General features: G+C 46.4%; 1 protein-coding gene across 1 annotated transcript; it reads right to left on the reverse strand.

Moving 5' to 3' along the window:
- Positions 1-22,043: 22,043 nt before the first annotated feature.
- LOC146870961 (Ig-like V-type domain-containing protein FAM187A) lies at positions 22,044-23,303 on the reverse strand. The gene has a single exon (XM_085645746.1). The coding sequence runs from the start codon at positions 23,301-23,303 to the stop codon at positions 22,044-22,046; it is 1,260 nt and encodes a 419-aa protein (XP_085501872.1).
- Between the last annotated feature and the right edge of the window lie 47,028 nt (positions 23,304-70,331).

A 70,331-nucleotide genomic window follows, 5' to 3' on the forward strand; every position in this document is an offset into this window, starting at 1 on the left:
TCTCTACTACTCACTCTCTACTACACTCTACTACTCACTCTCTACTACTCTCTACTACTCACTCTCTACTACTCTCTTCCTTCTACTCTCTACTACTCACTCTACTACTCATTCTCTACGACTCATTCTCTACTACTCTCTCTCTGCTACTCAGTCTCCACTACTCACTCTCTACTACTCTCTACTACTCACTCTCTACTACTCTCTACTACTCACTCTACTACTCACTCTTTACTACTCCCTACTACTCTCTACTTCTCACTCTCTACTACTCTCTACTACTCACTCTCCACTACTCACTCTACTACTCTCTCCTACTCACTCTCTGCTACTCTCTCTACTACTCTCTACTACTCTCTCTCTACTCTCTATTACTCATCCTCTAGTCTCTACCTCTCTACCTCTCTCTCTACTACTCTCTACCTCTCTACCTCTACCTCTCTACCTCTAAGTCTCTTCCTCTACACCTCTACCTTTCTACCTCTCTCTACCTCTCTCTACACGCACACATATGCACATATATGCATATGCATTTTTATATATGTATGTGTATATATATACATACATATATAAACATATATATAATCTGCACATCTATATAAATACAAATATAAATGCATGCATACATATACATAGATGCATGTTATGTACATGAAATTTTGAAAAACACTAATAAAAGCAAAGCTAAAAAAGCCACCTAATTACAAACAGAATTGCTTTAACTTAAACGAGGGCGAGACCTATTGCATTTTCAATGCTTGTTTACTTTGGTTCCATCAAGAAGGCATTCAGCTGTGACACATTTGCCATAAATTCTGAATGGTAGCACTCTAGTTCCTCATTAGATCACTGTAGTAAAGCTACTGCTCACCAGGGAAGTCTGCTGCTGGTATTCAAAGTGCATGTTTCAGTCTGCATGTCGGAACTTTCTAATGAAATAGAAGAGGATTTGAGAAGTCAAAATGTGCCCTAATTTTTCTTTCTGCAGCACTAATCATAATTTCTATGGCAAAATGAACCCCCTCATTTTGTTCATTTGCAAATTAAATGATTTAAGTGTTACCACTTTATTCCAATCAAGATGGCTTCAGGTGTGCCATACTTTTGTCATAAGTAAGACTGTTAGCGCTCTAGTTGTTCTTTAAAACACTCTGGGATCTCTGTCATTGGGCTATACTTGGGCTACATCTCGGTGATATGTGTGCTACATATGGGCTCTTTTGTCTCTGGTGGCCATCTTGGGAGACTTGTTATGAAGTTTCCTAATTTCCTCATTTACTAGTCCCCTCAGTAGGCATACCGTCAATTTTTTACTTTGATTCAATGAAGAAGGCATTTAGATGTGTCACACATTTGCCATAAATTCAGAATGTTAGCACTCTAGTTGCTCATTAGATCACTTTAGTAAAGCTACTGATCACCAGGGAAGTCTGCTGCTGGTATTGAAAGTGCATGTTTCAGTCTGCATGTCAGAATTCTTTAATGAAATGGAAGAGGATTTGAGAAGTCACTCAAAATGTGCCCTAATTTTTCTTTCTGCAGCACTAATCATACATTCTATGGCAAAATGAACCCCCTCATTTTGTTCCTTTTTAAATTAAATGTTTTAAGAGTTACCACTTTATTCCAATCAAGATGGCTTCAGGTGTGCCATACGTTTATCATAAGTAGGAGTGTTAGCGCTCTAGTTGTTCTTTGGAACACTCTGGGAAGCTGCAGTAGAACACAAAGGAATCAACTGACAGTCTCTGCCCTTGTTGGATGTACATGTTTTACTGAGAATGTCAGACTTCATTCTCACATGACTAAGAAAGATAATGTGAATTTACAAAAAATATGCTCTCAGTTTAGCTTATAGATCACCTTCCAAACCTCTGTGGGAAAAGCATGTGAAAATAGTTTTCTCTCAAACATGATTCATGATATCTATCCCAGCAGAAGGCTTTTTCACATGGTAAAATCACCTTAGAACATACCACAATTCCTAAAATGAGTATGGTACCATCAACAAATGATTTATAATGTAACTAAAGTCTTAAAACCTTCTATTAACTGCAATGCTTTTTAATGAGGTGCTATCATGTATATTGGTCCCAAGATGGCTGCCAACACTTCTTGGATGAAGTGCTGACAGCCAATCAGATCTCACGATGAGATGTGTGGTTAGGCTCCACCCAGATATATATGTGATTTTACTTTTGATCTTCTCAGGAACTACTGAACGGATTTACACCATTTAAGCAAAAGGCATGACTCTGAACCAAGGTCTACCTTTCTGCCAAATTTGGTGTAATTCCGTTCAGCAGTTCGGGCTGTAGCTGCGTCAACAGGTCCTACGGGAAATTGCATGGGGAAAACGCGTTTTAAGACCCCCCTTTTTTCTCAGCCCCCGCTTGACGAATCACCACGAAACTTTCAGGATAGGAGCGGACCGGAGCTGGCCAAAAGTTTGGAAAATTTCGCGAAGATTCGTCAAACGGCGCCGGAATTATTGGGAATAGAATGTTGCAGATTTCCTATGGAAAATAGGTCCTAACTATAACTACCTACTGGCGACCGCCAGTAGGTAATATCTATATCTATATATATATCTATATCTATATATCTACATATATATATATATGTATATATATATGTATTACCTACTGGCGGTCGCCAGTAGGTAGTTATAGTTAGGACCCTGTTTCCATAGGAAAACCGCAACATTCTATTTTGAATAACTTTGGCGCCGGTCGACGAATCCTCGCGAAATTTTCAAAATAGGTGGGGCGCTGCGCTCCGCTCCTACCCTGAAAGTCTCGGGGTGATTCGTCAAGCGGGGGCTGAGATAAAAGGGGGGTCCCAAAACGCGTTTTTCCCATGCATTTTTCCATAGGACCTTTAGACACAGCTACAGCCCGAACGGCTGAACAGAATTCCTTGAAATTTGACAGAGAGGTAGCCATAAGGTCAAGGAAGTGCCTTTTGCAGGTCTGGTGTAAATCTGTTCAGTATTTCCTGAGAAAATAGCATTTAAAAGCATATATATATGTGGGCGGAGCCTAACCACACATCTCGTCCTGAGATCTGATTGGCTGTCAGCACTTCATCCAAGAAGTGTTGGCAGCCATCTTGGGACCAATATACATGATAGCACCTCATTAAAAAGCATTGCAGTTAATAGAAGGTTTTAAGACTTTAGTTACATTATAAATCATTTGTTGATGGTACCATACTCATTTTAGGAATTGTGGTATGTTGTAAGGTGATTTCACCATGTGAAAAAGCCTTCTGCTGGGATATCATGATTGAGAGAAAAATATTTACTCATGCTTTTCCCACAGAGGTTTGGAAGGTGATCTATAAGCTAAACTGAGAGCTTATTTTCTGTAAATTCACATTATCTTTCTCAGTCATGTGAGAATGAAGTCTGACATTCTCAGTAAAACATGTACATCCAACAAGGGCAGAGACTGTCAGTTGATTCCTTTGTGTTCTACTGCAGCTTCCCAGAGTGTTCCAAAGAACTACTAGAGCGCTAACAGCCCTACTTATGATAAACATATAGCACACCTGAAGCCATCTTGCTTGGATTAAAGTGGTAACTCTTAAAACATTTAATTTAAAAAGGAACAAAATGAGGGGGTTCATTTTTCCATAAAAAGTATGATTAGTGCTGCAGAAAGAAAAATTAGGGCACATTTTGAGTGACTTCTCAAATCCTCTTCTATTTCATTAAAAAATTCTGACATGCAGACTGAAACATGCATTTTCAATACCAGCAGCAGTTTTCCCTGGTGAGCAGTAGCTTTACTACAGTGATCTAATGAGCAAAAAGAGTGCTAACATTCTGAATTTATGGCAAATGTGTGACACATCTGAATGCCTTCTTGATGGAATCAAAGTAAAAAACTGAAAGTATTTCCTACTGAGGAGACTGCAGTAAATGAGGAAATTAGGAAACTTCATAACAAAGAAGTCTCCCAAGATGGCCACCAGAGACAAAAGAGCCCAAATGTAGCCCAAATATCACCCAGATGTAGCCCAAGTATAGCCCAATGACAGAATGTCCCAGAATGTTCTTAAAAACAACTAGAGCGCTTACTGTCTTCATTATGACAAAAGTATGGCACACCTGAAGCCATCTTGATTGGAATAAACTGGTAACACTTAAAACATTTAATTTAAAAAGGAACACAATGAGGAGGTTCATTTTGCCATAGAAATTATGATTAATGCTGAAGAAAGAAAATGAGGGCACATTTTGAGTGACTTCTCAAATCCTCTTCTATTTCATTAAAATATTCTGACATGCAGACTGAAACATGCACATTTAATACCAGGAGCAGTCTTCCATGGTGAACAGTAGTTTTACTACAGTGATCTAATGAGCAACTAGAGTGCTAACATTCAGAATGTATGGCAAATGTGTGACATATCTGAATACCTTCATGATGGAATCAAAGTAAAAAACTGAAAGCATTTCCTACTGAGGAGACTGCAGTACATGAGGAAATTAGGAAACTTCATAACAAATAAATCTCCCAAGATGGCCACCGGAGACAAAAGAGCCCAAATGTAGCCCAAAATCACCCAGATGTAGCCCAAATATAGCCCAATGACAGAAGTGTGCAAAACACTTATTATTTTGTGTTTTTGCAGTGTTATATAGTGCAGACTTGTCAGGTATTGGAGTGCTTTACATGAGCATTGGTTACATCACACAAGAACAAATTCATTTTGGTTGTAGACATGGGGAAACTAAGTGATTTGACCAGAATCACAGAATGTCGAGCTGAAGCAGAAACATCAACCTGGTTCCCCAGTTGCAAAGTCTGCAGTTCTGGAAGTAACACCACATCCTCTCCCCTAAGTGCAACATTTAATCAAGTGGTCAACTGGATAAAAAAACATAAAGATAACAAATAATTTAAAAGTGCTTTGTCGCTATTTGAAAACTCAGAAAATATGTCCTTATTTTAGTCTTTTAGAGCACTAACCATAATTTTGATGCCAATAAGACCTTCTCATATATGTAATTTCTAAAGGAAATGCTCTAGGTATTACAGTTTTGATTACATCAAGATGATGTCAGGCGTTCCACACTTTTGTAATAAATATAGAATGTTAGCAATCCAGTTGTGCATTGGGATACTGTTGAGAGGCAGAGGCCAGGGGCACGGACTCTGAAAATTGAAGGCAGGTAGGAGGGTGCAAAGGCAACAATTTAACCACACTGAGCAGGCAGGAAGGGCCGTGGAAGCACAACAGACTATGGAGGGCAGTGGAAAGGGGGGCAGGGGCAACAAACCAACAATACAGGACTTGCAAGAGAGGCTGTTGGAGGGAAGATCTATTACGGGTCAAGGAAGCTAGGGGCGGTCCCCAGAGCCCCGGGAGCCACCACAGAACTGAGCAGGAGAGTGAGTCAGGGACAAAAGGGGCACCTTAATTTGAGCCGGGGTGCCTAGGAACGCTTGCTCCAAAAATGAAGAAAACAGACATATGAGACATGGAATTGGAGGCAGAATACAATGGCAGTTTAATGAGAAGATGCAACTTCAAAGAAACCGCAGAATAGAGACATAAAGTACAAAATACAGAATCCAGATAATCATACAGCTGTCATGATATTCTCTGTATCTCAATTAATGTACTGACAGAGAGAGAGAGAAAACACATCTATAAATGCATCATGAGAAACAAGTTACACCAAGGAAAATGTTACCTAGGAACACTCACGTTTACTCTTAGAGCAAGCATTCCTGCAATTACAATACAAAATCTTTTAAATGCAAAAGTAAAGAGAACAATGGTTAAACATAACATGACATTTCATATAGGTAAAATAGAATAAGATACTTCAAGCAAAGCAGAGCAAGACATTTTAAGCAGAGGAAGACAAGAGCTCCCAGCTCTTGGGGAAAACCTGCACAGCCTGTTAACCTACATACAGACGGCGAGGTAGTCCCTCGATATCTGTGGGTGCTCCCTTTTTATATCATTTTGTGGGCTCCTTTGCACGCTACATCTACCTACGTATGCTACCCAAAAGCTTCGTCTGCAGATTTTACCAGACATTTCGTCATTTACCCACTTAATGCTGACAATGGACTGGGTGAAAAGGTCAGTCTCTCAGGCCAATCGCTTATCGTAAGTTCCATAGAGCAAGCAGAAAATAATGGGTATTGTACGGGTATTCAATATATTCATGTATAAAATCTTCTCAGTTCTCCTAACTTGACGCTCTGCGGTTGCCACTTCCTTAAAAGCGGGAAACCTGCCCAGGAAGCAAGTACCAGTCCAGGATGCAGCCTACTGTATATCGACAGCTTCAGGGGGATGTTGAACTTTGATACCGAGCACGGAGCACTCGGGTAGGGTGGGGGCTACTAGTTTGGAGCAGAAGGCCTCGCAGACCTGCCTTCAGACTGCTATACACTAAAATTGCAGAGCTATGGTCAATTTAACAAAGAGGCCTACATATTGAACAAAAGGGCCTACACAGGGGTTTTATGCTGGCTGAGTGGTAAGGATGTCTCAGGATAATTATATAGCAACACAGGACCCGCTGGTCAATTTAATACGGCCTACAAATGCGGCTGGCAGGGCAAGGACAAGGGTCTCATACTTCAGGTGTGGACAGAACGGGCCAGGGGCCCCCTGTGATACAAAATCTACCCTCCTTCAAGGCTGTGGCAATGTAATAGACCATTGTGGGCAGAAGGAAGAGGCAATGGTAGTACAACCATACATGCCAACAGACCCGATTCAGCCAGGAAACGTCCAATGTTTTTAAGCTCAAATGGGCTTTATTTGACTGTCTCCTGTCTACAATATCCTCTTTTTCAATGTAACTCAAAGGGGAAAATCAATACCCCAGTTTTTTTTCAAAATCTCCCTCTTACCAAGTTCAAAATGTTTGCAAGTATGGTACATTGGATCATGGAAGGAAATGGGATAGGGACATGGACTTGGATAACAGAGGACAGGAGGGACATGGAGAGGTGCACCAAACTGATCCTGCAGGGCAGGCATCAGGGTTTGCAGCAGCACAATACACCACACAGGGCATGCAGGACGGGAGTGCAGCACAACAATCCATAGAAAGCAAGAGGGAGGGGACAGGACCATGCACATGGACAACAGAGAACAGAGGGGCAAGAGGCAATGGTAGCTAGCTGACCATAATGGACAGACAGGAGAGAAAGCTGCAGCATAACAGAACACAAAGGGCAGGAGGGACGGATCAGGAGCATTACAATGGAACAGACAAGCCAGGAGGGAGGGAGTAGGGGTCTGCACATGTAAACAGAGGGCTGGGGGCAAGGGGGCAGGGCAGGAGCAGCAAGATAGCCATGGAGGTCAGGCAGGATGGGCACTAGAAGCAAGACACACCATGAAGAGCAACAGTGAGACTGTGATGGCATTCACACAGACCATAGAGGGAAGGTGGGAGGGGGTCAGGGGCAGCTAACTGACCACACAGGGAAGGTGGGAGGGGCCATGGCAGCACAGAAGACCATGCATGGCAAGTGGGAGGGTTAGTGGCAGCACAATGGCTATGATGGGCAAGAAGGAGGGTGCAGGGGCATGCACAAAGGACGATGGAGGATAGAAGGGAGGGTCAGGACCTGTGCACAGACAAGAAAGTTCAGGGGAAGGGACCTCACAACAGACCACACGGGGCAGGCAGGAGGAGCAGTTGCAGCACAACAGACCAGGGAGGGCAGAAGGGTGTGGCAGTGCAATGGACCATGTAGGACAGGAGGAAGAGGATAGGGGCATGGCATGTGGACAGGCAGGGTGGAGGTGGCAGGGACAGGTTACAGTCATCTGACAATGCTAGGCAGGTGGGAGGGGAGTTGCAGCTCAACAGAAGACTCAGAGTAGATAGGAGTGGCAGGTCCATGGAACATGGTGGGCAAAAAGGATGGAGCAGGGGCATGCACAAAGACATCGGAGGGCAGGGGAAAGGAGAATAGGGGCAGCAAGCTAAGCACAGAGTTTAAGCAGGAGGTCAATGATGGGGCATAGAATTGGGCAATGGAGGGCAGGAGGAGTGGACTGGTACATCATACTAAATTGAGGGCAGTGGCAGCACATTAGACCATGCATGGCAGGAGGGAGGAGGCTAGTTCATGGATTCACACAACAGAGGATAGGGAGGAGGGGGATGGGGCAGCAAGCTAACTGTTCAGAGAAGGCAGGTATTAGGAACTTTATTGGTTTTAAAACATTGTGTCTGTGCGAACTACTTAAAATATGAACAAGTATGCAGCATAATCTCACATTTATTCAGGAAGAAGAGGACGTTTGTGACTGTGACTCCGGGCTCACTTGGCAGAAACACCCCCTGACCCTCCACCCCCTATCGCAAAATGTAATGCCCGTGAAAAGGGTAGGTGAACACAGTGTTATATAGAACATTGTCCTGAGAGCACGATTGAAAATGAAAACTAGATATAGTGTATGGTATAAACTATGCACCAAAAAGTGTGATATAAGATGAACCGGGCGTGAAATATAATATGCAATACATTGTGCGCAATGACAGATTCATTGGAGAGCGCGAGATAGCACAGGCACTAGCGCGTGCTATGAGATATGCGCCTTGGAGTGTAATATGCACAGGGCAGTGTTGTGTAACCTAACTAGTCTCTAAAGTTGTAATATAAAATATGTGCTGGGGAGTGTAACGTTGCATATGCACTGTGACAAAGATATGGATCCCAGATTGTAATATGTATGACATAGCACTGTGCGTTATAACATAGGCATCGAGGAAGGCACGTTAGATGGGGCAATATAACCCGTGCGAAGACAAGTGTGGCATGACATATTCACGGGGTGGTGTTACAGTGCACATGGGCTAGAGAGTGTCATAGCATATGCACTAGCTAGTGGAATACAACACAGAGGTGTGTGGCACTCGGCAGGCAATGGTGGGTGTAACACAGCATTGGGCTCTGTCAGGAGCGCGCTGTGACTCTCAAGTGATGTTCATCCCCTTTCCAGAGAGTAAAATAAAACGTATTACACATCCGGCAGTGGATGTGTGTTTTATTAACCGTGAGGGGGGTTTCTTACATAGTTTTGGTCGAATTTTTGTCGAATCCTCTTTGAATTGCTTGGTGTGCATGTGTATTAAATGTGCCCGTCAATAGCTACCCATGTTTGTATAAATAAACGACAAGGGTGTCTACCGGCATTAGGCACGGTAGGGCATCAGACATGTCAGAGCTTTACTAGTGGTGTAAATACATTCCACGTGGATTCATTGCATGCATAGTCGCCTTTTAATGAATATCACGCAAATCGTCATGGTGATAGGTACGTACGGTTTGTCCAGCATGTCCTAGGTGTGTCTATAAATATATATTTTTTTAAAATAATAAAAAACAGTGGCCGGCCCTGGGGATTGGGGTCAAAAAAATATAATTAGGAGACAGGCCCTGGGGGATGGGTTCATCAGGGCCTATAAATTAGAATAAGAAGGGGAACCACACAGCCCCCTTCTTAAAAAATTAAAATAAATAAAAGACTGGCGTTGTGCCGGAGGCCATACCCCCTCCGTGCAGCACTCTGCAAACGCGCCCCCAATAGGCATCTCCAGTATGCGCCAGGGAGCTGCGCTGCAGACAGGTGTTCTGAAGCCAAGCCCCTATTTACACCTCTCTGCAACGCAGCTCTGTGGCGCTTACTGGAGGTACCTAGTGGTCTAGTTTGACCCTAGGGACCCTTAGGATTCAAGGGGACTTAATCTCTCAACTTAGAACAGCCACAGGGCGCGTTTACACAGTGGTGAAGGGAGGGGACGGGGCCTGAGGTGACGTGTGCAAACACGCACTATGGCACGTTTTTAATTGGGGATATAATTTCCCTTCAATACTGAGGGCCCCTGGGGGCTAACTAGCCCACCAAGTGCTTCCAGTAAGCGCCACTGAGCTGCATTGCAGAGAGGTAGTCCAGGCCGTGCCACTTTTTACACCTCTCTGCAACGCAGCTCTGTGGCGCTTACTGGAGGTACCTAGTGGTCTAGTTTGACCCTAGGGACCCTTAGGATTCAAGGGGACTTAATCTCTCAACTTAGAACAGCCACAGGGCGCGTTTACACAGTGGTGAAGGGAGGGGACGGGGCCTGAGGTGACGTGTGCAAACACGCACTATGGCACGTTTTTAATTGGGGATATAATTTCCCTTCAATACTGAGGGCCCCTGGGGGCTAACTAGCCCACCAAGTGCTTCCAGTAAGCGCCACTGAGCTGCATTGCAGAGAGGTGGTCCAGGCCGTGCCACTTTTTACACCTCTCTGCAACGCAGCTCTGTGGCGCTTACTGGAGGTACCTAGTGGTCTAGTTTGACCCTAGGGACCCTTAGGATTCAAGGGGACTTAATCTCTCAACTTAGAACAGCCACAGGGCGCGTTTACACAGTGGTGAAGGGAGGGGACGGGGCCTGAGGTGACGTGTGCAAACACGCACTATGGCACGTTTTTAATTGGGGATATAATTTCCCTTCAATACTGAGGGCCCCTGGGGGCTAACTAGCCCACCAAGTGCTTCCAGTAAGCGCCACTGAGCTGCATTGCAGAGAGGTGGTCCAGGCCGTGCCACTTTTTACACCTCTCTGCAACGCAGCTCTGTGGCACTTACTGGAGGTACCTAGTGGGCTAGTTGGACCCTAGGGACCCTCAGGATTCAAATGAACTTAATCTCCCAACTAAAATTGGACACAGGGCGTGTTTACACAGTGGTGAAGGGAGGGGACGGGGCCTGAGTTAACGTGTACAAAAACGCCCTGTGGCCTGTTTTAAGAGGTAGTTTTAATCCCCATGCCCTATTATATACTAGGGGCTTACAGAGGAGGTCATGCTAATCACAGGGGGACCCCAACGCATAATGTTCCCTAGTGTATGTAGGTGTTTTCACTGTATTCTAAGTGTCTTTTAACATAGTACTGGCTCTAGGACTGGTTAGTCAGACTCAGTTACCACCAGTATCCGTCTGAAAAAGTTGAGGGTACAGGATGATTTTGCAACAAGGCTTCTTTCTGCTCTTCTTTTTGTTCTTTCTGCACGTTATCCTTCTTCCTGCACTTATCTTCGTATTTGAGGACTTCTGTTGCTTCTTTCTGCACTTCTTTTGTTTCTTTCTGTGCATTTTTTCTTCTTTCTTCACATGTCCTATCTCTGTAGGCATAGTTAGAAATTAGCATTTAAAAAACCTTTGAAATTCACAGAAAAAACCATAGGTTTCAGGCACGTTATAGTTAGGAATTAGCATTTAAAAAACCTCAGAAATTCACTGAAAAAACCATAGGTTTCAGGGGTGTTATAGTTAGCTGGACTTTTCACTTGTACAAAACCATTGAAATTCCCCCGTTATAGTTAGTTCAGCTAACTATAACTCGCGCGCCCGCAATGCACTGCTGATGACGTCACATATTACATCACTCATGACATGGTCAGTGACATCACTCATGACATCACTGATGACATCTCAAATGACATCACTGATGACATCACTGATGACATCATCCTTGTGATAGAGTGGCAGACCTCCTCTCACCCTAATATAACCTTTGATACACACATTCAAAAATAGAGACTAAAATTTTCAAAACAATGGACATACCAATACCAGTTACAACAACCTCTTCAGTAATTCTAAGATCCACATACACATCCACTCATTCACCAACAGTCCTATACAGTCACTCATACATGTACTCACTCATCATATGTACTCATACACCTATACATCCTGTTACACAATGCCACTCATCCATAGAGTTACTCACACACATAGTCACTCATGCTAATAAAGAATCAAACATACATTTACTTGCATATACAGTTATACACACACCACCACACTTACTTCTACGGAAACTTACACATACTTAGTCTTTTAAACAATCACTTATAGAAACACATACTTATTCATACAGGAACTCTTTCAATCTCTCACTCTCACATATACTCACATATATACACCAATAGTCACATATACTAGTTTAAAACATATGTAGTTACTCATAAAGACACTATTGAGACAGTCATTCACTCACTAACACACCCATACACACACTCATCCACCCATACAGTCCTGCACACATGCTGTGTTCAACACATACAAACAGTGAGTCACTCATTCATGCACCTATGCACTACGTAATACCCCCCACCGAACCATGCAGACACTCAGACTGATACTCAAAAAACCAACTAATAACCTATATAGACACCCATGTAGCTACTCACCAACCCATGCAGCCACTTATACACAAAGTGAGAGACTGATACAGATATTTACATATTTAAACATTACTCACTAAGCCATGTATTCACTATGATACACTTAATCAGTCAGTTACACAATCCATTTTTCAAAAACAAATCATCCATTTAGACACTTATATACCCATTTATTCTTCCATCGACCTTGAGATATACATATATAAAACATATTTAATTTTCAGAAAAACACACATTCACTGGATGTATAGAAGGTTTTAAGACTTTAGTTACATTATACATCATTTGTTGATGGTACCATACTCATTTTAGGAATTGTGGTATGTTGTAAGGTGATTTCACCATGTGAAAAAGCCTTCTGCTGGGATATCATGATTGAGAGAAAAATATGTTCTCATGCTTTTACCACAGAGGTTTGGAAGGTGATCTATAAGCTAAACTGAGAGCTTATTTTCTGTAAATTCACATTATCTTTCTCAGTCATGTGAGAATGAAGTCTGACATTCTCAGTAAAACATGTACATCCAACAAGGGCAGAGACTGTCAGTTGATTCCTTTGTGTTCTACTGCAGCTTTCCAGAGTGTTCCAAAGAACTACTAGAGCGCTAACCGTCCTACTTATGATAAATGTATGGCACACCTAAAGCCATCTTGCTTGGATTAAAGTGGTAACTCTTAAAACATTTAATTTAAAAAGGAACAAAATGAGGTGGTTCATTTTTCCAAAAAAAGTATGATTAGTGCTGCATAAAGAAAAATTAGGGCACATTTTGAGTGACTTCTCAAATCCTGGCATGCAGACTGAAACATGCACTTTCAATACCAGCAGCAGTTTTCCCTGGTGAGCAGTAGCTTTACTACAGTGATCTAATGAGCAAAAAGAGTGCTAACATTCTGATTTTATGGCAAATGTGTGACACATTTGAATGCCTTCTTGATGGAATCAAAGTAAAAAACTGAAAGTATTTCCTACTGAGGAGACTGCAGTAAATGAGGAAATTAGGAAACTTCATAACAAATAAGTCTCCCAAGATGGCCACCAGAGACAAAAGAGCCCAAATGTAGCCCAAATATCACCCAGATGTAGCCCAAGTATAGCCCAATGACAGAATGTCCAAGAATGTTCTTAAAAACAACTAGAGCACTTACTGTCTTCATTATGACAAAAGTATGGCACACCTGAAGCCATCTTGATTGGAATAAACTGGTAACACTTAAAACATTTAATTTAAAAAGGAACACAATGAGGGGGTTCATTTTGCCATAGAAATTATGATTAATGCTGAAGAAAGAAAATGAGGGCACATTTTGAGTGACTTCTCAAATCCTCTTCTATTTCATTAAAAAATTCTGACATGCAGACTGAAACATGCACTTTTAATACCAGGAGCAGACTTCCATGGTGAGCAGTAGTTTTACTACAGTGATCTAATGAGCAACTAGAGTGCTAACATTCAGAATTCATGGCAAATGTGTGACATATCTGAATACCTTCATGATGGAATCAAAGTAAAAAACTGAAAGCATTTCCGACTGAGGAGACTGCAGTACATGAGGAAATTAGGAAACTTCATAACAAATAAATCTCCCAAGATGGCCACCGGAGACAAAAGAGCCCAAATGTAGCCCAAAATCACCCAGATATAGCCCAAATATAGCCCAATGACAGAAGTGTGCAAAACACTTATTATTTTGTGTTTTTGCAGTGTTATATAGTGCAGACTTGTCAGGTATTGGAGTGCTTTACATGAGCATTGGTTACATCACACAAGAACAAATTCATTTTGGTTGTAGACATGGGGAGACTAAGTGATTTGACCAGAATCACAGAATGTCGAGCTGAAGCAGAAACTTCAACCTGGTTCCCCAGTTGCAAAGTCTGCAGTTCTGGAAGTAACACCACATCCTCTCCCCTAAGTGCAACATTTAATCAAGTTGTCAACTAGATAAAAAAACATAAAGATAACAAATAATTTAAAAGTGCTTTGTCCCTATTTGAAAACTCAGAAAATATGTCCTTATTTTAGTCTTTTAGAGCACTAACCATAATTTTGATGCCAATAAGACCCTCTCATATATGTAATTTCTAAAGGAATGCTCTAGGTATTACAGTTTTGATTACATCAAGATGATGTCAGGCGCTCCACACTTTTGTAATAAATATAGAATGTTAGCAATCTAGTTGTTCATTAGGATACTGTTGAGAGGCAGAGGCCAGGGGCACGGACTCTGAAAATTGAAGGCAGGTAGGAGGGTGCAAAGGCAACAATTTAACCACACTGAGCAGGCAGGAAGGGCCGTGGAAGCACAACAGACTATGGAGGGCAGTGGAAAGGGGGGCAGGGGCAACAAACCAACAATACAGGACTTGCAAGGGAGGCTGTTGGAGGGAAGATCTATTACGGGTCAAGGAAGCTAGGGGCGGTCCCCAGAGCCCCGGGAGCCACCACAGAACTGAGCAGGAGAGTGAGTCAGGGACAAAAGGGGCACCTTAATTTGAGCCGGGGTGCCTAGGAACGCTTGCTCCAAAAATGAAGAAAACAGACATATGAGACATGGAATTGGAGGCAGAATACAATGGCAGTTTAATGAGAAGATGCAACTTCAAAGAAACCGCAGAATAGAGACCTAAAGTACAAAATACAGAATCCAGATAATCATACAGCTGTCATGATATTCTCTGTATCTCAATTAATGGACTGACAGAGAGAGAGAGAAAACACATCTATAAATGCATCATGAGAAACAAGTTACACCAAGGAAAATGTTACCTAGGGACACTCACATTTACTCTTAGAGCAAGCATTCCTGCAATTACAATACAACATCTTTTAAATGCAAAAGTAAAGAGAACAATGGTTAAACATAACATGACATTTCATATAGGTAAAATAGAATAAGATACTTCAAGCAAAGCCGAGCAAGACATTTTAAGCAAAGGAAGACAAGAGCTCCCAGTTCTTGGGGAAAACCTGCACAGCCTGTTAACCTACATACAGACGGCGAGGTTGTCCGTCGATATCTGTGGGTGCTCCCTTTTTATATCATTTTGTGGGCTCCTTTGCACGCTACATCTACCTACGTATGCTACCCAAAAGCTTCGTCTGCAGATTTTACCAGACATTTCGTCATTTACCCACTTAATGCTGACAATGGACTGGGTGAAAAGGTCAGTCTCTCAGGCCAATCGCTTATCGTAAGTTCCATAGAGCAAGCAGAAAATAATGGGTATTGTACAGGAATTCAATATATTCATGTATAAAATCTCCTCAGTTCTCCTAACTTGACGCTCTGCGGTTGCCACTTCCTTAAAAGCGGGAAACCTGCCCAGGTAGCAAGTACCAGTCCAGGATGCAGCCTACTGTATGTCGACAGCTTCAGGGGGATGTTGAACTTTGATACCGAGCACGGAGCACTCGGGTAGGGTGGGGGCTACTAGTTTGGAGCAGAAGGCCTCGCAGACCTGCCTTCAGACTGCTATACACTAAAATTGCAGAGCTATGGTCAATTTAACAAAGAGGCCTACATATTGAACAGAAGGGCCTACACAGGGGTTTTATGCTGGCTGAGTGGTAAGGATGTCTCAGGATAATTATATAGCAACACAGGACCCGCTGGTCAATTTAATACGGCCTACAAATGCGGCTGGCAGGGCAAGGACAAGGGTCTCATACTTCAGGTGTGGACAGAACGGGCCAGGGGCCCCCTGTGATACAAAATCTACCCTCCTTCAAGGCTGTGGCAATGTAATAGACCATTGTGGGCAGAAGGAAGAGGCAATGGTAGTACAACCATACATGCCAACAGACCCGATTCAGCCAGGAAACGTCCAATGTTTTTAAGCTCAAATGGGCTTTATTTGATCTGTCTCCTGTCTACAATATCCTCTTTTTCAATGTAACTCAAAGGGGAAAATCAATACCCCAGTTTTTTTTCAAAATCTCCCTCTTACCAAGTTCAAAATGTTCGCAAGTATGGTACATTGGATCATGGAAGGAAATGGGATAGGGACATGGACTTGGATAACAGAGGACAGGAGAGACATGGAGAGGTGCACCAAACTGACCCTGCAGGGCAGGCATCAGGGTTTGCAGCAGCACAATACACCACACAGGGCATGCAGGACGGGAGTGCAGCACAACAATCCATAGAAAGCAAGAGGGAGGGGACAGGACCATGCACATGGACAACAGAGAACAGAGGGGCAAGAGGCAATGGTAGCTAGCTGACCATAATGGACAGACAGGAGAGACGGCTGCAGCATAACAGACCATAAAGGGCAGGAGGGACGGATCAGGGGCATTACAATGGAACAGACAAGCCAGGAGGGAGGGAGTAGGGGTCTGCACATGTAAACAGAGGGCTGGGGGCAAGGGGGCAGGGCAGGAGCAGCAAGATGGCCATGGAGGTCAGGCAGGATGGGCACTAGAAGCAAGACACAACATGAAGAGCAACAGTGAGACTGTGATGGCATACACACAGACCATGGAGGGAAGGTGGGAGGGGGTCAGGGGCAGCTAACTGACCACACAGGGAAGGTGGGAGGGGCCATGGCAGCACAGAAGACCATGCATGGCAAGTGGGAGGGTTAGTGGCAGCACAATGGCTATGATGGGCAAGAAGGAGGGTGCAGGGGCATGCACAAAGGACGATGGAGGATAGAAGGGAGGGTCAGGACCTGTGCACAGACAAGAAAGTTCAGGGGAAGGGGCCTCACAACAGACCACACGGGGCAGGCAGGAGGAGCAGTTGCAGCACAACAGACCAGGGAGGGCAGAAGGGTGTGGCAGTACAATGGACCATGTAGGACAGGAGGAAGAGGATAGAGGCATGGCATGTGGACAGGCAGGGTGGAGGTGGCAGGGACAGGTTACAGTCATCTGACAATGCTAGGCAGGTGGGAGGGGAGTGGCAGCTCAACAGAACACTCAGAGTAGATAGGAGTGGCAGGTCCATGGGACATGGTGGGCAAAAAGGATGGAGCAGGGGCATGCACAAAGACATCGGAGGGCAGGGGGAAGGAGAATAGGGGCAGCAAGCTAAGCACAGAGTTTAAGCAGGAGGTCAATGATGGGGCATAGAATTGGGCAATGGAGGGCAGGAGGAGTGGACTGGTACATCATACTAAATTGAGGGCAGTGGCAGCACATCAGACCATGCATGGCAGGAGGGAGGAGGCTAGTCCATGGATTCACACAACAGAGGATAGGGAGGAGGGGGATGGGGCAGCAAGCTAACTGTTCAGAGAAGGCGGGTATTAGAAACTTTATTGTTTTTAAAACATTTTGTCTGTGCAAACTACTTAAAATATGAACAAGTATGCAGCATAATCTCACTTTTATTCAGGAAGAAGAAGACGTTAGTGACTGTGACTCCGGGCTCACTTGGCAAAAACACCCCCTGACCCTCCACCCCCTATCGCAAAATGTAATGCCCGTGAAAAGGGTAGGTGAACACAGTGTTATATAGAACATAGTCCTGAGAGCACGATTGAAAATGAAAACTAGATATAGTGTATGGTATAAACTATGCACCAAAAAGTGTGATATAAGATGAACCAGGCGTGAAATATAATATGCAATACATTGTGCGCAATGACAGATTCATTGGAGAGCGCGAGATAGCACAGGCACTAGCGTGTGCTATGCGATATGCACCTTGGAGTGTAATATGCACAGGGCAGTGTTGTGTAACCTAACTAGTCTCTAAAGTTGTAATATAAAATATGTGCTGGGGAGTGTAACGTTGCATATGCACTGTGACAAAGATATGGATCCCAAATTGTAATATGTATGGCATAGCACTGTGCGTTATAACATAGGCATCGAGGAAGGCACGTTAGATGGGGCAATATAACCCGTGCGAAGACAAGTGTGGCATGACATTTTCACGGGGTGGTGTTACAGTGCACATGGGCTAGAGAGTGTCATAGCATATGCACTAGCTAGTGGAATACAATACAGAGGTGTGTGGCACTCGGCAGGCAATGGTGGGTGTAACACAGCATTGGGCTCTGTCAGGAGCGCGCTGTGACTCGCAAGTGATGTTCGTCCCCTTTCCAGAGAGTAAAATAAAAAGTATTACACATCCGGCAGTGGATGTGTGTTTTATTAACTGTGAGGGGGGTTTCTTGCATAGTTTTGGTCGAATTTTTGTCGAATCCCCTTTGAATGGCTTGGTGTGCATGTGTATTAAATGTGCCCGTCAATAGCTACCCATGTTTGTATAAATAAACGACAAGGGTGTCTACCGGGATTAGGCACGGTAGAGCATCAGACATGTCAGAGCTTCACTAGTGGTGTAAATACATTCCACGTGGATTAATTGCATGCATAGTCGCCTTTTAATGAATATCACGCAAATCGTCATGGTGATAGGTACGTACGGTTTGTCCAGCATGTCCTAGGTGTGTCTATAAATATATATTTTTTAAAAATAATAAAAAACAGTGGCCGGCCCTGGGGATTGGGGTCAAAAAAATATAATTAGGAGACAGGCCCTGGGGGATGGGGTCATCAGGGCCAATAAATTAGAATAAGAAGGGGAACCACACAGCCCCCCTTCTTAAAAAAATAAAAAAAATAAAACACTGGCATCGTGCCGGAGGCCATGCCCCCTCCATGCAGCACTCTGCAAACGCGCCCCCAACAGGCATCTCCAGTATGCGCCAGAGAGCTGCGCTGCAGACAGGTGTTCTGAGGCCAAGCCCCTTTTTACACCTCTCTGCAACGCAGCTCTGTGGCGCTTACTGGAGGTACCTAGTGGTCTAGTGTGACCCTAGGGACCCTTAGGATTCAAGGGGACTTAATCTCTCAACTTAGAACAGCCACAGGGCGCGTTTACACAGTGGTGAAGGGAGGGGACGGGGCCTGAGGTGACGTGTGCAAACACGCACCATGGCACGTTTTAAATTGGGGATATAATTTCCCTTCAATACTGAGGGCCCCTGGGGGCTAACTAGCCCACCAAGTGCTTCCAGTAAGCGCCACTGAGCTGCATTGCAGAGAGGTGGTCCAGGCCGTGCCACTTTTTACACCTCTCTGCAACGCAGCTCTGTGGCACTTACTGGAGGTACCTAGTGGGCTAGTTGGACCCTAGGGACCCTCAGGACTCAAATGAACTTAATCTCCCAACTAAAAACGGACACAGGGCGTGTTTACACAATGGTGAAAGGAGGGGACGGGGCCAGAGTTAACGTGTGCAAAAACGCCCTGTGGCCTGTTTTAAGAGGTAGTTTTAATCCCCATGCCCTATTATATACTAGGGGCTTATAGAGGAGGTAAGGCTAATCACAGGGGGACCCCAACGCATAATGTTCCCTAGTGTATGTAGGTGTTTTCACTGTATTCTAAGTGTCTTTTAACATAGCACTGGCTCTAGGACTGGTTAGTCAGACTCAGTTACCACCAGTATCCGTCTGAAAAAGTTGAGGGTACAGGATGATTTTGCAACAAGGCTTCTTTCTGCTCTTCTTTTTGTTCTTTCTGCACGTTATCCTTCTTCCTGCACTTATCTTCGTATTTGAGGACTTCTGTTGCTTCTTTCTGCACTTCTTTTGTTTCTTTCTGTGCATTTTTTCTTCTTTTTTCACATGTCCTATCTCTGTAGGCATAGTTAGAAAGTAGCATTTAAAAAACCTTTGAAATTAACAGAAAAAACCATAGGTTTCAGGCACGTTATAGTTAGGAATTAGCATTTAAAAAACCTCAGAAATTCACTGAAAAAACCATAGGTTTCAGGGGTGTTATAGTTAGCTGGACTTTTCACTTGTACAAAACCATTGAAATTCCCCCGTTATAGTTAGTTCAGCTAACTATAACTCGCGCGCCCGCAATGCACTGCTGATGACGTCACATATTACATCACTCATGACATGGTCAGTGACATCACTCATGACATCACTGATGACATCTCAAATGACATCACTGATGACATCACTGATGACATCATCCTTGTGATAGAGTGGCAGACCTCCTCTCACCCTAATATAACCTTTGATACACACATTCAAAAATAGAGACTAAAATTTTCAAAACAATGGACATACCAATACCAGTTACAACAACCTCTTCAGTAATTCTAAGATCCACATACACATCCACTCATTCACCAACAGTCCAATACAGTCACTCATACATGTACTCACTCATCATATGTACTCATACACCTATACATCCTGTTACACAATGCCACTCATCCATAGTTACTCACACACATAGTCACTCATGCTAATAAAGAATCAAACATACATTTACTTGCATATACAGTTATACACACACCACCACACTTACTTCTACGGAAACTTACACATACTTAGTCTTTTAAACAATCACTTATAGAAACACATACTTATTCATACAGGAACTCTTTCAATCTCTCACTCTCACATATACTCACATATATACACCAATAGTCACATATACTAGTTTAAAACATATGTAGTTACTCATAAAGACACTATTGAGACAGTCATTCACTCACTAACACACCCATACACACACTCATCCACCCATACAGTCCTGCACACATACTGTGTTCAACACATACAAACAGTGAGTCACTCATTCATGCACCTATGCACTACGTAATACCCCCACCGAACCATGCAGACACTCAGACTGATACTCAAAAAACCAACTAATAACCTATATAGACACCCATGTAGCTACTCACCAACCCATGCAGCCACTTATACACAGAGTGAGAGACTGATACAGATATTTACATATTTAAACATTACTCACTAAGCCATGTATTCACTATGATACACTTAATCAGTCAGTTACACAATCAATTTTTCAAAAACAAATCATCCATTTAGACACTTATATACCCATTTATTCTTCCATCGACCTTGAGATATACATATATAAAACATATTTAATTTTCAGAATAACACACATTCACTGGATGATGTCATCAGTGATGTCATCAGTGATGTCATTTGAGATGTCATCAGTGATGTCATGAGTGATGTCACTGACCATGTCATGAGTGATGTAATATGTGACGTCATCAGCAGTGCATTGCGGGCGCGCGAGTTATAGTTAGCTGAACTAACTATAACGGGGGAATTTCAATGGTTTTGTACAAGTGAAAAGTCCAGCTAACTATAACACCCCTGAAACCTATGGTTTTTTCAGTGAATATATATATATATATATATATATTTTCGAAAACTCCACAATACTGAATCCAGTAAAGGAATACTCGCACTCCAAGGCTCGTTGTTTTGAAAAACGTTTTAATGGCAACGCGTTTCGAGCAAACGCTCTTCTTCACTAGCCACAATGGTAAATCACTCGTCCACCATTTCTAGTGTGTTTACAAACATAAAGGAAGGACCAAAAATTTCCTTAAAGTCCAAACATGGTAATAGAAAGAGGACTTTCACATAACTTTAAATGGAAAAAAGAAACATATATGATTCTCAATACTTTTCAACGCAAGTGCAGTATTTTCACATTTATAACACGATAGTATTGGATTATGAATATAATTGCCAACGAAAATTTCTAAGAGATAAAACCGATTATGCCAGTCTGATGAATGAATCCTGGCTGATGGTGGTTGTGCAGCCAGAGGTTGATCTTGCTTACCAAGGCTGCAGAATTTTTTAAGTAAAAATGTGGCTTCAAAAGTGCTATTGTTTTGAATTTGAATAAAAACTATCAAGCGTAAGTACAGAAAATGTTTGCTCAGTCACTGAAATAATTTCTAAATGGATTTATATATTTACATTCCTAAACAGAGAAAAACACATATCAAGGTCACAATTGGGAAGGGATGCACTGAGAGCTCTATATTAGCCACATCCGCACAGGTAAAGGATGCATTTGCAGATGTGGATTATAACAAACAAGACAAAGAGGAATAGATAGCTAAGTAGGATGAGCTTCATAGCAAAAATAGTCTCTGGGTCACTGATTGAGCGAGCCCGCATTTTCTTGCGAAGCACAAAAAGATGAATACCAGCAGTCCGCCTTCCTTCAAGCCAACAGAAGTAAAGTCCTTTGTCCTCTTCCATAGTATATGTGATGTGTAACTGGTTTCCATGATCAATGTAGACTCTCCTAGATCGATTTCCCCCAGAGAGATACTGTGACCGGTACAGTCGCTTATCTTCTTTATCCCAAGCAACAGCACTCTCTGGCCTTGCATCTGGACAGCTTATAATGAGTGTACAGCCAATTTGCAGGCTGTAGAACTGTGTGGGAACATCTGGGATAGATATGTTGGAACCCAGCCCGGCGATAACATTGTTGATTTTCTGGGTCAAGAAGCTTTTTATCCTATCCTTCTTCTCTTTTCTGCAAGGCATGGTGCAGCTCCGGATCAGGATCTCAGTCCTCCGAGCTGACATCATCCTCTTGAAGCGTCCTGGTACTGCAGTAGAACCACAGGAGACCACTTTCTGAAGGACCTTGCGGTACCGAGTGAAGAGGTATTCACTCTTCACATAGCACATCCCAATCCTCCTCTGTTCCCCTCTAACACCACAGCGATCACATATGGTCCAGTCCCAGAAGGTAGTGAAGACTGAGAAGCGCTTCTCCTGTTGGTCCTTTGTAGGATGCTGGTTCCTGTCTGCAAAGAGGATGATGGCATCACTTGAACTCTGAACATCTATGTCATACCCATAAAAGTATGCCCCTTGCCGATTGCCACATATGTAGTGGCCTGTGTCCTCTACCTGTGCCTTGAAAACGATAAGGCTAAACATCCGTATGGAGAAACGCAGCAAAACGCTGGTGCCTCGACGGATGTTGGTTGCATCCACAAAGGTTGTGCCATTATAATCAGTCAGGACGGTTGTCTCATTGCTGCCGAAGCATCTCTGGTAGTACCAAACGACAGCAGGAACCTCTTCTGGTTTGCAGTTGCAAGGCAGCTCAAAGCTCATGTCTTCCAGGTATGCTGCATTTTCAAACATCAAAAAACCGGGGCAGGGTCTTTGCCTGAATATATCTACCTTTCCAACAATCTCAAAGGCAACTGATAGTTGACAGTGCCACAATACTGCAGCAATGAAAACAAAGTGAACCTGAAATTCTAAAAGCCTCATCTTGCCCTATTACCTCAAGTACTCAAATAATTCGTCCACATAGGTGGTCTACAGGAGATCCATGTAGGAGGCCTCGATGAGGCATAGTAAAAAGATGCGTAGATATGAAAATGTAATCAAACCCAGATAAGATATGGGTAGAAGTAGGCTTACCGAATGGGTTGCGGTTGAAAACCAAAATAGAAGGGATGGATAAGATGCAAACAGAAGGTTGCTAAAAAGATGACCACAGTCAAGTACAATGTCTAGATGAGAACCAATAGGATGCTACAACATGTCTCCAAGAATGGGTTCTAAATGAAGTCCAGCTCTGGACCTTACAGAAGACTCAAATCAACAGCTTGTGCCAGGCCTGATTGACTTCTGGTGTCAACGCACAAAAGATTGCTCTTGAGGAGACAAGGGTGGAGGCTTGCAGAAGATCCAGGTAGGAAACTGTAAAGAGGAACAGATCTGGGTAAGAGGCCTACAGAACATGTAGGTAGAAGGTGTACAAGGGGTCCAAAGAGGCAGACATTCCGACCAGAAATCCACATGACTCAAGTAGAAAGCTCAGTTGAGACACTTGTTGTAGGAGAACAGTCTGTTCAGGGCAAATCTTTGAGGAACTCTTGGCAGGCAGCTTCTGAATAAAACAGCTGATCTTTAAAGAGGTCTCAGAGGAAGGCTTGTTGAAGAGAATCAGGTAGACGGCGGAAATTATATAGTTTCTCTGTGACTTTGCCAGTTACCGTTTCCCTTTATGTAAACTATGGCTTTCATAACTAACATAATGTGAAGCAAACGCCTGTGACATTAGTGGATCCCTCCAGTCTGGTAAGATGATTTGATGTAGTGGCAGGTCAAAAGGTGAGGGGGTCTTGCCAGGAACACGTGTCCAAAAGAGGCAGTTATGCACACTTAACAAACCAGAAATCAGGAGAAGGTTAGGGGATAGGCTTGCAATGTGTGAAGATTACACACTAGGGTAGAAACAGTTTCTAAATAAATCCAGAGACTGAAGCTGCTCTCTTTTATGAACTCACCAGCTTGGGAACATTCCAGAATGGTTTTCTTTGTTCTGCATACACAAGATTCTCCTTCACAGAATGCTATCAGTTCTACTAAGAAGCAGGACAGGTATCGTACAATGCCAGCCAGCAAGCACAGGAATGAAAAACTCCAAGGGGAATGAGGCTGCCCTGAAAATGTTCGATTCAGCTCAAGAAACAAAAAGTACTTAGTCAGATCATTAAAAGAAAAGTGATTACTGTCCTCCACCCACTTTGGCATTAATGTGGATCATGTTTTTGTCAAATATGACTCTAGTCACTTGGCCACAAAGTCCCTGTTTTATCTCACCAAGAGATTCAATTCTATTATTTGGAATTTATATAGCGCATGGCTACCCAACGGGCATCCTAGTGCTGGTAATAAATCTCTGCTGAAGGTACTGCTTGCCTGCCTAAAGATTAGAATAGGTGTGTTTTCAGCTGTTTTCTGAAGCTGATTTCTGATTTGTCCAGCTTGATGTGCGTTGGCAGAGCGTTTCAGAGTTTAGGTGACAGATATGCAAAGAAACTTCCTCCACATCTTGCTCTCTTGACCTTGGGACCTGTAGTATTAAGACCCTGCTAGATCCAGTAATCCAGTTAAGGTTCATTGTTTATGGCACAGCATAACATCCTATGGATGACAGCACCAGTTCAACTGCAGTGCAGCTAGGAATTCCAGGTGAACATTCACCTGGAGTCCAAAACACACTCCTAAACATAACATGGAATGTGCATAGAATGTATGCAGATATATTCTAATACAAGTAACAATCTTTCCTCTTGAAAACAAAAACTAAACAAAACAACAAAAAATGGAAAAACCCAATCAACAAAATACAAAAAAACTAACCTAAAAAGGGGGAGGAAGAACATGGGAGCATTAAATCTCCTAACATACAAAATCAGCTAGTTTTCTTGGAGAATGTCTGACTCTGCTTCCCCCCTAATCCTGGAAGGTACAGAATCAGCTAACACTTCAATAGGGTCATGAGATGCCATATTTTCTTTGCTAGCCACATCATAGTAACTATGGGGTACTCTTTTGTCAAGCTTCACCATGAACCCATTGCATCTTTCCTCAGTGTCCTCATTTCTCCTCATGTCCTGACCACTCATGACCTCACCATTACACCTTGCGACCCTCCTCACATTCCATACATTCTATATTGGATAATTACGCAGTTAGTAAAAACCTTCTTCACCTTCATAGCCTTTCCAAACCTGGATAATCCCTTATTTAAAAAAACAGGTTTGAGAATTGTCGCCCAATCTCCAACCTTAATCTAATGAGAATTCCCTTTCCACTTAGTATCATACCATTCCTTGGATTTACTCTGTTTTCTCCTAACTCTTTCAGCAACATCAGTGACATTCCACTGAGCATCTTTGCTTCTCCACTTCTCCTGAAACTACCACACACACAACCAAGAATCAGGATTTCTGGCTTTTAATAATCCAAAGGAAGTGTCCTCAGTAGTAGTATGTGGATCTATGCAGTACAGCCATAACCTTTCCCTCAAAATGTCTTTCCACTCACCACCCTGACTATGTGCTTCCACATCATATCCCTTTAAGATGCGGTTGAACCTCTTTACTTGACCATTTCCATATGGTTCATATAAGGCAGTACTTATGTGTTTAACGTTGCAATGCTTAAGAAAAGTCACAATTTCCTCACTAGTGAGCTGCACCCTATTGCCAGTGACCAGCACCGAGGGGCATCCTATTCGCGCAAATACTTCGTTAAAAAATGCAACCACCAACCCCTGTGGTAGTTTGTGACACCAATTTGACCTCTGGCCATTTCAAATTGTAATCGATTAAGACTAACGCAAACAGAGAACCTGTAGGTAAAAAATGTAAAGGTCCAGATATATCAAAAGCCAACTTTTACCATGGCAAATCACTCCACACACAACTTTTCATGGGAGGGGTCCTGCTCCTCAACATCTTCTCACTTCCCGAACACACTTCACACTCTCTCACAGTCCTGTAAATCATCCTAGCCACCAAAAATTAATACGGACAAGACGCTTCATGGCAGACATGACCATGACCCGAAGTCGTGCTCAGACTGCCAGGCTCTGAAGCCAAAATCTTTGCGGGAGCGGTCCCGAAAGCTTTTGGAGGCCCGGCAGTCGGCTCCGCGCCGTTCAAGGTCCCAGTCGAGCGGAAGGTTGCGGAACCATTCGTCCTCGAAGTCTTCATATTTGGGTAAGTCGAAGCACAAGAAGGCGAAGAAGCATCGCCGCTCTTCGCCTTCTCCCATCTGTCGGCCGATGCAACGCGGGACACGGAGGGCCTTCGTTCCCCGGCTCCGCCCTCGGAGCCTGCTGGGACAGCTCCATGCTTCCCTCCCTTTCCGGGACCCGGTGCGTTGCCTGCCCAGCTTCGTGCATTTTACAAAGCCCTCCATTACATCTTTGGGCAGCCTGACTCCGCCAGCGCGCTTTCGGGCCCCGCGGACTCGGCTGGGGGCCATAGGCCTTCGATGCCGGTGGCTCCGGCCTTGGCTCTGCAGGGCCCCCAAGGATCCAGACCTGGATCCGGATCGGTGCCGGTCGACCTCACGGTAGCTTCCCCGGTGCCGATCCTTCTGACGACACCTCTGCCGCCTGCAAAACCAGTTGCGCCCCCGGCTGATGTCGTCCCCGGCCTCCTTCCCGACTTGGACACAGAGCCGGACCAGCGTCCACTGGTACTTTTGTACCACTGTTCTACCCTGGCATTCCTTATCACCCTGAGTGGCAGCCAGAGGAGGGTGAGGAGGACAGGGAGGGGTCTAATGACCCTCTGGCAGACCAGCTTGAAGAGCCGGACTGGAGAGAGGAGTTGGGTGAGGCCAGTGGTCTGGATACCTCCCAAGACCTTGGTATGCTTTTTCCCCTTACCATGGCCACAGAGAAGGGAGCCTCCTACGCTGTGGTGTTGAGTAGGGCAGCTGAGGCCTTAGGCCTTGAGCTTCCTATGGTGGCAGTCAGGACTAACCTCCTGACTGAGGTGCTTCAGCCGACAGTGGCCTCTTCGGAGCCCCTGCTGCCGTTCAATAAGGCCCTCACAGAAATCCTTCTTGACACTTGGTCCAAGCCCAGCACAGGGGCTCCTGTGGATAGGATGATTGCCCGATGCTCCTGCCCGGCCCGGGGCGACCCAATTTTCCTCTCCCAACACCCTACCACCAAGAGATTGGTGGTTCAAGCCTCAACCTCCAAAGGCACGTTCCCTACTGCTCCCCCAGATAGGGAATCCAAGAAGCTGGACCATCTTGGGAAGAAGATGTTTTCTTCCGCCAGCTTAGGACTGCGGTCGGTGAACACCGCATGTCTCTTGGGTCATTACACCCACTCTGTGTGGGACACGGTTGCACAAGTGCTGCCACAGTGCCCGGAGGAGGCCTGGGTCGTACTCTCCTGTACCGTGGCAGAGGGTAGAGACGCAGCAAAGTTCGCCATTCGATGTTGGCTGGATACCCGCGACTCACTGGGTAGAACGATTTCTATGTCAGTAGCCTTGAAGTGCTACGCCTGGCTGAGGTCCACTGGCCTCTCCGGGGATGTCTAATCAACCCTTTTGGACAAGTCCTTTGATGGCCTTCGCCTGTTTGGTGACAAAGTGGACAATACACTTGAGCACTTCAAGGACTTTAGAACTACGGCCAGATCCTTGGGCCTTGCTGCCACCTCTCGCCCAGTTCAGTCTGCCTTTCACCCATTTCGTAGCCATGGAAAGGGTGTCCCACCACATTCCACCCAGGGCCACAGGCCAGCACAAGCCACCCAGCCTCTGCACGGCTGGGAATGTTGGACCCAGCGCCGTGCGTCTGGGGGCCAGCAGGTGGGTCATTTCACCAGTGCTCCCCCTGCAGCAGCATCCAAACCTTCCTAGTCCGACCTTTCAGGGCCACCAGTTGCCAGTAGGCGTCAGGATCCGCCATCACCTCACCTACTGGCACAACATCACATCGGACAGGTGGGTTTTGCATATAGTCCCCTTCCAGACTACCCCTCCATCCATGCCACCAACACTCCATCGCATGTAGGAGGATCACTTGGACCTTCTCTGTAAGGAAGTTACGGCTCTCTTGGCCAAGGGAGCTATCGAGCGAGTCCCAATGACAGAAGTAGGTTATGGCTGTTTCTCCCACTACTTCCTGGTACCCAAGAAGGACAAAGGCCTGCGTCCTATCATGGATTTCAGGGACATCAACCGCTTCCTCCGGAAGGAGAAGTTGACATTAGCTCTGCTGGTGGATCATGCCAGGTGACATATGCGGGGTCTGCAGTGGGACCTGAAGTTCCAGTGGGTGCAGCTTCAGGGGAATCTTTCCGATTGCGTCCAGATCTCGGAGGGCACTGCACACCAATTGCAGTGGTGGCTAACAGACCAGGATTGGGTCAACGACAGATCCCTCTCCCTTCTTCAACCAGAGTTCACAGTGGTGGCAGATGTGTCACTCCTGGGATGGGGTGGCCACATGGGAGAGGCGGAGATCAGAGGTCTCTGGTCTCCAGCGGAGTCCGGACTCCAGATCATTCTTCTGAGGCTCTGGGCGATTCGTCTGGCACTGAAGTCATTCCTTCCTTCTGTCAAAGGAAGGGTAGTGCAGGTGTTCATGGACAACACCACCACCATGTGGTACTGCAACAAACAAGGTCGGGTGGGGTGTGGACCATGTGTCAGGAGGCTCTTTGCCTTTGGACGTGTCTGGAACATCAGGGCATCTCCCTGGTGGTTCAACATCTGGCAGGTTGTGTGAACGCCAGGGTGGACGAACACAGCTGCCGGTGCATGATGGATCACGAATGACGTCTTCACTCGGAGGTGGTGCAAGGTCTCTTTCAGCAGTGGGGAGAGCCTTGGTTAGATCTGTTCGCCACCGAAGAGAACATGCAATGTCAGCAGTTCTACTAGTTGGAATTTCCAAGGCGGCACTTGCTGGGCAACGCTTTTCATCACAAGTGGAATTGCGGTCTTCTATACGCCTTTCTGCCTATACCGCTTCTGCCCAGAGTGCTGAAGAAGATCAAACACGACCGGGCCCAAGTCATTCTTGTGACTTCGGACTGGGCGCGAAGAGTCTGGTATCCCTGAGCTCTTGAACATGGCCATCGATCCTCCGATCATACTGCCTCTTTGGGAGGATCTTCTGTTGCAGCAGCAGGGGACGGTTCTCCACCCGAACCTGTTCAGTCTCCACCTCCTTGCGTGGAGATTGAACGGCGGCAGTTGACAGCTTTCAACCTTCCTTCCAAAGTCTGTAATGTCATCTTGACAGCCAGGCATCCCTCTACTAAGAAGTATATGCCTGTGGATGGAACACATTTGTGGCATGGTCCACAGCAAAGGCTGTAGATCCCCTTTCTCCCCCTCTTTCAGAGGTCCTCCTCTTCATTCTATCTTTGGCCCAGCAGGGCTCTGCTCTAGGCACTCTGCAAGGCTACCTTTAGGCCATCTCTGCCTTTATTCACTTTCCTGATCAGCCTTCTCTTTTCAAGTCCCCTATTGTTAATAGATTTCTTAAGGGCATTATTCACCTCTTTCCTCCTATTACTTTCGTAATGCTCCAGTGGGACTTGAATCTGGTCTTAACTTACCTTATGTGTGCTCCCTTTGAGCCACTACATAATTGTCCTCTCAGACTCTTGACTTTAAAAACTGTTTTTCTGGTTGCCATCACCTCTGCTCGCAGGGTGAGTGAGCTGCAGGCTCTATCTTCGAAACCTCCTTTCCTTGCTGTCCATCCGGACAAGGTTGTCTTTCGAACTAGGCTTTCTTTTCTCCATAAAGTGGTTACCTCTTTCCACATAGGAGAGACCATCACTTTGCCCACCTTCTTCCAAGGAGGAGGAATGACTCCACCATCTAGATCCAAAACATACATTATCATTTTATCTGAATTGCACAAAACAATTTCGGGTGGACGATCAACTTTGTTGGCTATGTGGGCGCCAAGAAAGGTCGGGCCGTGTAAAAATGGACCATCTCTCCATGGGTCATCCTTCGCATTAAGATCTGTTATTCCTTAGCGAAAAAGGAGCCTCCGGTAGGACTGCGCGCCCATTCCACCAGGGCGAGAGCAGCCACTACTGCTTTGGGAAGTGGAGTCCCCCTTGGTGACATCTGCCAGTCAGCTATGTGGGCATCTCTGCACACATTCACTAAATATTACTGCCTGGATAGTCAAGTCCGGAGTGACGGCTTCTTTGTCCATTCAGTTCTCCAGGACTTTCTGGTGTGAACTTAGTTCGCAGACCCACCTCCGGGGTAGGTATTGCTGGGGATCTATTCTAAGGTAAGGAATCTATAATTAATAGTCTCTTTCAGAGGAACAAGTTACTTACCTTCGGTAACGATATATCTGTAACGATATATTAGTTATAGATTCCTTACCGCACCACCCAGCCTCCACATTCTGCGAACTGACTTCTAGAGTAAGGGACTTTCTTTCAGGGCCCTAGTTTTGTGCCCCAGTGGTCAGTGTCTTGCATGGCTCTGCGCTTCTGGTGTGGAATGTCGTGTAAAAGAACTGATGTCAGCGCACAGGGGCAGTGTCTAAGTAGATACCGCGATTTCATCCTGGCGACTGTCGCCACCTACCAAAACACAGGTGTACTGCTGAGAAAAAATTCTCCAGATCCAGTCTGATGCCTGGGGGTAATTCTAAGGTAAGGAATCTATAACTAATATATGTCTCTTACAGATATATTGTTACTGAAGGTAAGTAAGTTGTTCTTCTCAGAATCAGCCAATAGATACAGATGAAATTGTTAAAATCTCTTTGGTCGGATAAGGCACCCGGGTCTGATGACTTTCAATTCACTTTTTATAATGTGTTTTTCTCCTTCAATCATTAACCACCTCAAAAATACTTTGGCTCATTTTGCATGCCAGGGTAATATGTCGGGTCAGAATAAAAGGCCACAGTAGTGGTTATCCCTAAAGAAGGGAAGGATCATTCAGATCCTAAAACTGTCTGTCTCATCTCACTCTAGAATATGAAAGCAAACATTTTTATGAAGATACTAGCTAAGAGATTGGAGAATTGCATACCCAAACTAATACATAATTCCCAAACTGGCTTTGTTAAGGGTCATCTTGCCAAAGATAATATCTGTACATTTTGCCACATAATAGAAAAGTCCCGACTTTTCTCACTTCCGACAGCGGCGATCTCACTTGATGCCGAAAAGGCTTTTAATAAAGTGTCATGGCCTTTTCTGCATGCTGTCCTTGAATCCCATAACCTTGGGCACTCATTCATCAACATGGTTGTGGCTTTATATGCCAACCCCAAAGTAAACATTGGGATAGATAGTTCTACCTCCTTATACTTTGACTTACACCAAGGTACAAGACAGGGATATCCCCTTTCCTCTTTACTCTTCTTACTCGTTATTGATACTTTACTTGAATTACTTAAAACTGCCCCTGAGATTAGAGGCCTCCAAATCGGAACCAAGAGATATAAAATTGCAGTTTATGAGGATGCTCTTCTCAGAAGATATTGACACCGTAATCCCAAGCATTACCAACATCATTCACTCATTCTCTGAAGTTTCTGACTATAGTTTGAATAGGGACAAAACTGATGTTTTTCCCTTAAATCCGCTGTGCTTCCCCTCTCACCTGGTTGATCCAGGTCTTAAAGGGCAGCCCAAACAGCTTAAATATCTAGGTATCTGGTTCTGTAGTGACCTAGCTGAAACAGTACAGTACAATGAATCACAGACTATCGCCGAAGTTAGGGATCTGCTATCCTCCTGGTCCCCTAAGTTCATCTCTTGGTGGAGCAGACTCCAAACTCTTAAGAGGATGATCACTCCAATAGTGAACTTTGTGTCTTCCATGCTCCCACTAAAACTCTCAGAATCCTTTTTTCACGAAATTGATAAAATAACTTTGAAGTTCTTTTGGAGTGAAGAGAGATCGAGGCTCTCCTACAATTCTCTTAGGAAAAGCTTCTCCCATGGGGGTTGCAATCTCCCAAATTGGAGTCTCTACCAATGAGCCTTTTGGCAGACCAAGGTTTTTGTTGGTTGCTCCCAGAAGCTCCCAATTCCCCTAGATGGCTGAAGATAGAACGAAACATATGCTCGCCCTTTAGTATATGTTCCTTTGTTATAATGTCGAAATTCTCAACACCCCAATCCCAACAAATATTTACGGACTCCGCTAATGCTTCTAAATTACTGGACAGAAGGTTGCCAGAGTCTACACATAAATACATAAATCCATATGGGCATCATTATGGCACAAGTTATGTGCGTGATATTTGTGATGACGACGCAATGGCCATCGTGGCCCCCATATACCATTACGAGTAGGACGCGTCTATCGCTACATCATCACGAATATTGGTGAAAATAAAAAAATATGTATCAGTGAATCATTAATATGCATTGGTACAGAGATATTGAGATTCTGATAAATGATTTTATTGAATTATTTATATAGTGAGTGTGCGAATACCGACATTATCGCTATCTCCAGCCTAACCGCGAAAATGGAAAATAGGTTTTAGAGATGGTTCTTCTAGAAATACACTACAAAGACATGAGTTTGAAATGTACAGTAATAAACACCTAGGGGCCGATTAGGATGTAGGGCGGAATGCCACCGCCCGCATGGCGGTGACGATCCGCCCGATATTTCCCTCCACCCTCCACCCATTTTCCCCCGCCATATTAGTATGGCGGGAGGGACCCCGGCGGACGGAAAGAAAAGGGGCTGTATATGGTGGTGGTGTCTGTAAGACACCGCCATCCATATTACAATTCATGCAGTGAAATGCCTTTCCATGGCGGCGTTGCCGCCATCGAAAGGCATGCGGTAACTGCATGCGGGGGCATGTTGTGGGCCCCCAGGGTATTGGGGGGTGGGGGATGCACATGGGGGGTACCATAGCTGTATTTGGATGCACAACATGGCAGGCACCGCGCGGTGCCTGCCACGTTGTGCATGCAAATGCACAACATGCCTTTTTGCCATTGCGGCGGGTGCTGCTGAAAGCAACGCCCGCCGCAATGTCAGAAATGTGGGATGCGCCCGCCAGTGTGGCGGACTCATCCTAATCATCCCCACGGGACCGCCGGATATACCCTAATCACCCCCCTAGTGTGTAATGTGTGTGCATATATGTGTCTTCACTTTATGGAAAAGGCTTGATTGTTCAGGTTAACTGCGATGCAGCGACTTCCCGAATAACTGCTAAAAAGGAAAATAGCTCTTAAAGATAGTTTTTAAAGAAACTTAGTACAAAATATGAGTTTAAACATGCCTTGAAAGAAGTATGTATATAGTAATAAGTGTACTGCAATGTTCACAATGGATAATTTTACATATTATTTTTGGATGTGTTGGTGGTCATTGAATGTCTGCTTTTGTTTTCAGTTTTCACAACGTGTCCACGGAGATCGCGACGTCATTGCGAAGAGCCCCAAAAACTAAAAAAAAAAACTTTAGAAAAAAACTTACAATATTTTGGGTACTAGGATGGCTCTGACAAGAGCCTTTGCTTTGGTTGTGTGTATATAGCTCCTACACATTAGAGTGGACGCAGAGTTTCAGGTTACTTAGAAACACCCTGTTGCCTTCATCTGTAAAATGCACTTCATCATTTCTATAAATTCCATGCATGTCAAAACGCAGATAGTTGTTATAGATACAGCCCAAGTGATGGTCTCTGAGTTATCCAGAAACAGTTTTATTAACATGTTTCCTGGCTTTGTCAATCTGTGGACAGAATTGATTTGACCACTTCCATTTCTGTCTTTAACATATATTAAAGTACACCAAGACAGTGTGAGGGAAAAGCTACATCATTTTTACAAAGGTGTCTTTCATTAACAGCCCTACCCCAGTCAATGTGCCTAGGTCATTGCCACCACAGTGCACAATCATGAGGTGAGGAGCTTGTGATCCACAATGGATTTACCCAAAGCCAGCAACTGATATAACCTTAACCCTTTCTAGGCAAACAAAGTAATCTGCGCATTTGGCAAACCCAAGTCCTTGTCAATACCTCTCTTTTTTGCAGCCTCTATAGCCCAATAGATATAGCTGTGGCCCACAATCCATACTCTAAGCATGTTGAAGTGAAGGAGCAATAGTAGTCAGGAGAAGGCTCGAGCTGAATGAGGTAGTTAAAATGGAGGTGTTTAAAAAAATAAATAGTATTCCATGCTTTGAATCATACACTTGCATGTAGGAATGTATATCATATAATGCACTTTGTACACTCCAAAATGGCACCCATTTTAGTATAATCCAAGGCTGAGACGTGCATTGGGGATTGTCCTTTGTCTATAACAGGACAGATGTGTATTTATTGTTTGAAGAAATGTCGCAATGCATCGTGAACAAGCCTGCGGAGACAGCCAAAACGCGTGGATGCCATTTACCTCACTAATATAGAGTGAGTAACCACCCTTGGAGTGCTAGATTATTTTTTGGACTGGAAAAATTATTGACTATTATATATATCACTGAAAAAACCATTGGTTTCAGGAATGTCATAGTTAGTTGGACATTTCACTTGTATAAAACCATTGAAATTTATTGTTAGTTCAGCTAACTATAACTCACGCCCCCGCAATGCACTGCTGATGACGTCACATATTACATCAATCATGACATCATGGGTGAGGTAAGGCTTGGGGATTCTATTCAAAAGGTGAGGAATCCACAGGCAGAAGTATACATCAGAAGAACAAGTTACTTACATTGGTAACGCTTTTTCTGGTGGATACAGTATCTGCCTGTCGATTCCTCACTGTCTCACCCGCCTCCCGGTTGTCCACTTGTTTCTACCGAAAAGATGCTATTACTGTTTGGTATGAATGTTTTTAATATGTCTTAATCATGCGTATGTTTTAATAGTGAGAAATGCTTGATCTTTTGCTATTTCTTTATGCCTTTATTGGTTATGCACCTCCCGAAATGCGTCAGATTTTGGCAGCTCTGTAAACAATAAATTCATCTGTGCCTGATTTTTGGGATTCGTGGTGTCTCTGTTCGCCGTGCAGGAGGTGCAGGGACAGCGTGTTACATTTCATATATATATATATATATATATATATTTAGCATACTATGTATACATGTGAAAATGTCTCGGTCCACCTGTTTGCCTCGGTGGCACGGAAAAAATGGGTGGAAGTGACGTCAGCACGCCGATGAGGTCTTCTTATGGCTCCGACGACGTCAAACGGTGTCGCGAGCAGAGCCGTGCTATTATGACGTCCTCGTCGACGTGGGAGAGCTAGGAAAGAATTTCCGTGGAATGCTGGTGCAGGGGATATTCACCTAAGAGTTCAGGCTAGTCCTTTGGGAGCAACTGTTTATGTTGCCACTCCAGAAACTGAAACCAGTGATCCGAGGGCAGAGACCCTGCAGATGGCACACGAGGTGGGGTGTCCAGTCGTGTGCAACGGCGGGGCAGCGAAGTGACAAGCCCCACAACCCACAAAAAAGGTAACGAGGGCACTAATAATAAAGGATCCTCTCTTTGTATCTGGCAGGAACAACGAGGTTAAAATGCCCTAGTTCCAAAATGTAGAATTAGTGCTACAACGGTCTTCAAGAGGACCTGCAATGCCGCTTCTACCTCCCGTACCCTGGAGACGGCACTTGGGTCACGGGGTACGGTCATATTGCGGTGACACGCACACTCGTTGATCTCTCATGGCACTGCTCCACACTTCAGGGAGGACTCTTTCCATTAGCTGTGTTTTCTGATGATGTGTCGCGCCGGCCCCGTCAAACAACAGAACTCCTTTAGATCCAAACAGACTCTTCCACTCTCTCACCGGAAGTGAAACCAGGCCACGCGGACACTTTCACAATACAACAGCCGGTAATGCAATTCTCGGTAAAAAAAACACATTCCTTCCTCCTAATTTATCAAATAAACAACTCACTGAAGAACAGGGGCCAGCTTCAATCGGTAAACAGCCGTTACAACGACTTTTTTACTTCGCGATACCATTACAACACATTCATTACCACGCATGCGTTGTACATCGCGAAGTCATTACTACGCATTGTTTTAGAACGCAAGGGCATTTACCACGCATGCATTTACAACAAATTTTGTTGTAAAGGTATGTATGGTAAATGACCATTCATTCTAAAAAACATGTAGACGGTCCACTTCGTTGTAAGGAAACAGAGGCTGTTCCGTTTCCTCACAACAACGTGCACCGTCCCTCAGAGATGAAGTGAAGCAGGAACCACGAGGAGAGAGGAACCATGAGGAGTGAGAGGATAGGGGGATTCGGCATGGGGTGGGGGTTTCTTTTCTAGGGTTTAGGGTATTGCAGTGGTGTTTGGGTAGTATAGGGGGTCATGCTGGGGTAGTGTTTTAGGGTTTAGGGTAGTGCAGTGATGTAGGGGGTCGTGTTGGGGGTAGTGTTTTAGGGTTTAGGGTAGTGAAGTGGTGTATGGGTAGTGCAGGGGGTCATGCTGGGGTAGTGTTTTAGGGTTTAGAGTAGTGCAGTCGTGTTTGGGTAGTGTAGGGGGTCATGCTGGGGGTAGTGTTTTAGGGCTTAGGGTAGTGCAGTGGTGCTTGTGTAGTGTAGGGTATCATGCTAAGGGTAGTGTTTAGAGTTTAGGGTAGTGCAGTGGTGTTTGGGAAGTGTAGGGGGTCGTGGTGGAGGTAGATTTAGGGTTTAGGGTACTGCAGTAGTGTTTGGGTAGTGTAGGGAGTCATGCTGGGGGTAGTGTTTTAGGGTTTAAGGTAGTGCAGTGGTGTTTGTGTAGTGTAGAGGATTGTGCTGGGGGTAGTGTTTTGGGTTTTATGGTAGTGCAGAGGTGTTTGGGCAGTGTAGGGGTAGTGCTGGGGTAGTGTTTTAGGGTTTAGGGTAGTGCAGTAGTGTTTGTGTAGTATAGGGGTAGTGCTGGGGGAAGTGTTTTAGGGTTTAGGGTAGTGCAGTAGTGTTTGGGTAGTGTAGGGGTACATGTTGGGGGTAGTGTTTTAAGGTTTAGGGTAGTGCAGTGGTGTTTGGGTAGTGTAGGGGGTAATGCTGGGGGTAGATTTAGGGTTTAGGGTAGTGCAGTGGTGTTTTTGTTTTGAGGGGTTCATGCTGGGGGTAGTTTTTTAGGGTTTAGGTTAGTGCAGTGGTGTTTGGAAAGTGTAGGGGGTCATGCTGGGGGTAGTGTTTTAGGGTATAGGGTAGTGCAGTTGTGTTTGTGTAGTGTAGGGGGTCAAGCTGAGGGGAAGAGGTTTAGGGTTTAGGGTAGTGCAGTGGTGTTTGTGTAGTGTAGGGGTAGTGTTTTAGGGTTTAGGGTAGTGAAGTGGTATTTGTGTAGTGTAGGGGGCCATGTTTTAGGGTAAAGGGTAGTGGAGTGGTGTTGGGTAGTGTAGGAGGTCATGCTGGGGGTAGTGTTTTAGGGTTTAGGATAGTGCAGTGGTGTTTGGGTAGTGTAGGGGGTCATGCTGGGGGTAGTGTTTTAGGTTATAGGGAAGTGAAGTGGTGTTTGTGTAGTGTAGGGGGTCATGCTGAGGGGAAGTGTTTTAGGGTTTAGGGTAGTGCAGTGGTGTTTGTGTGGTGTAGGGGGTAGTGTTTTAGGGTTTAGGGTAGTACAGTGGTGTTTGTGTAGTGTAGGGGGTCATGTTTTAGGGTATAGTGTAGTGCAGTGGTGTTTGGGTAGTGTAGGGAGTCATGCTGGGGTTAGTGTTTTAGGGTTTAGGGTAGTGCAGTGGTGTTTGGGTAGTGTAGAGGTTCATGCTGGGGGAAGTGTTTTAGGGTTTAGGGTAGTGCAGTGGTGTTTGTGTAGTGTGGGAGGTCACGCTGGGGCTTGATTTAGGGTATAGTGTAGTGCATTGGTGTTTGTGTTGTGTAGTGAGTCGTGCTGGGGTAGTGTTTAAGGGGAGTGCAGTGGTGGCTGTGTAGTGTAGGGGGTCGTGCTGGTGGTAGCGTTTTAGGGTTTAGGGTAGTGCAGTGGTGTTTGTGTAGTCTAGGGGGTAGTGTTTTAGGGTTTAGAGTAGTACAGTTGTGTTTGCGTAGTGAAGGGGGTCGTGCTCGGGGTAGTGTTTTAGTGTTTATGGTAGCACAGTGGTGTTTGTGTAGTATAGGGGGTCATGCTGGGGATAGATTTAGAGTTTAGGGTAGTGCTGTGGTGTTTGTGTAGTGTAAGGGCTTGTGCTGGGGGTAGTGTTTTAGGGTTTAAGGCAGTGCAGTGGTGTTTGTGTTGTGAAGGGGGTCGTGCTGGGGGTAGTATTTTAGGGTTTATGGTAGTACAGTGGTGTTGGATAGTGTAGGAGGTCATGCTGGGGGTAGTGTTTTAGGGTTTAGGATAGTGTAGTGGTGTTTTGGTAGTGTAGGTGGTCATGTTTGGGGTAGTGTTTTAGGGTATAGGGTAGTGCATTGGTGTTTGTGTGGTGTAGGGGGTAGTGTTTTAGGGTTTAGGGTAGTGCAGTGGTGTTTGTGTAGTGTTGGGGGTCATGTTTTAGGGTATAGTGTAGTGCAGTGGTGTTTGGGTAGTGTAGGGGGTCATGCTGGGGTTAGTGTTTTAGGATTTAGGGTAGTGCAGTGGTGTTTGGGTAGTGTAGGGGTTCATGCTGGGGGTAGTGTTTTAGGGTTTAGGGTAGTGCAGTGGTGTTTGTGTAATGTGGGAGGTCATGCTGGGGTTAGATTCAGGGTATAGTGTAGTGCAGTGGTGTTTGAGTTGTGTAGTGAGTCGTGCTGGGGTAGTGTTTTAGTGTGTGGGGTAGTGCAGTTGGGTTTGTGTAGTGTAGGGGGTCATGCAGGGGGAAGCGTTTAGGGTTTAGGATAGTGCAGTGGTGTTTGTGTAGTCTAGGGGGTAGTGTTTTAGGGTTTAGAGTAATACAGTTGTGTTTGCGTAGTGAAGAGGGTCGTGCTCGGGGTAGTGTTTTAGGGTTTATGGTAGCACAGTGGTGTTTGTGTAGTGTAGGGGTCGTGCTTGGGATAGTGTTTTATGGTTTAGGCTAGTGCAGTGGTGTTTGTGTAGTGTAGGGGGTCATGCTGGGGGTAGATTTAGGGTTTAGGGTAGTGCAGTGGTGTTTGTGTAGTGTAAGGGCTCGTGCTGGGAGTAGTGTTTTAGGGTTTAAGGCAGTGCAGTGGTGTTTGTGTAGTGAAGGGGTCGTGCTGGGTTAGTATTTTAGGGTTTATGGTAGTGTAGTGGTGTTTGTGTAGTCTAGGGTGTTTTGCTGGGGGTGGGTTTAGGGTCGTGAAGTGGTGTTTGGGTAGTGTAGGGAATCGTGGTGGTGGTAGTGTTTTAGGGTTTATGGTAGTGCAGTTATGTTTAGGTAGTGTAGGGTGTCACGCTGGGGGTAGTGTTTTAGGGTTTAGGGTAGTGCCGTGGTGCTTGTGTAGTGTAAGGGGTTTAGCTGAAGGTATTGATTTAGGGTTTGGGGTCATGCAGTGGTGTTTGGGTAGTATAGGGGTTCATGCTGGGGGTAGTGTTTTAGAGTTTAGGGTATTGCAGTGGTGGTTGGGTAGGGTAGGGGGGTCATGCTGAGGGTAGATTTATGGTTTAGGGTAGTGCAGTGGTGTTTGTGTTGTGAGGGGGTCATGCTGGGGGTAGGGTTTTAGGGTTTAGGGTAGTGCAGTGGTGTTTGTGTAGTATAGGGGGTCGTGTTTTAGGGTTTAGGGTTGTGCAGTGGTGTTTGGGTCGTGTAGGGAGTTGTGCTGGGGGTAGTGTTTTAGGGTTTAGAGTAGTGCAGTGGTGTTTGAGTAGTATAGGGGGTCATGCTGGGGGTATAATTTTAGGGTTTAGGGTAGTGCAGTAGGATAGTGCAGTGGTGGTTATGCAGTGTCGGGGGTCATGCTGGGGGTAGTGCTTTAGTGTTTAGGGAAGTTCAGTGTTGTTTGAGTAGTGTAGCGTGTCATGTTTTAGGGTTTAGGGTAGTGCAGTGGTGTTTGGGTAGTGCAGGGGATCGTGCTGGGGTAGTGTTTTAGGGTTTTGGGTAGTGCAGTGGTGTTTCAGTAGTATAGGGGTCATGCTGGAGGTAGAATTTTAGGGTTTAGGGTAGTGCAGTAGGGTAGTGCAGTAGTGGTTGTGCAGTGTCGGGGGTCATGCTGGGGGTAGTGTTTTAGGGTTTAGGGTATTGCAATTGTGTGTGAGTAGTGTAGGGGGAACTGTTGGGGGTTGTGTTTTAGGGTTTAGGGTAGTGCCGTGGTGTTTGTGTAGTGTAGGGGTCATGCTGGGGGTAGTGTTTTAGGGTTTAGGGTAGTGAAGTGGTGTTGGGTAGTGTAGGGGGTACTGCTGGGGGTAGTGTTTTAGGGTTTAGGGTAGTGCAGTGGTGATTGTGTAGTTTTGGGGGTAGTTCTGGGGTAGTGTTTTAGGGTTTAGGGTAGTGCAGTGGTGTTTGGGTAGTGTAGGGGTAGAGCTGGGGGAAGTGTTTTAGGGTTTAGGGTAGTGAAGTGGAGTTTGGGTAGTGTAGGGGGTTATGCTGGGGGTAGTGTTTTAGGGTTTAGAGTAGTGCAGTGGTGTTCGTGTAGTGTAGGGGTCGTTCTGGGGATAGGGTTTTAGGGTAGTGCCGTGGTGTTTGTGTAGTGTGGGGGGTCATGCTGAGGGTAGTGTTTTAGGGTTTAGAGTAGTGCAGTGGTGTTGGGTAGTGCAAGGGGGAACTGCCGGGGTAGTGTTTTAGGGTGTAGGGTATTGCAGTGGTGTTTGTGCAGTATTAGGGGTAGTTCTGCGGGTATCGGATTAGGGTTTAGGGTAGTGCAGTTGTGTTTGGGTAGTGTAGGTGTAGTGCTGGAGGTAGTGTTTTGGGGTTTAGGGTAGTGTAGTGGTGTGTGGGTAGTCTAGGGGGTCATGCTGGGGAAGTGTTTTGGGGTGTAGGGTAGCGCAGTGGTGTTTATGGGGGGTAGGGGGTCGTGCTGTGGTAAGTGTTATAGGGTTTGGGGTAGTGCTGTGGTGTTTGGGTAGTGTAGGGGGTTGTGCTAGGGGTAGTGTTGTAGGGTTTAGGGTAGTGCAGTGGTGTTTGTGTAGTGTAGAGGGTCATGCTGGGGGTAGTGTGTTAGGGATTTGGGTATTGCAGCAGTGTTTGTGTAGTGTAGGAGGTCGTGCTGGGGGTAGTGTTTTAGGGTTTAGGGTAGTGCAGTGGTGTTTGGGTAGTGTAAGGGGTTGTGCAGGGGTTAGTGTTTTAGGGTTTAGTGTAGTGCAGTGGTGTTTGGGTAGTGTAGGGGGTTATGCTGGGGGTAGTGTTTTAGGGTTTAGAGTAGTGTAGTGGTGTTGGGTAGTGTAGGGGGAACTGCCAGGGGTAGTGTTTTAGTGTTTAGGGTAGTGCAGTGGTGTTTGTGTAGTATAGGGTGTCGGTCTGTGGGTATCATTTTAGGGTTTAGGGTAGTGCAGTTGAGCTTAGGTAGTGTAGGGGTAGTGCTGGGGGTAGTGTTTTAGGGTTTAGGGTAGTGCAGTGGTGTTTGGGTAGTGTGGGGTGTCATGCTGGGGAAGTGTTTTGGGGTTTAGGGTAGTGCAGTGGCGTTTTGTAGTGTAGGGGTCGTGCTGGGAGTAGTGTTTTAGGGTTTAGGGTAGTTCAGTGGTGTTTGTGTGGTGTATTGGGTCGTGCTGGGGTAAGCGTTTTAGGGTTTAGGGTAGTGGAGTGGTATTTGGGAAGCATAGGGGGTTGTGCTGGGGGTAGTGTTTTAGGGTTTAGGGTAGTGCAGTGGTGTTAGTGTGTTGTAGGGGGTCGTGATGGGGTAAGTGTTATAGTGTTTAGGTTAGTGCAGTGGTGTTTGGGTAATGTAGGGGGTAGTGCTATGGGTAGTGTTTTAGGGTTTAAGGTAGTGCAGTGGTGTTTGTATAGTGTAGGGGGTTGTGCTGGGGTCGTTTTTTAGGGTTTATGGTAGTGTAGTGATGTTTGGGTAGTGTAGGGGGTTGAACTGGGGGTAGTCTTTAGGGGTTTAGGGTGGTGCTGTGGTGTTTGTGTAGTGTAGGGGGTCGTGCTGGGGGTAGTGTGTTAGGGTTTTTGTAGTGCAGTGGTGTTTAAGTAGTGTAGGGGTAGTGGTTTTGGGTTTAGGGTAGGGCCGTCGTGTTTGTGTAGTGTTGGGGGTCATGCTGGGGGCAGTGTTTTAGGGTTTAGAGTAGTGCAGTGGTGTTTGGTAGTGTAGGGGGAACTGCCGGGGGTAGTGTTTTAGAGTTTAGGGGAGTGCAGTGGTATTTGTGTAGTATTAGGGGTAGTTCTGCGGGTATTGTTCTAGGGTTTAGGGTAGTGCAGTTGTGTTTGGGTAGTGTAGGGGTCGTGCTGGGGTAGTGTTTTAGGGTGTAGGGTAGTGCAGTGGTGTTTGAGTAGTGGAGGGGTCATGCTGGGGGTAGTGTTTTAGGGTTTAGGGTTGTGCAGTGGTGTTCGTGCTGTGTATGGGGTCATGCTGGGGTAATTATTTTAGGGTTTAGAGTAGTGGAGTGGTGTTTGGGTAGGATAGGGGGTTGTGCTGGTGATAGTGTTTTAGGGTTTAGGGTAGTGCAGTGGTTTTTGTGTGGTGTAGGGGTCATGCTGGTGGTAGTGTTTTAGGGTTTTTGGTAGTGCAGTGGTGTTTGTGTAGTGTAGGGGGTCGTGCTGGGGGTAGTGTTTTAGGGTTTAGGGTAGTGCAGTGGTATTTGGGTAGTGTAGGGGGTTGTGCTGGGGGTAGTCTTTAAGGGTTTAGGGTGGTGCTGTGGGGTTTGTGTAGTGTAGTTTGGTCATGCTAGAGGTAGTGTGTTAGGGTTTAGTGTAGTGCAGTGGTGTTTATGTAGTTTAGGGGGTAGTGGTTTTGGGTTTAGGGTAGTGCCGTGGTTTTTGTGTAGTATAGGGGGTCGTGCTGGGGGTAGTGTTTTAGGGTTTAGGGTAGTGAAGTGGTGTTTGGGTAGGATAGGGGGTTGTGCTGGTGATAGTGTTTTAGGGTTTAGGGTAGTGTAGTGGTTTTTGTGTGGTGTAGGGGTCATGCTGGGGTAAGTGTTATAGGGTTTAGGGTAGTGCAGTGATGTTTGTGTAGTGTAGAGGGTCATGCTGGTGGTAGTGTTTTAGGGTTTTTGGTAGTGCAGTGGTGTTTGTGTAGTGTAGGGGGTCGTGCTGGGGATAGTGTGTTAGGGTTTTTGTAGTGCAGTGGTGTTTAAGTAGTGTAGGGGTAGTGGTTTTGGGTTTAGGGTAGGGCCGTCGTGTTTGTGTAGTGTTGGGGGTCATGCTGGGGGCAGTGTTTTAGGGTTTAGAGTAGTGCAGTGGTGTTGGGTAGTGTAGGGGGAACTGCCGGGGGTTGTGTTTTAGAGTTTAGGGGAGTGCAGTGGTATTTGTGTAGTATTAGGGGTAGTTCTGCGGGTATTGTTCTAGGGTTTAGGGTAGTGCAGTTGTGTTTGGGTAGTGTAGGGGTCATGCTGGGGTAGTGTTTTAGGGTGTAGGGTAGTGCAGTGGTGTTTGAGTAGTGGAGGGGTCATGCTGGGGGTAGTGTTTTAGGGTTTAGGGTTGTGCAGTGGTGTTCGTGCTGTGTATGGGGTCATGCTGGGGTATTTTTTTTAGGGTTTAGAGTAGTGGAGTGCTGTTTGGGTAGGATAGGGGGTTGTGCTGGTGATAGTGTTTTAGGGTTTAGGGTAGTGCACTGGTTTTTGTGTGGTGTAGGGGTCGTGCTGGGGTAAGTGTTATAGGGTTTAGGGTAGTGCAGTGATGTTTGTGTAGTGTAGAGGGTCATGCTGGTGGTAGTGTTTTAGGGTTTTTGGTAGTGCAGTGGTGTTTGTGTAGTGTAGGGGGTCGTGCTGGGGGTAGTGTTTTAGGGTTTAGGGTAGTGCAGTGGTATTTGGGTAGTGTAGGGGGTTGTGCTGGGGGTAGTCTTTAAGGGTTTAGAGTGGTGCTGTGGGGTTTGTGTAGTGTAGTTTGGTCGTGCTGGAGGTAGTGTGTTAGGGTTTAGTGTAGTGCAGTGGTGTTTATGTAGTTTAGGGGGTAGTGGTTTTGGGTTTAGGGTAGTGCCGTGGTTTTTGTGTAGTATAGGGGGTCGTGCTGGGGGTAGTGTTTTAGGGTTTAGGGTAGTGCAGTGGTTTTTGTGTGGTGTAGGGGTCGTGCTGGGGTAAGTGTTATAGGGTTTAGGGTAGTGCAGTGATGTTTGTGTAGTGTAGAGGGTCATGCTGGTGGTAGTGTTTTAGGGTTTTTGGTAGTGCAGTGGTGTTTAAGTAGTGTAGGGGGTAGTGGTTTTGGGTTTAGGGATGGGCCGTCGTGTTTGTGTAGTGTTGGGGGTCATGCTGGGGGTAGTATTTTAGTGTTTAGAGTAGTGCAGTGGTGTTGGGTAGTGTAGGGGGAACTGCATGGGGTAGTGTTTTAGAGTTTAGGGGAGTGCAGTGGTATTTGTGTAGTATTAGGGGTAGTTCTGCGGGTATTGTTCTAGGGTTTAGGGTAGTGCAGTTGTGTTTGGGTAGTGTAGGGGTCGTGCTGGGGTAGTGTTTTAGGGTGTAGGGTAGTGCAGTAGTGTTTGAGTAGTGTAGGGATCATGCTGGGGGTAGTGTTTTAGGGTTTAAGGTTGTGCAGTGGTGTTCGTGTGGTGTATGGGGTCATGCTGGGGTAATTTTTTTAGGGTTTAGGGTAGTGAAGTGGTGTTTGGGTAGGATAGGGGGTTTGACTGGTGATAGTGTTTTAGGGTTTAGGGTAGTGTAGTGGTTTTTGTGTGGTGTAGGGGTCATGCTGGGGTAAGTGTTATAGGGTTTAGGGTAGTGCAGTGATGTTTGTGTAGTGTAGAGGGTCATGCTGGTGGTAGTGTTTTAGGGTTTTTGGTAGTGCAGTGGTGTTTGTGTAGTGTAGGGGGTCATGCTGGGGGTAGTGTTTTAGGGTTTAGGGTAGTGCAGTGGTATTTGGGTAGTGTAGGGGGTTGTGCTGGGGGTAGTCTTTAAGGGTTTAGGGTGGTGCTGTGGTGTTTGTGTAGTGTAGTTTGGTCGTGCTGGAGGTAGTGTGTTAGGGTTTAGTGTAGTGCAGTGGTGTTTATGTAGTTTAGGGGGTAGTGGTTTTGGGTTTAGGGTAGTGCCGTGGTTTTTGCGTAGTATAGGGGGACGTGCTGGGGGTAGTGTTTTAGGGTTTAGGGTAGTGCAGTGGTTTTTGTGTGGTGTAGGGGTCGTGCTGGGGTAAGTGTTATAGGGTTTAGGGTAGTGCAGTGATGTTTGTGTAGTGTAGAGGGTCATGCTGGTGGTAGTGTTTTAGGGTTTTTGGTAGTGCAGTGGTGTTTGTGTAGTGTAGGGGGTCGTGCTGGGGTAGTGTTTTAGGGTTTAGGGTAGTGCAGTGGTATTTGGGTAGTGTAGGGGGTTGTGCTGGGGGTAGTATTTAAGGGTTTAGGGTGGTGCTGTGCTGTTTGTGTAGTGTAGGGGGTCGTGCTGGAGGTAGTGTGTTAGGGTTTAGTGTAGTGCAGTGGTGTTTATGTAGTTTAGGGTATAGTGGTTTTGGGTTTAGGGTAGTGCCGTGGTTTTTGTGTAGTATAGGGGGTCGTGCTGGGGGTAGTGTTTTAGGGTTTAGGGTCGTGCAGTGGTGTTTGTGTAGTGTAGGGGGTCATGTTTTAGGGTTTTGGGTCGTGCAGTGGTGTTTGGGTAGTACAGGGGGTCAAGCAGAGGTAGTGTTTTTGTGTTTAGGGTAATGCAGTTGTGTTTGGGAAGTGAAGGGGGTTGTGCTTGAGTAGTGTTTTAGGATTTAGGGTAGTGCAGTGGTGTTTGTGTAGTATAGGGGTTCATGTTGGGGGAAGTGTTTAAGGGTTTAGGGTAGTGCCGCGGTGGTTGTGTAGCATAGGGGTTTGTGCTGGGGTAGTGTTTAAGGGTTTAGGTTAGTGCCGTTGGGGTTGTGTAGTATAGGGGTTTGTGCTGGGGTAGTGGTTTAGGGTTTAGGGTAGTGCAGTGGTGTTTTGGTAGTGTAGGGGGTCGTGCTGGGGGTAGTGTTTTAGGGTATAGGGTAGTGCAGTGGTGTTTGTGTAGTGTAGAGGGTCATGCTGGGGGTAGTGTTTTAGGGTGTAGGGTAGTGCAGTGGTGTTTGTGTAGTATAGGGGGTTGTGCTGGGGGTAGATGTAAGGTTTAGGGTAGTGCAGTGGTGTTTGGGTAGTGTTGGGAGTCATGCTAGGGGTAATGTTGTAGGGTTTTGGGTAGTGCAGTGGTGTTTGTGTAGTGTAGGGGGTCCTACTGGGGGTAGTGATTTAGGGTTTAGGGTAGTGCAGTGGTGTTTGGGTAGTGTAGGGGGTTGTGCTGAGGGTAGTCTTTAAGGGTTTAGGATGGTGCTGTGGTGTTTGTGTAGTATAGGGGGTCGTGCTGGGGGTAGTGTGTTAGGGTTTAGTGTAGTGTAGTGGTGTTTATGTAGTGTAGGGGGTCGTGGTTTTGAGTTTAGGGATGTTCCGTGGTGTTTGTGTAGTATAGGGGGTTGTGCTGGGGGTAGTGTTTTATGGTTTAGGGTAGTGCAGTGGTGTTTGTGTAGTGTAGGGGGTCGTGCTGGAGGCAGTGTGTTAGGGTTTAGTGTAGTGCAGTGGTGTTTATGTAGTGTAGGGGGTATTGGTTTTGGGTTTAGGGTAGTGCTGTGGTTTTTATGTAATATAGGGGGTCGTGCTGGGGGTAGTGTTTTAGGGTTTAGGGTAGTGCAGTGGTGTTTGGGTAGTGTAGGGGGCGTGCTAGGGTTAATGTTTTAGGGTTTAGGGTAGTGCAGTGGTGTTTGTGTGGTGTTGAGGGTCATGCTGGTGGTAGTGTTTTAGGTTTTGGGTAGTGTAGTTGTGTTTGTGTGTGTAGGGCGTCGTGCTGGGGGTAGTGTTTTAGGGTTTAAGGTAGTGCAGTGGTATTTGGGTAGTGTAGGGGGTTGTGCTGGGGGTAGTCTTTAAGGGTTTAGGGTGGTGCTGTTGTGTTTGTGTAGTGTAGGGGGTCGTGCTGGAGGTAGTGTGTTAGAGTTTAGTGTAGTGCAGTGGTGTTTATGTAGTGTAGGGGGTAGTGGTTTTGGGTTTAGGGTAGTGCTGTGGTTTTTGTGTAATATAGGGGGTCGTGCTGGGGGTAGTGTTTTAGGGTTTAGGGTAGTGCAGTGGTGTTTGTGTAGTGTAGGGGGTCATGTTTTAGGGTTTTGGGTCGTGCAGTGGTGTTTGGGTAGTACAGGGGGTCAAGCAGAGGTAGTGTTTTTGTGTTTAGGGTAATGCAGTTGTGTTTGGGAAGTGAAGGGGGTCGTGCTTGAGTAGTGTTTTAGGATTTAGGGTAGTGCAGTGGTGTTTGTGTAGTATAGGGGTTCATGTTGGGGGAAGTGTTTAAGGGTTTAGGGTAGTGCCGCGGTGGTTGTGTAGCATAGGGGTTTGTGCTGGGGTAGTGTTTAAGGGTGTAGGTTAGTGCCGTTGGGGTTGTGTAGTATAGGGGTTTGTGCTGGGGTAGTGGTTTAGGGTTTAGGGTAGTGCAGTGGTGTTTTGGTAGTGTAGGGGGTCGTGCTGGGGGTAGTGTTTTAGGGTATAGGGTACTGCAGTGGTGTTTGTGTAGTGTAGAGGGTCATGCTGGGGGTAGTGTTTTAGGGTGTAGGGTAGTGCAGTGGTGTTTGTGTAGTATAGGGGGTTGTGCTGGGGGTAGATGTAAGGTTTAGGGTAGTGCAGTGGTGTTTGGGTAGTGTTGGGAGTCATGCTAGGGGTAATGTTGTAGGGTTTTGGGTAGTGCAGTGGTGTTTGTGTAGTGTAGGGGGTCCTACTGGGGGTAGTGATTTAGGGTTTAGGGTAGTGCAGTGGTGTTTGGGTAGTGTAGGGGGTTGTGCTGAGGGTAGTCTTTAAGGGTTTAGGATGGTGCTGTGGTGTTTGTGTAGTATAGGGGGTCGTGCTGGGGGTAGTGTGTTAGGGTTTAGTGTAGTGTAGTGGTGTTTATGTAGTGTAGGGGGTCGTGGTTTTGAGTTTAGGGATGTTCCGTGGTGTTTGTGTAGTATAGGGGGTTGTGCTGGGGGTAGTGTTTTATGGTTTAGGGTAGTGCAGTGGTGTTTGTGTAGTGTAGGGGGTCGTGCTGGAGGCAGTGTGTTAGGGTTTAGTGTAGTGCAGTGGTGTTTATGTAGTGTAGGGGGTAGTGGTTTTGGGTTTAGGGTAGTGCTGTGGTTTTTATGTAATATAGGGGGTCGTGCTTGGGGTAGTGTTTTAGGGTTTAGGGTAGTGCAGTGGTGTTTGTGTAGTGTAGGGGGCATGCTAGGGTTAATGTTTTAGGGTTTAGGGTAGTGCAGTGGTGTTTCTGTGGTGTAGAGGGTCATGCTGGTGGTAGTGTTTTAGGTTTTGGGTAGTGCAGTGGTGTTTGTGTGTGTAGGGCGTCGTGCTGGGGGTAGTGTTTTAGGGTTTAAGGTAGTGCAGTGGTATTTGGGTAGTGTAGGGGGTTGTGCTGGGGGTAGTCTTTAAGGGTTTAGGGTGGTGCTGTTGTGTTTGTGTAGTGTAGGGGGTCGTGCTGGAGGTAGTGTGTTAGAGTTTAGTGTAGTGCAGTGGTGTTTATGTAGTGTAGGGGGTAGTGGTTTTGGGTTTAGGGTAGTGCTGTGGTTTTTGTGTAATATAGGGGGTCGTGCTGGGGGTAGTGTTTTAGTGTTTAGGGTAGTGCAGTGGTGTTTGTGTAGTGTAGGGGGTCATGTTTTAGGGTTTTGGGTCGTGCAGTGGTGTTTGGGTAGTACAGGGGGTCAAGCAGAGGTAGTGTTTTTGTGTTTAGGGTAATGCAGTTGTGTTTGGGAAGTGAAGGGGGTCGTGCTTGAGTAGTGTTTTAGGATTTAGGGTAGTGCAGTGGTGTTTGTGTAGTATAGGGGTTCATGTTGGGGGAACTGTTTAAGGGTTTAGGGTAGTGCCGCGGTGGTTGTGTAGCATAGGGGTTTGTGCTGGGGTAGTGTTTAAGGGTGTAGGTTAGTGCCGTTGGGGTTGTGTAGTATAGGGGTTTGTGCTGGGGTAGTGTTTTAGGGTTTAGGGTAGTGCAGTGGTGTTTTGGTAGTGTAGGGGGTCGTGCTGGGAGTAGTGTTTTAGGGTTTAGGGTAGTGCAGTGGTGTTTGTGTAGTGTAGAGGGTCATGCTGGGGGTAGTATTTTAGGGTGTAGGGTAGTGCAGTGGTGTTTGTGTAGTATAAGGGGTTGTGCTGGGGGTAGATGTAGGGTTTAGGGTAGTGCAGTGGTGTTTGGGTAGTGTTGGGAGTCATGCTAGGGGTAATGTTTTAGGGTTTTGGGTAGTGCAGTGGTGTTTGTGTAGTGTAGGGGGTCCTACTGGGGGTAGTGATTTAGGGTTTAGGGTAGTGCAGTGGTGTTTGGGTAGTGTAGGGGGTTGTGCTGGGGGTAGTCTTTAAGGGTTTAGGATGGTGCTGTGGTGTTTGTGTAGTATAGGGGGTCGTTCTGGGGGTAGTGTGTTAGGGTTTAGTGTAGTGTAGTGGTGTTTATGTAGTGTAGGGGGTAGTGGTTTTGAGTTTAGGGATGTTCCGTGGTGTTTGTGTAGTATAGGGGGTTGTGCTGGGGGTAGTGTTTTATGGTTTAGGGTAGTGCAGTGGTGTTTGTGTAGTGTAGGGGGTCGTGCTGGAGGCAGTGTGTTAGGGTTTAGTGTAGTGCAGTGGTGTTTATGTAGTGTAGGGGGTAGTGGTTTTGGGTTTAGGGTAGTGCTGTGGTTTTTATGTAATATAGGGGGTCGTGCTGGGGGTAGTGTTTTAGGGTTTAGGGTAGTGCAGTGGTGTTTGTGTAGTGTAGGGGGTCATGTTTTAGGGTTTTGGGTCGTGCAGTGGTGTTTGGGTAGTAAGGGGGTCATGCAGAGGTAGTGTTTTGGGGTTTAGGGTATGGCAGTTGTGTTTGGGAAGTGAAGGGGTCGTGCTTGAGTAGTGTTTTAGGATTTAGGGTAGTGCAGTGGTGTTTGTGTAGTATAGGGGTTCATGCGGGGTTGTAGTGTTTAAGGGTTTAGGGTAGTGCCATGGTGGTTGTGTAGCATAGGGGTTTGTGCTGGGGTAGTGTTTAAGGGCTTAGGTTAGTGCCGTTGGGGTTGTGTAGTATGGGGGTTTGTGCTGGGGTATTGTTTTAGGGTTTAGGGTAGTGCAGTGGTGTTTTGGTAGTGTAGGGGGTCGTGCTGGGGGTAGTGTTTTAGGGTTTAGGGTAGTGCAGTGGTGTTTGTGTAGTGTCGAGGGTCATGCTGGGGGTAGTATTTTAGGGTGTAGGGTAGTGCAGTGGCATTTGTGTAGTATAGGGGGTTGTGCTGGGGGTAGATGTAGGGTTTAGGGTAGTGCAGTTGTGTTTGGGTAGTGTAGGGGGTCATGCTAGGGGTAATGTTTTAGGGTTTTGGGTAGTGCAGTGGTGTTTGAGTAGTGTAGGGGGTCCTACTGGGGGTAGTGATTTAGGGTTTAGGGTAGTGCAGTGGTGTTTGGGAGTGTAGGGGGTTGTGCTGGGGGTAGTCTTTAAGGGTTTAGGATGGTGCTGTGGTGTTTGTGTAGTATAGGGGGTCGTGCTGGGGGTAGTGTGTTAGGGTTTAGTGTAGTGTAGTGGTGTTTATGTAGTGTAGGGGGTAGTGGTTTTGAGTTTAGGGATGTGTCGTGGTGTTTGTGTAGTATAGGGGGTTGTGCTGGGGGTAGTGTTTTATGGTTTAGGGTAGTGCAGTGGTGTTTGTGTAGTGTAGGGGGTCGTGTTTTAGAGTTTAGGGCAGTGCAGTGGTGTTTGGGTAGCGCAGGGGGTCATGCAGGGGGTAGTGTTTTTGGGTTTAGGGTATTGTAGTTATGTTTGGGAAGTGAAGGGGGTCGTGCTGGGGGTAGTGTTTTAGGGTTTAGGGTAGTACAGTGGTGTTTGTGTAGTGTAGTGAGTCGTGCTTGAGTTGTGTTTTAGGATTTAGGGTAGTGCAGTGGTGTTTGTGTAGTGTAGGGTGTCATGCGTGGGGTAGTGCTTAAGGGTTTAGGGTAGTGCCGTGGTGGTTATGTAATATAGCGGTTTGTGCTGGGGTAGTGTTTTAGGGTTTAGGGTAGTGCAGTGGTGTTTTGGTAGTGTATGGGTCGTGCTGGGTGTAGTGTTTTGGGGTTTAGGGTAGTGCAGTGGTGTTTGTGTGGTGCAGGGGTCTTGCTGGGGGTAGTGTTTTAGGGTTTAGGGTAGTGCAGTGGTGTTTGTGTAGTGTAGGGGGTCGTGCTGGAGGCAGTGTGTTAGGGTTTAGTGTAGTGCAGTGGTGTTTATGTAGTGTAGGGGGTAGTGGTTTTGGGTTTAGGGTAGTGCTGTGGTTTTTGTGTAATATAGGGGGTCGTGCTGGGGGTAGTGTTTTAGGGTTTAGGGTAGTGCAGTGGAGTTTGTGTAGTGTAGAGGGTCATGTTTTAGGGTTTTGGGTCGTGCAGTGGTGTTTGGGTAGTACGGGGGTCATGCAGAGGTAGTGTTTTGGGGTTTAGGGTATTGCAGTTGTGTTTGGGAAGTGAAGGGGTCGTGCTTGAGTAGTGTTTTAGGATTTAGGGTAGTGCAGTGGTGTTTGTATAGTATAGGGGTTCATGCGGGGTTGTAGTGTTTAAGGGTTTAGGGTAGTGCCATGGTGGTTGTGTAGCATAGGGGTTTGTGCTGGGGTAGTGTTTAAGGGTTTAGGTTAGTGCTGTTGGGGTTGTGTAGTATGGGGGTTTGTGCTGGGGTAGTGTTTTAGGGTTTAGGGTAGTGCAGTGGTGTTTTGGTAGTGTAGGGGGTCGTGCTGGGGGTAGTGTTTTAGGGTTTAGGGTAGTGCAGTGGTGTTTGTGTAGTGTAGAGGGTCATGCTAGGGGTAGTATTTTAGGGTGTACGGTAGTGCAGTGGTGTTTGTGTAGTATAGGGGGTTGTGCTGGGGGTAGATGTAGGGTTTAGGGTAGTGCAGTGGTGTTTGGGTAGTGTAGGGGGTCATGCTAGGGGTAATGTTTTAGGGTTTTGGGTAGTGCAGTGGTGTTTGTGTAGTGTAGGGGGTCCTACTGGGGTAGTGATATAGGGTTTAGGGTAGTGCAGTGGTGTTTGGGTAGTGTAGGGGGTTGTGCTGGGGGTAGTCTTTAAGGGTTTAGGATGGTACTGTGGTGTTTGTGTAGTATAGGGGGTCGTTCTGGGGTAGTGTGTTAGGGTTTAGTGTAGTGTAGTGGTGTTTATGTAGTGTAGGGGGTAGTGGTTTTGAGTTTAGGGATGTGTCGTGGTGTTTGTGTAGTATAGGGGGTTGTGCTGGAGGTAGTGTTTTATGGTTTAGGGTAGTGCAGTGGTGTTTGGGTAGTGCAGGGGGTCATGCTGGGGGTAGTATTTTAGGGTTTAGGGTAGTACAGTGGTGTTCGTGTAGTGTAGTGAGTCGTGCTTGAGTTGTGTTTTAGGATTTAGGGTAGTGCAGTGGTGTTTGTGTAGTGTTGGGTGTTATGCTGGGGGTAGTGTTTAAGGGTTTAGGGTAGTGCCGTGGTGGTTATGTAATATAGCGATTTTTGCTGGGGTAGTGTTTTAGGGTTTAGGGTAGTGCAGTGGTGTTTGTGTAGTGTAGGGGGTCAAGCTGGGGATAGTGTTTTAGGGTTAATGGTAGTGCAGTTCTGTTTGTGTAGTGTTGGGGGTCATGTTGGCGGTCGATTTAGAGTTAAGTGTAATGAATTGGTGTTTGGGTAGTGTAGGGGGTCGTGCTGTAGGTAGTGTTTTGGGGTTTAGGGCAGTGCATTGGTGTTTGTGTAGTGTAGGGGATCATGCTGGGGGTAGTGTTTTAGGAGTTTGGGTAGTGCTGTGGTGTTTCTCTAGTGTAGGGGGTCATGCTGGGGGTAGTGTTTTAGGGTTTAGGGTAGTGCAGTGGTGTATGGGTAGAATAGGGGTAGTAATGGGGGTACTGTTTCAGGGTTAAGGGTAGTTCAGTTGTGTATGGGTAGTATAGGGGGTGCTGCTGGGGGTAGTGTTTTAGGAGTTAGTGTAGTGCCGTGGTGTTTGTGTAGTGTAGGGGGACATGCTGGGGGTAGTGTTTTAGGGTTTATGGTAGTGCAGTGGTTTTGGGTAGGGTAGGGGGTACTGCTGTGGGTAGTGTATTAGGGTTTAGGGTAGTGCAGTGGTGTTTGTGTAGTATTGAGGGTAGTGTTTTAGGGTAGTGCAGTGGTGTATGGGTAGAGTAGGGGTAGTGCTGAGGGTACTGTTTCAGGGTTAAGGGTAGTGCAGTTGTGTATGGGTAGTATAGGGGTGCTGCTGGGGGTAGTGTTTTAGGAGTTAGTGTAGTGCTGTGGTGTTTGTGTAGTGTAGGGGGACATGCTGGGGGTAGTGTTTTAGGGTTTATGGTAGTGCAGTGGTGTTGGGTAGGGTAGGGGGTACTGCTGTGGGTAGTGTATTAGGGTTTAGGGTAGTGCAGTGGTGTTTGGGTAGAGTAGGGGTATTGCTGGGGTCACTGTTTTAGGGTGTAGGGTAGTGCAGGGGGTCATGCAGGGGGTAGTGTTTTTGGGTTTAGGGTATTGCAGTTATGTTTGGGAAGTGAAGGGGGTCGTGCTGGGGGTAGTGTTTTAGGGTTTAGGGTAGTACAGTGGTGTTTGTGTAGTGTAGTGAGTCGTGCTTGAGTTGTGTTTTAGGATTTAGGGTAGTGCAGTGGTGTTTGTGTAGTGTAGGGTGTCATGCTGGGGGTAGTGTTTAAGGGTTTAGGGTAGTGCCGTGGTGGTTATGTAATATAGCGGTTTGTGCTGGGGTAGTGTTTTAGGGTTTAGGGTAGTGCAGTGGTGTTTTGGTAGTGTAGAGGGTCATGTTTTAGGGTTCTGGGTCGTGCAGTGGTGTTTGGGTAGTACGGGGGTCATGCAGAGGTAGTGTTTTGGGGTTTAGGGTATTGCAGTTGTGTTTGGGAAGTGAAGGGGTCGTGCTTGAGTAGTGTTTTAGGATTTAGGGTAGTGCAGTGGTGTTTGTGTAGTATAGGAGTTCATGCGGGGTTGTAGTGTTTAAGGGTTTAGGGTAGTGCCATGGTGGTTGTGTAGCATAGGGGTTTGTGCTGGGGTAGTGTTTAAGGGTTTAGGTTAGTGCTGTTGGGGTTGTGTAGTATGGGGGTTTGTGCTGGGGTAGTGTTTTAGGGTTTAGGGTAGTGCAGTGGTGTTTTGGTAGTGTAGGGGGTCGTGCTGGGGGTAGTGTTTTAGGGTTTAGGGTAGTGCAGTGGTGTTTGTGTAGTGTAGAGGGTCATGCTGGGGGTAGTATTTTAGGGTGTAGGGTAGTGCAGTGGTGTTTGTGTAGTATAGGGGGTTGTGCTGGGGGTAGATGTAGGGTTTAGGGTAGTGCAGTGGTGTTTGGGTAGTGTAGGGGGTCATGCTAGGGGTAATGTTTTAGGGTTTTGGGTAGTGCAGTGGTGTTTGTGTAGTGTAGGGGGTCCTACTGGGGTAGTGATTTAGGGTTTACGGTAGTGCAGTGGTGTTTGGGTAGTGTAGGGGGTTGTGCTGGGGGTAGTCTTTAAGGGTTTAGGATGGTACTGTGGTGTTTGTGTAGTATAGGGGGTTGTGCTGGGGGTAGTGTGTTAGGGTTTAGTGTAGTGTAGTGGTGTTTATGTAGTGTAGGGGGTAGTGGTTTTGAGTTTAGGGATGTGTCGTAGTGTTTGTGTAGTATAGGGGGTTGTGCTGGGGGTAGTGTTTTATGGTTTAGGGTAGTGCAGTGGTGTTTGGGTAGTGCAGGGGGTCATGCAGGGGGTAGTATTTTTGGGTTTAGGGTATTGCAGTTATGCTTGAGAAGTGAAGGGGGTCGTGCTGGGGGTAGTATTTTAGGGTTTAGGGTAGTACAGTGGTGTTTGTGTAGTGTAGTGAGTCGTGCTTGAGTTGTGTTTTAGGATTTAGGGTAGTGCAGTGGTGTTTGTGTAGTGTAGCGGTTTGTGCTGGGGTAGTGTTTTAGGGTTTAGGGTAGTGCAGTGGTGGTTATGTAATATAGCGGTTTGTGCTGGGGTAGTGTTTTAGGGTTTAGGGTAGTGCAGTGGTGTTTTGGTAGTGTATGGGTCGTGCTGGGTGTAGTGTTTTGGGGTTTAGGGTAGTGCAGTGGTGTTTGTGTAGTGTAGGGGTCTTGCTGGTGGTAGTGTTTTAGGGTTTAGGGTAATGCAGTGGTGTTTGTGTAGTGTAGGGGGTCAAGCTGGGGATAGTGTTTTAGGGTTAATGGTAGTGCAAATCTGTTTGTGTAGTGTTGGGGGTCATGTTGGCGGTCGATTTAGAGTTAAGTGTAATGAATTGGTGTTTGGGTAGTGTAGGGGGTCGTGCTGTAGGTAGTGTTTTGGGGTTTAGGGCAGTGCATTGGTGTTTGTGTAGTGTAGGGGATCATGCTGGGGGTAGTGTTTTAGGAGTTTGGGTAGTGCTGTGGTGTTTCTCTAGTGTAGGGGTCATGCTGGGGGTAGTGTTTTAGGGTTTAGGGTAGTGCAGTGGTGTTTGTGTAGTATTGGGGTAGTGTTTTAGGGTTTTGGGTAGTGCAGTGGTGTATGGGTAGAGTAGGGGTAGTGCTGGGGGTACTGTTTCAGGGTTAAGGGTAGTGCAGTTGTGTATGGGTAGTATAGGGGGTGCTGCTGGGGGTAGTGTTTTAGGAGTTAGTGTAGTGCTGTGGTGTTTGTGTAGTGTAGGGGGACATGCTGGGGGTAGTGTTTTGGGGTTTAGGGTATTGCAGTTGTGTTTGGGAAGTGAAGGGGTCGTGCTTGAGTAGTGTTTTAGGATTTAGGGTAGTGCAGTGGTGTTTGTGTAGTCTAGGAGTTCATGCGGGGTTGTAGTGTTTAAGGGTTTAGGGTAGTGCCATGGTGGTTGTGTAGCATAGGGGTTTGTGCTGGGGTAGTGTTTAAGGGTTTAGGTTAGTGCTGTTGGGGTTGTGTAGTATGGGGGTTTGTGCTGGGGTAGTGTTTTAGGGTTTAGGGTAGTGCAGTGGTGTTTTGGTAGTGTAGGGGGTCGTGCTGGGGGTAGTGTTTTAGGGTTTAGGGTAGTGCAGTGGTGTTTGTGTAGTGTAGAGGGTCATGCTGGGGGTAGTATTTTAGGGTGTAGGGTAGTGCAGTGGTGTTTGTGTAGTATAGGGGGTTGTGCTGGGGGTAGATGTAGGGTTTAGGGTAGTGCAGTGGTGTTTGGGTAGTGTAGGGGGTCTTGCTAGGGGTAATGTTTTAGGGTTTTGGGTAGTGCAGTGGTGTTTGTGTAGTGTATGGGGTCCTGCTGGGGTAGTGATTTAGGGTTTAGGGTAGTGCAGTGGTGTTTGGGTAGTGTAGGGGGTTGTGCTGGGGGTAGTCTTTAAGGGTTTAGGATGGTACTGTGGTGTTTGTGTAGTATAGGGGGTCGTGCTGGGGGTAGTGTGTTAGGGTTTAGTGTAGTGTAGTGGTGTTTATGTAGTGTAGGGGGTAGTGGTTTTGAGTTTAGGGATGTGTCGTGGTGTTTGTGTAGTATAGGGGGTTGTGCTGGGGGTAGTGTTTTATGGTTTAGGGTAGTGCAGTGGTGTTTGGGTAGTGCAGGGGGTCATGCAGGGGGTAGTGTTTTTGGGTTTAGGGTATTGCAGTTATGTTTGAGAAGTGAAGGGGGTCGTGCTGGGGGTAGTATTTTAGGGTTTAGGGTAGTACAGTGGTGTTTGTGTAGTGTAGTGAGTCGTGCTTGAGTTGTGTTTTAGGATTTAGGGTAGTGCAGTGGTGTCTGTGTAGTGTAGGGTGTTATGCTGGGGGTAGTGTTTAAGGGTTTAGGGTAGTGCCGTGGTGGTTATGTAATATAGCGGTTTGTGCTGGGTGTAGTGTTTTGGGGTTTTGGGTAGTGCAGTGGTGTTTGTGTAGTGTAGGGGTCTTGCTGGTGGTAGTGTTTTAGGGTTTAGGGTAGTGCAGTGGTGTTTGTGTAGTGTAGGGGGTCAAGCTGGGGATAGTGTTTTAGGGTTAATGGTAGTGCAAATCTGTTTGTGTAGTGTTGGGGGTCATGTTGGCGGTCGATTTAGAGTTAAGTGTAATGAATTGGTGTTTGGGTAGTGTAGGGGGTCGTGCTGTAGGTAGTGTTTTGGGGTTTAGGGCAGTGCATTGGTGTTTGTGTAGTGTAGGGGATCATGCTGGGGGTAGTGTTTTAGGAGTTTGGGTAGTGCTGTGGTGTTTCTCTAGTGTAGGGGGTCATGCTGGGGGTAGTGTTTTAGGGTTAAGGGTAGTGCAGTGGTGTTTGTGTAGTATTGGGGGTAGTGTTTTAGGGTTTTGGGTAGTGCAGTGGTGTATGGGTAGAGTAGGGGTAGTGCTGGGGGTACTGTTTCAGGGTTAAGGGTAGTGCAGTTGTGTATGGGTAGTATAGGGGGTGCTGCTGGGGGTAGTGTTTTAGGAGTTAGTGTAGTGCCGTGGTGTTTGTGTAGTGTAGGGGGACATGCTGGGGGTAGTGTTTTAGGGTTTATGGTAGTGCAGTGGTGTTGGGTAGGGTAGGGGGTACTGCTGTGGGTAGTGTATTAGGGTTTAGGGTAGTGCAGTGGTGTTTGCGTAGTATTGAGGGTAGTGTTTTAGGGTTTAGGGTAGTGCAGTGGTGTTTGGGTAGTGTAGGGGTATTGCTGGGGTCACTGTTTTAGGGTGTAGGGTAGTGCAGTGGTGTTTGGGTAGTGTAGGGGGTTGTGCTGGGGGTAGATGTAGGATTTAGGGTAGTGCAGTGGTGTTTGGGTAGTGTAGGAGTTCGTGCTAGGGGTAATGTTTTAGGGTTTAGGGTATTGCAGTGGTGTTTGTGTAGTATTGGGGGTAGTGTTTTAGGGTTTAGGGTATTGCAGTGGTGTTTGTGTAGTATTGGGGGTAGTGTTTTAGGGTTTAGGGTAGTGCAGTGGTGTTTGTGTACTGTAGGGGTCGTGCTGGGGGTAGTGTTTTAGGGTTTAGGGTAATGCCGTCAGTGCTTAATTTGTAAAATATGAAGTTCAGGTGCTCAAATACTTGTCGGAGGCAACACACAATTTTCCCAGCTCTGCCCACTTACTCTAATGACTCCACCCACATCCTCAACTGGCACTGCTGAAAGCCAGAGGGAATACCCGATCTGAATTTCAGCAAGGGAGCCTGCCACAAGTATCATTTTGATAGGAGGTTCCTCCTCCCATGAAAATTTTGAAAAAGATTAAATCAAAAGTGCATTTAAAGCAAATTTTGGGAATAAATTAGTTAAAATTACTGATGCATTGAAAAGGGCTAAGAACAGTGATCAGGAAAGCGGACAATGAAGTTATCTTCATGCACAGACTGACTAGGCTGTGTGAATAGGGCTAAAGGGGGATTTAGTTGATATTTCTGTGCTTCAGTTTCCTGGTCTGCTAAAACTGGAAACACTTCCATACAGGCTAACCCCAGCATTTACAATCTCTTCACTTGCATAATGTGAATGCAGATCCAGCGTAAGGATTTTCAGAGCCCCATGGACTATTACGTGTTGCCAAACAGGCCCCATTTACCCTGGTAACAAGGCTTTATAGGACTGTTCAGTTTACCGCCATCTTGTTTGTAGCCAGGCATCAACATAACAGTTGTAAGATAGCACCCTCCGGATGTGCATATTATGTTCGTGGGAGATAGCTATATTAATTTAACTGGATGCTGACCAAAACTTCCCACTTTACTGTGCCTGTTCCAGATTAATGAAGAGATCAGGTTGCTCTCGCTTCAGAGAAGGGAGACACAGTGGAGATCGTCTGCCCTAGCAGCATTACCAAATGTATCTGGAAAGCTCAAGTTTTTTCAGAAACTTCAAAACAACCACTACAAAAGCATGGGAGAACCCATCCCGCCTGTGGGTGGCAGACCCCAGAGAAGAATCACTTAAACATACAGTACTTGGGATACTGGGCAAAGCAAGTACGAACCCGGCTCATGGTGGAGTGTCATCAGGGTAGGATGTGAGAAATGTCTGCCACCTGACGTGCAAATATTGCAAAACCCAGTCAAGTTCCTCTTAAACATGCATCTTATGAAAGTTTAACATTAAGTTAAGTATATATCATTGTTCTGTATTATTTGTAAAATATCTTCTTGTGAGGGAGTACAGAGGTGACTGCACTCAGTCCTGCATGTGACTACTTTATGGGTTAAAGTTTCTGGGAGGACCAACTCTCTGGCCTTTGTGTTTACATTTACTGGAAAGGTTACACGTTTTCTACACTATTCCTATTTTTGCTAATTCCCACAAAAATTATACCTCTATGTTGAACTGGAATTTTATTGTTTAGTCCAGGTGCTTCAAACGGGAAAAAAATAGCGCAGGTACTCATTTAAATGTGGCGAGTGGGCGGGGCTGGGGGGGCTAAAGGCAAGACATGTGAAGTTAATTGGCTTATATACTAGTTGCAGCACACACGAGAAATGCCTTTCTATAAACAAATCAGGTTAATTGGTTATACAAAATGAAAGTCAAACAATGAAATTTTAACTTTATTTTGTAATATTTCTCTCACATAAACAGGCACACACACACAAGCAGGCAAACAGACACACATAAGCAGACACTCACACAAAAGAATTAGGTGAGATTAAAGCCCTTATAACCTCACATGGCTTTCCTTATTGTGCTGTCACTGGGTTGCCTCGATTCCTTGCAACACAGCATGACGGCTAACACTCGGATATCATGCAAATGAGCCCACACTGAATAGTACAGCGGGGGCTCAGCTCAGGGCTATAAAAGTGATTTGGCTGTCAAAGAGACAGGCTGCCACCACTAGAGGCCAATGCGCCTACCCTCCATGAGTACCGGTACTCTCCACGGCTGTAGAGAAGTGCCGGTACTCAGGGTGATAAAAATAAGAAGTGCCGGTACTCAGTACCGGTGAGTACCGGCCCATTTAAAGCACTGGTTTAGTCCAAGAGATGGTGGCAGTTTCACAGATTTAATTGCACATAGCACATAGTGTATATCTATGCATGTGTCAGTACCAAAAAATTGTGCAATTGCACATTAAAAGTTTTCGTTTTTTTTCATCCATATGAAAAATAACTTTCCTCGCTGCATCCCCCACCAAGATCCCAAACGTTGACTCCATTAATAAAACTAGTAATTTCCACAAGCACGATTTAACAATCAGCCTGGGTGTTTATCCGATTGTGACTACAAACAAATCCATGGTAAAAGTGAAACACCATCCAGTATTCATCTTGCTCCTTCATTTTAGGGGTCCCATGACGTTCAAAAATACCTCCTAATTAATTTACACCATCCATCCCTTGTCAGTAAAATTGGCAGAAATGCCTACCTGAGACCTGCTGCTGCGAACTGCTGCTTCAAATGACAGTGCCCGACTGCCAGTGCCACCGGTGCGTGTGTGCCTCTTGATGTGCTTCTCGGCGCTGAGGCTAGTTGAACCCTGCTCAACCAGGATTCCAGCCTTAACCAGCCAGATGCGGCTTCATGCCTTGTCTTTTAAGCCAAGGGGTGCCAAGTAGTGTGTCTAGGACCAGCACAAAAAAAACGAATTGCTACAAAATGTCCAGGAGTGCGCCTGGAGTCCTGTGGCTCTTGCAGCTTCACAGACCTATTTCTTGAACATTTTATAAATTCTAGAAAGTTATAAATCTGTATCCGTTTGGATATGGAAGAAATGCCTACCTGAGGCCTGCTGCTGCCCACGACAGGCTGCTGCTTTAAACTATACTGCCACCAGTACATCCTTCGTGTGTGCCTCTTAATGATGATTTGGTAGGCTGGCAGCAAGTAATTTTCAAAAGATTACGCACGTATGTAACCGCGCTGCTGTAGTGGCTGCCGCAGCCACACAGGATCAAAATCACCCCAATCAGTGGCCCGCCCAATGGCATCACTGAATGAAGGCATGGTTTTATATTTGGCGCTCCACTCAGGCTCAGCTCTTTCCCGGGGAGACAGAGTGAGAGTGCGGAACTTGTGAACAGCTGTACTTGTTATACATTTTTTGTCACACATCTTTTGGTGTTCACCTGCCCTGATAAATAAGTTCCGATGCAAAGCACCGGCACAAATTAAGCACTTTGAGCTCTTTTCTGGCCACTGCGGTGTTCTTTTACTTCACCTGACAAACTCGTCCGTGTTTAGACTAGTTAGAGAAAGACCTGCCACTCACTCTTACTCTGCCATTGTTATCCTGTCGGGATCGGGTCTGCTTCCTCTTTTCTCCTGGAGCAATTAGCCGCTTCCTTCCCCTCAGTTCTTTCTAGCGTCAACCTGTGCAGGGTTAAAGTCCAGGCGGGGGCGCACACTCACCCCTACAAGTGGTATGGGAGCAGCTCATCCACTTCGCCAGACAGGGGTGACTTGTGTTGGATGGATTAAGAAGCGGGGGTTATTTTCGAGCTATTACTTGGTAACTCCTTTTAAATGGTAGTGGTTTGGCTGGGTGGGTGAACGTTAATCGCTGTGTGTATTGCGTTGCTCACTCAGGAACTGCTTGTGCGGGGCCCGGGAAGAGGACCCTGTGTAGCCCGCAGGGTAATGCTCACGCGCCTATGAGGACCCACGAGGCACCTTGTTGGTGAGCTCCGGAGAAGTGTTCGCGGCACTGCGCACCAGACACTAATGGGTGTGCAGCTGTGCCTGTAGGTGTCGCTGGGCTCCGGAAGAGTCTCTGCCCCCGGGTGCAATGGGGAGGCTTGTTGTGCTGGTAACCCTGCTTAGATACCTCTGCAGCAAGGTCTTGCCTGAGGTGGCAGTGCTGCTCACAGGCCACCTCGGTGCGCCGACAGCAAGGGCATTCCCTTTCTTTTTATTTCCTTTTTTGTCACACATGTTACGGTGTAGACCCAGTCCTGAGAAATAAGTTCCGGTGCATAACACCGCCACAAATTAAGCACTGATTGCTGTTGTGTTTGTGTAGTGTAGGGGGTCATGCTGGGGGTAGTGTTTTAGGGTTTAGGGTAGTGCAGTGGTGTTGGGAAATGTAGAGGGTACTTCCAGGGTAGTGTTTTAGGGTTTAGGGTAGTACAGTGGTGTTTGTGTGGTGTAGTGAGTCGTGCTTGAGTTGTGTTTTAGGATTTAGGGTAGTGCAGTGGTGTTTGTGTAGTGTAGGGGTTCATGCTGGGGGTAGTGTTTAAGTGTTTAGGGTAGTGCTGTGGTGGTTATGTAGTATAGCGGTTTGTGCTGGGGTAGTGTTTTAGGGTTTAGGGTAGTGCAGTGGTAATTGTGTAGTGTAGGGGTCTTGCTGGGGGTAGTGTTTTAGGGTTTAGGGTAGTGCAGTGGTGTTTGGGTAGTGTAGGGGGTCGTGCTGGGTGTAGTGTTTTAGGGTTTAAGGTAGTGCAGTGGTGTTTGGGTAGTGTAGGGGGTCAAGCTGGGGGTAGTGTTTTAGGGTTTATGGTAGTGCAGTTATGTTTGTGTAGTGTTGGGGGTCAAGTTGGGGGTAGATTTAGAGTTAAGGGTAATGCATTGGTGTTTGGGTAGTGTAGGGGTCATGCTGGGGTAGTGTTTTAGGGTTTAGGGCAGTGCATTGGTGTATGTGTAGATTAGGGGATCATGCTGGGGGTAGTGTTTTAGGGCTTATGGTAGTGCAGTTGTGTGTGGGTAGTGTAGGGGGTACTGCTGGCAGTAGTGTTTTAGGAGTTAGGGTAGTGCTGTGGTGTTTGTGTAGTGTAGGGGGTCATGCTGGGGTAGTGTTTTAGGGTTTATGGTAGTGCAGTGGTGTTGGGTAAGGTAGGGGGTACAGCTGTGGGTAGTGTTTTAGGGTTTAGGGTAGTGCAGTGGTGTTTGTGTAGTATTGGGTGTAGTGTTTTAGGGTTCAGAGTAGTGCAGTGGTGTTTGGGCAATGTAGGGGGTCGTGCTGGGGGTAGTGTTTTAGGGTTTAGAGTAGCGCAGTGGTGTTTGTGTATTGTAGGGGTCGTGCTGGGGGTAGTGTTTTAGGGTTTAGGGTATTGCTGTGGTGTTTGTGTAGTGTAGGGGGTCATGCTGGGGGTAGTGTTTTAGGGTTTAGGGTAGTGCAGTGGTGTTGGGAAATGTAGGGGGTACTGCCGGGGTAGAGTTTTAGGGTTTAGGGTAGTGCAGTGGTGTTTATATAGTATTAGGGGTAGTTCTGCGGGCATTGTTTTAGGGTTTAGGGTAGAGCAGTGGTGTTTGGGTAGTGCTGGGGGTAGTGTTTTAGGGTTTAGGGTGGTGCAGTGGTGTTTGGGTAGTGCAGGGGGTCGTGCAGAGGTAGTGTTTTTGGGTTTAGGGTATTGCAATTATGTTTGGGAAGTGAAGGGGGTTGTGCTGGGGATAGTGCTTTAGGGTTTAGGGTAGTACAGTGGTGTTTGTGTAGTGTAGGGGGTCGTGCTTGAGTAGTGTTTTAGGATTTAGGGTAGTGCAGTGGTGTTTGTGTAGTGTAGGGGTTCATGCTGGGGGTAGTGTTTAAGGGTTTAGGGTAGTGCCATGGTGGTTGTGTTGTATAGGGGTTGGTGCTGGGGATAGTGTTTAAGTGTTTAGGGTAGTGCTGTGGTGTTTGTGAAGTATAGGGGTTTGTGCTGGGGTAGTGTTTTAGGGCTTAGGGTAGTGCAGTGGTGTTTTGGTAGTGTAAGGGGTCGCACTTGGGGTAGTGGTTTAGGGTTTAGGGTAGTGCAGCGGTGTTTGGGTAGTGTAGAGGGTCATGCTGGGGGTAGAATTTTAGGGTGTAGGATTATGCAGTGGTGTTTGTGTAGTGTAGGGGGTTGTGCTGGGGGTAGATGTAGGGTTTAGGGTAGTGCAGTGGTGTTTGGGTAGTGTAGGAGTTCGTGCTAGGGATAATGTTTTAGGGTTTAGGGTAGTGCAGTGGTGTTTGGGTAGTGTAGGGGTGGTTCTGGGGGTAGTGTTTTAGGGTTTAGGGTAGTGCAGTGATGATGTTTGGGTAGTGTAGGGGGTAATGTTGGGGGTAGTGTTTTAGGGTTTAGAGGAGTACAGTGGTGTTTGTGTAGTGTAGGGGTCGTGCTGGGGGTAGTGTGCTAGGGTTTAGTGTAGTGCAGTGGTGTTTTTGTGGTGTAGGGGGTCATGCCGGGGTAAGTGTTTTAGGGTTTAAGGTAGTGCAGTGGTGTTTGGGTACTGTAGGGGTCGTGCTAGGGGTAGTCTTTTAGGGTTTAGGGTAGTGCCGTGGTGCTTATGTAGTGTAGGGGGTTATGTTCGGGATAGTGATTTAGGGTTTAGGGTAGTGCAGTGCTGTTTTTGTGGTGTATGGGGTCGTGCTGGGGTAAGTATTTTAGGGTTTAGGGTAATGGAGTGGTGTTTTGGTAGTATAGGGGGTCGTGATGGGGAAAGTGTTTTAGTGTGTAGGGTAGTGCAGTGGTGTTTGTGTGGTGTAGGGGGGCCTTCTGGGGTAAGTGTTTTAGGGTTTAGGGTAGTGCAGTGGTGTTTGTGTAGTGTAGAGGGTCATGCTGGGGGTAGTGTTTTAGGGTGTATGGTAGTGCAGTGGTGTTTGTGTAGTGTAGGGGGTTGTGCTGAGGGTAGATGTAGGGTTTAAGGAAGTACAGTGGTGTTTGGGTCGTGTATCGGATCGTGATAGGGGTATTGTTTTAGGGTTTAGGGTAGTGCAGTGGTGTTTGTGTAGTGTAGGGGGTCGTGCTGCAGGAAGAGTTTTAGGGTTTAGGGCAGTGCAGTGGTGTTTGTGTAGTGTAGGGGATCATGCTGGGGGTAGTGTTATAGGGTTTAGGGCAGGGCAGTGGTGTTTGGATAGTGTAGGGTGTCGTGTTGAGGGTAGTGTTTTACGGTTTAGTGCAGTGCAGTGGTGTTTGTGTATTGTAGGGGGTTGTGCTGGGGGCAGTGTTTTAGCGTTTAGGGTAGTGCATTGGTGTTTGGGCAGTGTAGCGGTCTTGATGGGGGTAGATTTAGGGTTTAGGGTAGCTCAGTGGTCTTTGTGTAGTGTAGGGGGTCGCACTGGGGGTAGTGTTTATGGGTTAGGGTAGTGCAGGTGTGTTTGGGTAGTGTAGGGGGTCACGCTGTGGGTAGTGTTTTAGGGTTTAGGGTAGTGCAGTGGTGTTTTTGTAGTCTGGGGGTAGAGTTTTAGGGTTTAGCGTAGTGCAGTTGTGTTTGCGAAGTGAAGGGGGTCGTGCTTGGGGTAGTGTTTTAGGGTTTAGGATAGTGCAGTGTTGTTTGGGTTGTGTAGGGGGTAGTGCAGGGTGTAGTGATTTAGGGTTTAGGGTAGTGCAGTGATGTTTGGGTAGTGTAGGAGATAGTGCTGGGAGTAGTGTTTAAGGGTTTAGGGTACTGCTGTTGTGTTAGTGTAGTGTAGGGGGTAGTGTTTTATTGTTTAGGGTAGTGCAGTGGTGTTTGTGTAGTGTAGGAGGTCATGCAGGGGGTAGTGTTTTAGGGTTTAGGGTAGTGCAGTGGTGTTTATGTAGTGTAGGGGGTAGTGCTTTATTGTTTAGGGTAGTGCTGTGGTGTTTGTGTAGTGTAGGAGGTCGTGCAGGGGGTAGTGTTTTTTGGTTTAGGGTATTGCAGTTATGTTTGGGTAGTGAAGGGGTCGTGCTGGGGGTAGTGTTTTAGGGTTTAGGGTAGTACAATGGTGTTTGTGTAGTGTAGGGGGTCGTGCTTGAATAATGTTTTAGGATCTAGGTTAGTGCAGTGGTGTTTGTGTAGTGTAGAGGGTCATGCTGGCGGTAGTGTTTTAGGGTGTAGGGTGTTGCAGTAGTGTTTGTGTAGTGTAGGGGGTCATGCTGGGGGTGGGTTTAGGGTAGTGCAGTGGTGTTTGTGTAGTGAAGGGGGTCGTGCTGGGGGTAGTATTTTAGGGTTTAGGGTAGTGCCGTGGTGTTAGTGGTGTTTGTGTAGTGTAGGGGGTCAAGCTGGGGGTAGTGTTTTAGGGTTTAGGGTAGTGCAGTGATGTTTGGGTAGTGTAGGGGGTTGTGCTGGGGGTAGTGATTAAGGATTTAGGGTAGTGCTGTGGTTTTTGTGTAGTGTAGAGGGTCGTGCTGGGGTAGTGTTTTAGGGTTTAGGGTAGTGCAGTGGTCTCTTTGTAGTGTAGGCGGTCATATTTTAGGGTTTTGTGTAGCGCAGTGTTGTTTGGGTAGTGTAGTGGTACTGTTGGGGGTAGTGTTGTAGGGTTTAGGGTAGTGCAGTGGTATTTGCGTAGCATTGGGGGTAGTTCTGGGGGTAGTGTTTTAGGGTTTAGGATAGTGCAGTGGTGTTTGGGTGGTGTAGGGGGTCGTGCTGGGGTAGTGTTTTAGGATTTAGGGTAGTGCAGTGGTGTTTGTGTGGTGTATGGGGTCGTGCTGTGGTAAGTATTTTAAGGTTTAAGGTAGTAGATTGGTGTTTGGGTAGTATAGGGGGTCGTGGTGGCGGTAGTGTTTTAGTGTTTAGGGTAGTGCAGTGGTGTTTGTGTGGTGTATTGGGTTCTGCTGGGGTAAGTGTTTTAGGGTTTAGGGTAGTGCAGTGGTGTTTGTGTAGAGTAGAGGGTCATGCTGGGGGTAGTGCTTTAGGGTGTAGGGTAGTACAGTGGTGTTTGTGTAGTGTAGGGGGTCGTGCTTGGGTAGTATTTTAGGATTTAGGGTAGCACAGTGAAGTTTGTGTAATGTAATGTAAATTGATACTTGTATAGCGCACTACTCACCCGCAAGGGTCTCAAGGCGCTTGTACGAATACCGCTGTGGAACCCATCCTGGCTTTCCCTGTGAGGTGTCCACTCCTGGGCACCTCCAAGGTGGAGGCCAGGCATCCATAGCGTTGTGGGGGCCGTTGTGGAGATTAAGCAAGCTATTGCCCAGAGTTGCAGATTGGGACTCCATGATTGGAATAGGCACCGAGACGAGAATTGTCAGGTCCGTGGAATTTTGAGTCCAAGACCCGCCGAGGCGGGGAATTGAACCCTGGTCCCAGGCCAGACCTCTGCATCAGGGGCAGCCGCTCTAACAATTGAGCCACACTTCTCTCTCTCTGTAGTGTAGGAGGTTGTGTTTTAGGGTTTAGGGTAGTGCAGTGGTGTTTGGATATTGTAGGGGGTCGCTCAGGGGGTAGTGTTTTTATGTTTAGGTTATTGCAGTTATGTTTGGGTAGTGAAGGGAGTCGTGCTGGGGGTATTGTTTTAGGGTTTAGGGCAGTACAGTGGTGTTTGTGTAGTGTAGGGGGTCGTGCTTGGGTAGTGTTTTAGGATTTAGGGTAGTGCAGTGGTGTTTGTGTTGTATAGGGGTTCATGCTGGGGGTATTGTTTTAGGGTTTAGGAAAGTGCTGTGGTGCTTGTGTAGTATAGGGGTTTGTGCTGGGGATGTGTTTAGGGTTTAGGGTATTGCAGTGGTGGTTTGGTAGTGTGGGGGTTGTGCTGGGGGGAGTGTTTTAGGGTTTAGGGTAGGGCAGTGGTGTTTGTGTAGTGCAAGGGGTCTTGCTGGGGGTAGTGTTTTAGGGTTTAGGGTAGTACAGTGGTGTTTGTGGTGTTTGTGTAGTGTAGGGGGTCAAGCTGGGGGTAGTGTTTTAGGGTTTAGGGTAGTGCAGTGGTGTTTGTGTAGTGTAAGGTGTCATGCTGGGGTATATTTAGAGTTAAGGGTAATGCAGTGGTGTTTGGGTAGTCTAAGGGTTCATGCTGCATGTAGTGTTTTAGGGTTTAGGGCAGTGCAGTGGTGAATGTGTAGCGAAGGGGGTCATGCTGGGGGTAGTGTTTTAGGGTTTAGGGCAGTGCAGTGGTGTTTGGATAGAGTAGGAGGTCGTGCTGGGGGTAGTGTTTTAGGGTTTAGGAAAGTGCTGTGGTGCTTGTGTAGTATAGGGGGTTGTGCTGGGGATGTGTTTTAGGGTTTAGGGTATTGCAGTGGTGGTTTGGTAGTGTGGGGGTTGTGCTGGGGGTAGTGTTTTAGGGTTTAGGGTAGGGCAGTGGTGTTTGTGTAGTGCAAGGGGTCTTGCTGGGGGTAGTGTTTTAGGGTTTAGGGTAGTACAGTGGTGTTTGTGGTGTTTGTGTAGTGTAGGGGGTCAAGCTGGGGGTAGTGTTTTAGGGTTTAGGGTAGTGCAGTGGTATTTGTGTAGTGTAAGGTGTCATGCTGGGGTATATTTAGAGTTAAGGGTAATGCAGTGGTGTTTGGGTAGTCTAAGGGTTCATGCTGCATGTAGTGTTTTAGGGTTTAGGGCAGTGCAGTGGTGAATGTGTAGCGAAGGGGGTCATGCTGGGGGTAGTGTTTTAGGGTTTAGGGCAGTGCAGTGGTGTTTGGATAGATTAGGAGGTCGTGCTGGGGGTAGTGTTTTAGGGTTTTGGGTAGCGCAGTGTTGTTTGGGTAGTGTAGTGGTACTGTTGGGGGTAGTGTTTTAGGGTTTAGGGTAGTGCAGTAGTATTTGCGTAGCATTGGGGGTAGTTCTGGGGGTAGTGCTTTAGGGTTTAGGATAGTGCAGTGGTGTTTGGGTAGTATAGGGGGTCATGCTGGGTGTAGTGTTTTAGGGTTTAGAGTCGTGCAGTGGTGTTTGAGTAGTGTAGGGGTCGTGCTGGTAGTAGTGTTTTAGGGTTTAGTGTAGTGCAGTGGTGTTTGTGTGGTGTATGGGGTCGTGCTGGGGTAAGTGTTTTAATGTTTAGGGTAGTAGAGTGGTGTTTGGGTAGTATAGGGGGTCGTGGTGGCAGTAGTGTTTTAGTGTGTAAGGTAGTGCAGTGGTGTTTGTGTGGTGTAGTGGGTTCTGCTGGGGTAAGTGTTTTAGGGTTTAGGGTAGTGCAGTGGTGTTTGTGTAGAGGAGAGGCTCATGCTGGGGGTAGTGTTTTAGGGTGTAGGGTAGTGCAGTGTTGTTTGTGTAGTGTAGGGGGTTGTAATGGGGGTAGATGTAGTGTTTAGGATAGTGCAGTGGTGTTTGTGTAGTGTAGGGGATCGTGCTGGGGGTATTGTTTATGGGTTTAGTGTAGTGCAGTGGAGTTTGGGTAGTGTAGCGGGTCACGCTGTGTGTAGTGTTTTAGGTTTTAGGGTAGTGCAGTGGTGTTTGTGTAGTCTAGGGGTAGTGTTTTAGGGTTTAGCGTAGTGCAGTTGTGTTTGTGTACTGAAGGGGGTCGTGCTCGGGGTAGTGTTTTATGGTTTAGGGTAGTGCAGTGGTGGTTGGGTAGTGTAGGGGGTCATTCTGGGGCTAGATTTAGGGTTTAGAGTAGTGCAGTGGTGTTTGTGTTGTGAGGGGGTCATGCTGAGGGTAGTGTTTTAGGGTTTAGGGTAGTGCAGTGGTGTTTGTGTAGTGTAGGGTGTTGTGTTTTAGGGTTTAGGGTAGTGCAGTCGTGTTTCGGTAGTTCAGCGGGTCGTGCTGGTGGTAATGTTTTAGGGTTTAGGGTAGTGCAGTGGTGTTTGGGTAGTATAGGGGGTCATGCTGGGGGTAGTGTTTTTGGGTTTATGGTAGTGCGGTAGGGTAGTGCAGTGGTGGTTGAGTATTGTAGGGGGTCATGTTGGAGGTAGTGTTTTAGGGTTTAGGGTAGTGCAGTTGTCAGTGGGCAGTGTAGGGGGTACTGCTTGGGGTAGTGTTTTAGGGTGTAGTGTAGTGCAGTGATGTTTGTGTAATGTAGGGGGTCATGCTGGGGGTAGTGTTTTAGGGTTTAGGGTAGTGCAGTGGTGTTGGGTAGTGTAAGGGTACTGTTGGGGGTAGTGTTTTAGGGTTTAGGGTAGTGCAGTTGTGTCTGTGTGGTATTGGGGTAGTTCTGGGGGTAGTGTTCTAGGGTTTAGGGTAGTGCAGTGGAGTTTGGGTAGGGTAGGTTTAGTGCTGTGGGTAGTGTTTTAGGGTTTAGGGTAGTGCAGTGGTGTTTGGGTAGTGTAGTGGGTCGTGCTGGGGGTAGTGTTTTTGGGTTTAGAGTCGTGTAAATGTAAATGTAATGTAAATTGATACTTGTATAGCGCACTACTCACCCGCAAGGGTCTCAAGGCGCTTGTACGAATACCGCTGTGGAACCCATCCTGGCTTTCCCTGTGAGGCGTCCACTCCTGGGCACCCCCAAGGTGGAGGCCAGGCATCCTTAGCGTTGTGGGGGCGTCGTGCAGTGGTATTTGAGTAGTGTAGGGGTCGTGCTGGTAGTAGTGCTTTAGGGTTTAGTGTAGTGCAGTGGTGTTTGTGTGGTGTATGGTGTCGTGCTGCGGTAAGTGTTTTAAGGTTTAGTGTAGCAGAGTGGTGTTTGGGTAGTATAGGGGGTCGTGGTGGCGGTAGAGTTTTAGTGTGTCGGGTAGTGCAGTGGTGTTTGTGTGGTGTAGGATGTCCTGCTGGGGTAAGTATTTTAGAGTTTAGTGTAGTGCAGTGGTGTTTGGGTAGTGTAAGGGTTCAAGCTGGGAATAGTGTTTTAGGGTTTAGGGTACTGCCGTGGTGGTTGTGTAGTATAGGGGTTTGTGCTGGGGTAGTGTTGTAGGGTTTAGGGTAGTGCAGTGGTGTTTTGGTAGTGTAGGGGGTCCTGCTGGGGGTAGTGTTTTAGGGTTTAGGGTAGT

This window comes from Triturus cristatus, chromosome 1_1, assembly GCF_964204655.1.
Source record: "Triturus cristatus chromosome 1_1, aTriCri1.1, whole genome shotgun sequence".
In the NCBI taxonomy this organism is placed as follows: Eukaryota; Metazoa; Chordata; class Amphibia; order Caudata; family Salamandridae; genus Triturus; species Triturus cristatus.

Bases quoted from the DNA above. Each gene is read 5' to 3' on its own strand.
- LOC146870961 (XM_085645746.1), bottom strand. From the start codon at position 23,303: ATGAGGCTTTTAGAATTTCAGGTTCACTTTGTTTTCATTGCTGCAGTA.